Consider the following 72,089-nt stretch of genomic DNA (forward strand, 5'->3'; position numbering starts at 1 on the left):
ACGATACAAGGTACGAGATACAGGGTATAGTTAACACGATACAAGGTACGAGATACACGATTAACAGTACAGTATACACGATACAAGGTACGAGATACAGGGTATAGTTAACACGATATAAGGTACGAGATACACGATTAACAGTACAGTAAACACGATACAAGGTACGGGATACTCAATTCACAGTACAGTAAACACGATACAAGGTACGAGATACACGATTAACAGTACAGTAAACACGATACAAGGTACGAGATACACGATTAACAGTACAGTAAACACGATACAAGGTACGAGATACAGGGTACAGTTAACACGATACAAGGTACGAGATACACGATTCACGGTACAGTAAACACGATACAAGGTACGAGATACAGGTACAGTTTTCACGATACAAGGTACGAGATACACGATTCACGGAGGTCAAATGATACAAAATCGAAAAATTAAAATTCTTTTAAAACGTTTTATGTTCATCGTATGTGAAAGAAAACGTTATTTTAAAGATTGGTTAAAGAAGGGAAGCGAAGAGAAAACGAAGAGAAATCGTAGGTAAAACGTACAAAAGCGTTCGTCAGAACGAGAACATGTCTGCGATCATTTTCTTGTTGGAAATCCCGTGTTTTGATCTTGATCAAATCTAGTTTTGTTTGTTTTTGTTTAACGTCCTATTAACAGCCAGAGTCATTTAAGGACGTGCCAGGTTTTGGAGGTGGAGGAAAGCCGGAGTACCCGGAGAAAAACCACCGGCCTACGGTCAGTACCTGGCAACTGCCCCACGTAGGTTTCGAACTCGCAACCCAGAGGTGGAGGGCTAGTGATAAAGTGTCGGGACACCTTAACCACTCGACAACCGCGGCCCCGTTCTGAATAAAGCTCATTCCAGACGAGATTCTAGCTAACAGCTGCACGTTGTTAAACTTGTGTTATCTTTCCTAGCAGGAGTCATATCCTGCTCCGGTGTAACACTTAACATTGAAAGAAAATAAAGACTAGAGATGTTTTAATCTGCCTATAACGACAACAATTTTTATGAAAACAATGGAACATGACTATGAACCAAAAAGATGGATCGAACGAAAATATAGATATTCTCAGCACGCTCGGATTAAGAAAAGACATATTCTAAATCATACATGGTATGACAGGAAAAACAAAATTTTACTAAGTCCTCTTAAGATTATGTTCGTGTGATTTAACTTTTGTTGTTTCGTCGGTTCTTGAATAAGTGGATTTGTGGCACCCACGAAGTCATTTTTTAATCCAATGCTACAATATTAAAATAATAATTCTGTTACTGGAAACTGTTCTCAGCAGTGAAACAGGTGGTTCTGTGTGTCATTATAGAATAATTGAATAAGGATACGGAACTGTTAAAATGGGTAGAAATAATTCTTTTTATGAGGCAATTACGAAAATGGGTACCATGTACTTTTGATGGCTTGAACGCAGGGGCACACGCGTTTCTATGACCCAGAATGTACTATTTTGCTTCGGGGTTCGACCCTCAGACACTTTCCTATGACCCACAATGTAATATTTCCCCGAGGGTCAGACCCACACACACGGTCCTATGACCCAGAATGTAATATTTCCCCAGGGTCAGACCTCCACAAACTTTCCTATGACCCAGAACGTAATAGTCACCCCAGGGTCAGACCTCCACAAACTTTCCTATGACCCAGAATGAAATATTTCCCCCAGGGTCAGACCTCCACAAACTTTCCTATGACCCAGAATGTAATAGTTCCCTCAGGGTCAGACCTCCAGACACGTTCCTATGACCCAGAATGAAATATTTCCCCCAGGGTCAGACCTCCACAAACTTTCCTATGACCCAGAAGGAAATAATTTACCTCCAGATCAGAACTTAATGTCTTTTAAATATTGTACATATTTAATGTAGCACAAATACACGCATACAAATATATACATATACTTCCTTAAGGTAAAACGAGTTAAGTATCATGCCTTATTACAATGATTAACACTGAGATCCTGTCCTATGTCTGAAACTTGTATTATTTTCTGTCCGTATTACCACAGTCGTCTGATTCTGGTTAGTATTAATAGAAAATAAATATCGGCCCCCTACTCCTACTATATAAACGATCTATTATGAGTAGGGTCTAATATTTTTCGGCATAGCCGTATAATATTCTTTTTGCCCCGGATATGACGCGACAGGTGGCGTTACTGGTCAAGATGATGTATGTGATTGGTCAATGTAGCGGTAAATGCAAAATGCAGATATGCCGTTAAAAACGAAACAAAGTTAAGATTGAATGCAAGCTGAATAAGTGGATGCATTTATTCAAATGACACATTAAAAAAAATGATATTCCTGATTCAAATCCAGCCTTATTATCACCAAAAATGATTTAAACTGATATAATTTTATTATCCGTGCTGAAACGCATTAGTTCGTTAATTTATTTCACCAGCAGTTTAAATTTTTCTATAAATACTAACCAGAAGCCAGACGCCTGTGGTATTTCGTCCTGATTGCAAAATACAGGCCCTATAGACCTTTTGATTACGTATTAGTTATTTCAGGAGTCTCGGTTGTCGCTGACTACAAAATACACGTAGGCCTATATCAAGTGGTAACCGATCCCATGTAGATACTTTCGGAAAGTCCCGATGCACGTCATACACGAAAGTGAAAGTAGAATGGGCATTTCCGGGAATATTTCAGAATTTAAAAAAAAAAAAAGTGCTAACAGCGGTATATAAGCGGACGTAGAATTCCCTTTACCCTAAAAGATGTCTGACTCTGTTCTAGTGAGATGGATGGTTAGGGTAAGTAAGATAAGTATCGTAACTGTAACACTGGCTTATATTATGATAAGGTTTTCAGACTACATATGTACGTAGTGCATATAATCGATTTCTAGCTGTAATGGACGAGGTTACGAGCTAGCCTGTTGAGTAATCTCCACCTTGTATTTTGTATTGCTGTTGTTCACGTATATTACGACACGTGTATATAAAATGGACTAATGGGCAATATGGCCTACAGTTAATAAAGAAATTGAAATTTAGTACAATGGTTGGGTATGATAACCTCTCGATCTAGCTGTCGGTGCAGGTCTACCTGTTTTTTTGTTTTTTTGTTTTTTGTTTTTTTTTTTTGGGGGGGGGGGGGGGGGGGGGGGGGGGGGGTTGTTGTTGTTACACAAATCCTTTGGGTCGAACAGTATTGATAATTAATCAAATCAAATTAAATGCAATTTTTTTGCGTATTTGTAATTACGAAATAATAAATCATGTGATGGCAACAAACAAACAAATATAACTGCATGTAAAATTTAATAGTACAATGTACCGTCACATGATTGTACATAATCAAGCCCACCCTTCAAGTTCTGGGGACTGGTTGAATTTCCTGTTGGCTGTGTTATGTGATGTTACATGATATAGTCTCTGAAGGGTCGTGGTATGTCCTTACAATTGTTAACATAGCTATATATATACCAGGAGTTCACACCCTTCTCAGATTTATTTACATTAAATGATTCCTGTACGAAAGGGTTCAAGTTTTTATTTTGAATTTTCCTATTTATGTAAATACAAGTGTATTACTGCCTCCACTAGGGATCGAACCCGGGACCTCTGGCGCATTAGTCTTACGTTCAACCGATCGAGATAAAGAGAAGTTCTCTCTAGCCGAGCGGTATATTGCGGCTAGTATTAACCATGGTTACAAATACATAATTGAATATTTATTACAGTAAATTTAATACATTATTCATAACAGCTTCAATATATGATAAATTCCCTGTTCAAGCCATAGTTCGAGGTATGAAAGACATAAAAATGAGGGATGCATTTCTGTGTCTGAAAAAGGTTCCAGTTTCGCTCTAGTAGTACATAATACAAAATTTCTCAGCGAGTTTATTAACACAAAGGTCACGATATTAACGCTTTCTGTTTACAGAGATATCATTGGATGAAATTTCAAATCATTAGAGATAATATATATGACACGTGTAATCTCTGATGACTGGTAACAAATGCCTTTTGACATTGGTATGCTTTCCGGAAATCAAATGCATGAAGAAATTATTGAAATCTAACCATTTAGTCCCTTTAATGACAGAAATATTAACCCTGTTTTTGATTAAAAAAATCTTGGAGATTTTTTTTTTTTTCTTAAAATCTTTTTAAAATGCAATTTATATAGTTATGAATTACATTCTTAAATAAGAGTTTTTTTATGATATATAATTATATCTTTTCAAAATGCAAATTATTAATAGATGTTGAGTGTATATAATTGTGAATTTTATTTTTGAATTCCCTACACTGTATTTTAAAAAAAGCTTCTGAAGTATTTGTTCCAATTATATCTTATCAAAATACAACTGACTCATAGCTGTTGACTGTATCTTCATGTACTTGTGAATTATATTTTCAAATTCCCTACACTGATTTTAAAGCATGTAGCTTAGCAAGGGCGACACACCAATGGCAGAGTTACAATATATTAACGGAAATGGCAGTCGCCTTGTAGCCCGAGCATATATCTAAACTTGAGTACATTATATATATAACGCTTTGTGACGATACTGATAACACCATGGCCTTAGTCATATCATTCATGTGACGTGATCACATTAAATAAAAAGATAATCTATCATTTGTCACACTACGCTACTATTTGTTTACATGTGAGAAAGGAACGGTCGTTCGGCTTGTATTAATATAGCCCGAGTTTCCTCTGACCCTGACACCATGTCTAGCCCGAGTTTCCTCTGGCCCTGACACCATGTCTAGCCCGAGTTTCCTCTGACCCTGACACCATGTCTAGCCCGAGTTTTCTCTGGCCCTGACACCATGTCTAGCCCGAGTTTCCTCTGACCCTGTCACCATGTCTAGTGTAGACATGGTGACAGGGCCAGCGAAAACTCTGGCTTGTATTCATACAGTCTAGATCTTTGGCTCAGGAGGTAGAGCCGTGACTCATCACGCCGGATATCCGGTTCGATCCCCGTCGGGGCACTCGCCAGGATTTTTCCCCCATTGTTCTTCCACGCATGCATGAGGTATCCGCGAGACTATGTGCCAATAAACTGTCTAAAAAGATTGAAACCACAAAAATATATCCACGAATATTTCATGTTGAACAGTATATGTGATTATATACTGTATTAAAAAAACACTCAAAATACGGATACCTGTAAAATGCAAAACGAACGCAAAACGAAACGAAGTTAAATGTAAGGAAAAATGAAACACTGCTAAAATGAGAAAACAATATTAGACTGTACATTCATCAGTGTCCCATTATCATCGGTGTAAAAACAACACACAGAAAAGAAGAAATTTATCGCAATATTCACTATTTTGTAACACAGATTTGCAATACTATAAACGTTCTTTATTTGGCGCATTCTGCTTTCAGCGCATTTCCAAATTCCAACAGCTTAGCCATTGATGAATTGGCGCGCCAAAATTATTTCATATAGAAACCGTTTATAGAAATATTTTAGCGGGATGCTTCCAATGCAAAAATCTCTAACATAGGATTACCGCTAGAATATGTACGCTTACAGTATTGTTCGCCGAGTTTCAATTTAACCGAAAGTGGTAAGCGCGAGTACGAATAACAGATTTGGCGGGATACTCCGACATTCTTGTTTTGAGTCGTACTTTGTCCCGTAAACCAGAAGTGTGTATATATCTTCGTGTATATTGTATGAGTATCAATATAGACCGAAAGTTTCGGTTATGTAATATTGATCAACATGTCCTTTATAACCAGCTTTAGTTCAAAACGAAACCGAAATCGAAATATCTGATATCGGAAATCAATTTCTTATCTAATGTAAACAAGTATTCTTAAGGAGGCCTGTAGAATTGTGCTGAATTAAAATCGTTTTCGGACATCATGTATCAATGTTTTCTGATAACTGCCAGTTATTTAGGGAATAGCAGTTTTTTTTGTTTTTTTTTTGTTGCGTTTGCGTTGGTATGAACACAGTCGCATACGAACATACTTGTGTTCATACCACCATAAACGCAAAAAAAAAAAAATACAGTCCGATTTCTATATTTAAAAAAAAGAACATGTTAACTACGGTACGTCAGGTAGTTAATAGATATGATTGTAACTGTATGTTTTCTTCTGTTTTCCTACCCCCCCCCCCCCCCCCCCCCCCCCCCTTATATATCTGCGCGTGAGACAAGGTCAATCAAGTCAAAAGGGGTTGTCATTGTTTGTCTGCCGTTTTATCAGTACCTAGCGACGTGCACATTATATACCGTGTATATACACATTCCTATACATCACGTGACAGTGTGGATCACCACATCTATAGTAGGAACCGAAAGCAAAACTACAGAAATTAATCGATAAATAGTTTAAAGAAAACATACTTTTCTGTGACGACATCCATGAATATATTGTTTTGGTTAAAATCGAATTCAGACATTGTGATCAAATTGGAATTCTTTGTTTCTTCATAAACAGCAACCTTGCGGTACGTGAACAGCTTTCAGTTGGGAAAATGAAACGCAGATTACCCAAGTTTGGAAATGACGAACCTGTGTCAATTTGTACATTTAAGTCGAGAAGTTACTTTCACGTTCCATCCAAATTGTGGCGTTTTATCTTTTCTTTGTATTGACTTGTACTCAGCATTTAATGAAGTCTCATTTATTGGGTTAGTTTGTTAATTTGATAAATTAAAAAAAAAAATAAACAATGGCGGTTATCAATAATATCACAAAAATATGGCATATAAGGAGGCATTTCAAGCATCAAAATACTCTTATTAGACATTATCAAAAACACTGGATATGGCCAGAGGAATGATTAAAGGAAGGAATGATCAACCGCTGTGTTTGGGATAAAAGATACATATTTCTGAAAAAGTTCCCAAACTTACCAATTAACCAAATTTTCTTTAAAACGTCCTTCTAACTGTGATAAGATTCCTTTAAAATATGATATAGTAGTATTTTTGTTGATTGAAGTGCCCCCAACTTTATGCCATATTAATGTACTATTACTCACAGCCGCCATTTGCATTCTGTGTACATAAAGTCAAATCCGGTCAAACAAATGTCCTATCGTGTGCAATAGACAATGCGAACATAACAGCTTGGCTATTTTTCATGTTTGATAATTTGTAGCTTAGAACTATTCCCTGTTTCACCTTAACACAAAGTAACTCCACGGACGAAACTGTTAACACCTACAAGCAAATCATTGATGATTTTAATAAACTACATGTTTAAACAAACATTTATATATATCATATGAATAGCTTTGTGCAGATTCGTAGATATTTATTCGTGTTTGAAATTCAACATTACTCTTCTACATAGATGACCCTTAAATCGAGAACCACTGGTAACGCATTGCTTCTAATTTTTGTGTAATTACAAATTGCGATGAGTGGCTTTGAGATCAGTTTACAGTTAAGTTGTTTTTGTGTGCTGGTTTTCAACATCCACAAATTAGAGGTTGTCAACTGAGATTTATATTTATTTTTCAGAATGAGGCACACCTATGTCATCATCATTACTGAAGAAAATGATGTGAAGTAGACAAGTCTTATATTGGTGGTAAGTATTTCAAATGTCCAAGCCTGTTTCTTTAATAATTTAACAATATCGTTGCTATGCAGGCACAAACCGTGCGTTCGTACCTGTTGTACCGAATCTGCTGTTCTCGTGATGGAACACGTTGTACCAGCATAACCGAACCGTTTCTTGAGGATTTTTTCTTTTCTTTTCTTCTAAACGTACCACTTGAAAACAAAATGGCAGAACTGTGATTCTTCAAGTGTCAGGCAAATGTACTTTTTGTTGAAACGAGATGGAAACTCGATCTTCATTTGCGATGAAATATTATAAGTTATATTTGTCAATTTCTGATGGATCTATCCAGTGTTGATTTTACATCCGTAATGTTGTAAAAACAGGAAAATAATTGGGTTTTATGTTTGAAGTGACAAATGAACGACTGTGGCCATGTTGGGAACTCTCTTGAGATTAAATTGCGTTCCACTATATATCGTACCTATTTGGTACAAATGGCACGAACCTGATAAAAGATACATGGAAAGAAATAGTAATTGTCACTTAAAGCCAGAATTTCCGAGTGTATTGTATAATAGAACGCAATTTGATTCCCACCAAGTTCCCAAGATGGCGGCCGTCGCTCGCTTCAAACATAAAACCGATTATGTTCTTTTTTGGTTTTTTTTGGTTTTTTTTTCATCGAAACGGATGTAAAATCAATTCATGGATAGTTCCGTCAATCAATGACATATATAATTTACCAAATTCCATCGCGAATGGACAATTCCCGTCTCGTTTTTAACAAAAAAGAATTTTTGCGTAACAAATGAAAAATCACAGTTCCGCCATCTTGGATCCAAGTGGTATAATCCACGAGAACCGGTTCGGTTCTGCTGGTACAGTGCGTTCCATTATAAGTACAACAGATTCGTACCGGTACAACTGGTACGAACCCGATAAAGGAACGCACGGTTAGTTTGTTTAAAGGAAGAATGCCACCTCTTCAAAATCCATTGCTTCTAAACAAATATGTTCTGGATAAGCTATTTATTGTCTTTATTTAAGGAGGAGTAAAATCAAACTTATGTTGTTTTGTGGAAAGTGTAACAATTAGTTATGTTCAGAGCGGAACTATTTTAAGTGGTATGTGTTTTTGACACCTTCGTTGTCAAAGAATTTAATCCTGCTAACCACCACGCATACAGATCGATATTTGTTAAAACGCGACTGACTCAGTGTTCCTATTTATCTGAGTTTCTTTAAAATCCATTTAAGCAAATTAAAGTATAGAATTGTATCTTGAACCGTTACTTGTGTATTAAGATATGCATAAAATATCCACCTTAGAATACATTATGTCTGTAAGGAAGGAAGGTGAAACTCGTGCTAGGGCGTTCGAAAACAGTGCACATGTGTATATATATTCTCGATCACGCGATCTAGTCTGTGGTGACAAATACTACTTAGTAACAACTGGTGATACAATGTCGGTTTAAAGTGTAACCTGTGTGATTATCATAACGCTGTGGCCTTTGTGCATAATACATGATGATTACGTGATATTGCTATGTGTTAAGTTAAAAGTGTACCACCACCGCGATGGCCGAGTGGTTAAGGTGTCTCGACACTTTAACACTAGCCCTCCACCTCTGGGTTGCGTGTTCGAAACCTATGTGGGGCAGTTGCCAGGTACTGACCGTGGGCCGGTGGTTTTTCTCCGGGTACTCCGGCTTTCCTCCACTTCTAAAACCTGGCACGCCCTTAAATGACCCTGGCTGTTAATAGGACGTTATACAAAAACAAACAATTAAGTACCACCACTTACTGTATATATATAGAACATTTGGAATTATGCCAAGTACTCACGTAGTGTTTCAAGACAGTATCAACATGTATTTTTTTCTCTCTTTTTATGAGTTACCCTTCAGGAAATTAATACCATTCATATTCATAACAAATACAAGCAAGTCTGATGGAATCAAGAAAATGAGATTGATTTTGTAAAGGTTGAATAATGAGGAAAATTGAATGGCTAATTAGAAATTGATACCATATTAAGTCTGTGATCTTAAAGCTTGTCCTACAGGGGGTATGGAAAAATGATAATGTGAAGATAATAATGATATGTGAGACTGATCTTGATTGATTTATGACATTAGTGACCATGACAACTATCCTTTCTGGTCCTAAAATTAAACCCATAAAGTTATAGGTATGGTAACCAACATGCTTATTTCTGATGAGTTAGATATGTCAACAGACACTTGACAGGTTTTACGTCCGTTTTTTACGGCCTTGGGACCTTTCAGCTGATGAGAATACTAGTTTGACTTTAACCGTTTAAGTCAGTTTTTACGGCCTTGAGGCCTTTCAGTTGACGAGAATATTAGTTTGACTTTAACAGTTTTCACGTCCGTTTTTACGGCTTTCGGACCTTTCAGCTCACGAGAATATTACAATTGTAGTTTGACTTTTCTATCTAACAGGTTTTACGTCCGTTATAACGACATTGGGCCTTTTAGCTGACGAAAATATTAGTTTGACTACTCCTGGTCATTTATATAGGGGTCGGATCAAAGTATGCTTCTTCGAGCAGAACACAAATTAAAATCACGTCGACACTTCTTTAGCTACGATCGCCGGAACGTAGTGTTATCATACTGGAATATCTCTGAATACTGAAACTTTGTGTATCTTTTTAATCTCAATTGGATTTTTTTTCAACTTGCACGGTCAGCTTTAAGAATATTATAATGTAAAACAGATATAGCATTACGTACATACGTGATTTCTAGCTGTCACCAGTTGGTAATTTCTCTATCTGTAGTATCATTACTAATTATGAATTTCTCACTGCTTTAAAACAAAAATACTGCTATAGCTCGATCAGTTTGATAAAAAATAATTCCTTTTTCAGTTAAAAAGAAATATGTTTCGTAAATTAATTATCCAACTCACAAAAATATAATTGATATTGACAACGGTATCCTAAATCCTGAAACAGCCAAGGCAATCTAAGATAACGTTCTTTTTCTTTGTAGAATCTGCTACATTCAGAATATCAGCATAACATCAAGAACATGCAGTCAGCTCAGGGGAACTTTTTTATATCTGAAAACCCATTTCAATAATCAAGATGGCTCAGGCGAGGTGGATTGGAACGTTTCCTATCGGGCGATTGAAACCATTCCTGGAGAAAAGCCGTAGTAACAAAGACGTGCTTTCTTTCCTGGTATCCGATGGACGCTCCCGGACATTGAAGGCATTAAAAACGCCGGACTTACCTACTGAAAACACTGCCTGCTGGCTAGCCATTATCGCTAAGGCCCTTAGATGCGAGACGGACAAGGCGAGTGTGATAGACCTTCTCACAATGGTGCTAGGGACTGGGTTCTTCACCAGTGAGATCACAAACACCTTGTCAATGTTGACAAGAAACTCGAGTGAGGATGACATCATCCAATATATTCAGAATTTGGTCGACATCATTAATCAGGTTTTTCTTCGCTTGCCCCATTCGTTTGCCGATGTGTTTGGACATATTGTTATTATAAAGAAAACAACTGACGAAATGCTGCTTACAACAACTGGTAGTAACAGACAGCGACTGCAATCATTGTCAGATGCGGCAGCAAGTTTGAAAGATACCGCGTTGAAAAGGATGTCTGTATACAACAACGGTCAAAGAAAGTCCAAGTCCGAATATAACCCACCACCAGACGATTTCCGAACTATTCCGATATTGCCTGGAACGTCAGACATCTTCTTGAATTCTCGAAAAGTATATCTTCGGGAAAATAAAGCTGTTGGTGGATATGAAAATCTAGATCATTATTTAGACGTTACAATTTCGTCTCTATCGAGAAGATTGCGTCAGTCCGTTACGAGATGGCATCATTGAATATGTAAGCGCAGTGAACTCCGGGCAAAAGATTGGCAGACTTCAAGACGGAAAACTATACAAGAAGGTAGTCGCTTTGTCTAGGGAATCAACGTTAGAAGGTGAACAGTACGTCATAAAACTGGATAAAGAGCATGCAGGTAAATTCAACTGGATGTCAAGTGTCGAAGGACTAATCTACGGTTCGTTGGTGTGTCTCTCAAATGATGACTTTCGTAAAATACATTTTGCAGTAGTTTCAAATTCAGATCGCAAAGACCTTCAAAGAAAGCATGAATTTTCAGTCGTGTGTCCCTCAAATGACATACTTCCTCTTGAAACACCTATGACAATGGTGGAGTCATCAGCCTTCTTTGAAGCATATAGACACGTGCTGGCTGGCCTTCAGAACATAGCGGAGGGGGAACTACCCTTCGAAAAATATATAGTTAGGTGCAGAAAAGATGTCGACCCTCCAGTTTACTTGGCAAAGAAAGAAACCGAATATGATTTGCAACCAATTATTTCGAATCAGTCAATATTTAAAGAAACACAGGCAAGAAGATATTTTAGGACATTTGCTTTGGCATCAGATGGAGCAAACAAAGATTCGGAAATAAAATGCATGGTTGGAACCCTGTCATCAATATCCAAATGGCCAAAAGCTGAGAAACTTCACTTAGATCAATCTCAGTTTGAGGCCTTTCAGGCTGCTCTCACACAGGAGTTTGTCTTGATACAAGGCCCACCAGGAACAGGTAAAACACATGTTGGTCTTCAGATTGCCAAAACACTCCTTCATAACAAAGCTGCCTGGGCGACAGATGAGACGAACATCAATGGACGGATAATAGATCAGAAAAAATGTCCCATGCTTGTTGTATGCTTTACAAATCACGCTCTGGATCAGTTCATGGAAGGCATCGTTAAGTTCCTTGATCCAAAGGCACGAACGTCTTGGATAAACGATATTGTTCGGGTTGGAGGAAGATGTGAAAACGCCACAATAGAACAGTTCTCATTGAAAAACCGTAGACGCTCCTACCGTTTCGGAAGAGTGAATGGCGTAGAAATATTGAAATACGTGCAGGAGCTGCAGCAAACAATTGCAAACACCAAATATCGCCTAAGAAAATTAAAGTCTGTCATATTGGATGTGGCTCTCCTGCAACCAGTCATGTCTGAGCAACATCATAAAAGCATTCAATGTAAAACAAAACAGATCTAAGATACTCTTTCAATGGTTGGGAGCTGACGAGATGATATGGCTACAAGGGGCTCAAAGAAAATACTTCCAGCAGCAGAATTCGTTTCATACATCCCAGGTGGAAGTAGAAAAATTGAAGAGGCAAACCCAACAAGAGTTATTGGTTGTTAAGACAGACGCCGAATTGCTGGAAGATGACAGGCGTATTGAAGATGATACTGTTGCTAGTCTTACAGTGGACAAGACTATAGGATTACATATGAAATCTATAATTCCAAATATATGCCAGCAGGATAATTCAAATGACTCCAATACGCCACAGATGGACGACATCTTCAAAACTTTGCTTACACAAGAAGTTACGAAGACTTTTGCCAGACTTATCACCCAAGGTACAATGACTGACGAAGAGGCAGATCTTTGTTCCAAGTTTGACTTACAGAAGTTGGTTTCCTTATCCCTTAACGATCGATGGCGACTGTATAGGTACTGGGTACAGAAATACAAGGCCTTGCAGGAGGAAAAGCTTTCTCGTTTAGAAAGGGAACTCGCCGATGTTCTGAAAGATTATGAGAAAGAGAAAAAAGTGGTAGATGCACTGATATTGAAAACTGCAACTGTGATTGCAATGACAACTAGTGGAGCAGCACGATACCATGGCGTTTTGAAGGACATAGGACCAAGGATAGTTATCGTAGAGGAGGCTGCCGAGGTGCTGGAGACGCATATCGTTACTGCTCTCAGTCCAAAGTGTCAACATCTCATTTTGATTGGAGATCATAAACAGTTGGAACCAAAACCAACTGTTTACAGATTGGAGCAACAATACAATCTAGGCCTGTCAATGTTTGAAAGAATGTTGAATAATGGTATTGAAAACCATTGCCTGCAACGCCAGCATAGGATGAGGCCAGATATTTCCTCACTCGTGCGTGATATATACCCAGTGTTAGAAGACAGTGATAATGTATTCAAATATGATCACGTGCTGGGCATTGAAAAAGACGTCTTCTTCATCAACCACAAGAGTTCAGAGGACTACGGGGGAGACACAAGAAGCTACTCTAACAAGCACGAGGCTGAGTACGTCGTTGCACTCTGTAGGCACTTGATGAAACAGGGATACGCTACCAGCCAGATCACAATCCTCGCTGCCTATTCTGGTCAGATGTTGCGCATTAGAAACATGATGCCAAGAGAAGAATTCGATGGAATAAGGGCAGTTGCCATAGACAATTTCCAAGGAGAAGAAACGGATATAATACTCCTGTCACTAGTCAGAAGCAACAAAACAGGAAATATTGGATTCTTGAAAAGAGAAAATAGAGTTTGTGTTGCACTTTCAAGGGCTAAAATGGGTTTGTATGTCATCGGGAATTTCTCCATGTTTGAAGCTGAAAGTCCTTTGTGGGCTAAAATCATTCAGAAAACGAAGTCAGATCACCAATTTGGAAATGCACTCCCCGTCATATGTCAAATTCACCCAGATATGCGAACTCCGATGGCAGTTGCTGCAGATTTCATCAGATCCCCTGAAGGAGGATGTGACCAAAAGTGTGACTTTCGCCTTCCCTGCGGTCATGCATGCAGGCTATTTTGCCATCCAAGGGATAAAAAACATACTGAATACAAATGCAAAGAAAAATGCAAGAAGACCTGCTCAAATGGCCACGTCTGTCAGAAAACATGTCACCTTGATGAGGAATGTAAGTGCCCCATCCAGATGATGAAAGACCTTCCGTGTGGACATGAGGTGTCCATGAAATGTCATAAATCAACCAAAAATCACAGATGTAGAGTGATTGTGAACCGAACCTTATCTTGTGGACATGAGGCGTCAATGGAATGTTATAAATCAGCGAAAGATCACAGATGTAGAGTGATTGTGAACCGAACATTATCTTGTGGACATGAGGCGTCAATAGAATGCCACATATCCACTGACACTTACACGTGCAAAGTGATTGTGAAGAAAACACTACCATGTGGACATGAACTGCCATTGGAATGTAACATCAACTCGGAAAGTGTCAGATGTGAAGAATTCGTCAACAGAGTATTAGAACGATGTGGTCACGATGCCAGTATGAAGTGTTTCGTTGATCCTGCGACGTTCAAATGTCAAACAATTGTTACGCGCATACTGGAGCGATGCGGTCACGAAGCGACGATGGAATGCCAAGTAAACGCCTTGACTTTTATGTGCAAAAAGATCGTTACACGGGAGCTACAAGCATGTGAACACACAGCAGATCTCGAATGCTGGGTAGATTCAACACAATACAAATGTACAGTCATGTTGAGAAAACATAGAGAAAAGTGTGGGCATAGTTTTGATGTCGTATGTAGCCAATACTCATCGTCTTATGAAAGAGAAAATCTTTGCACAACGGCCGCTTCAAAATGTTTCCCTGAATGTCAGCATTGGATAGATATCACTTGTCATATAGACATAGCTGACGTCAAATGCGAAATTATCGTTACAAAGCAGTGGGAGTGTTCACACACGGCAGACCTTCCATGTTGGACCACTTCCACAGCCAAATGCGAACAGAAGTGCTTGCAAGTGTGTTCCAGGGGACATACCTGTATCAGAATCTGCCATTATCCTGCGGAGTGCATTTGCAAGCGACTTGTTGATAAAAAATTACCGAACTGTAGTCATATTCTGAAAATGGAATGTCACAAGGATCCAGGTACAGTATTATGTCCTAAAAATGTCATGAAGGAACTTCCCCACTGTGGACACGCGAAGGAGATGCCATGTCATGAAGATCCAAACAAAGCTATCTGCGATCATCTGGTAAAAAAGGCCTTAATTCCTTGTGGGCATATAAAGAAAATGAAATGTTCCGAAGATGTTTCAGATATAAAATGCATTGAAATGGTCTCAAAATGCATTGATCTGTGTGGACATTCACAACTTATGCCGTGTTCTACGGATCCCTGCAGTGTTAAATGCACTTCGCTGGTTGACAAAGTTCTTCCCAAATGTGGACATACCAGGGGAATGAAATGTTTGGTTGATCCAACTTATCTCAAATGCGACAAAAAAGTTCTGAAAGAACTTCCATGTGGTCATGAGATTAAGATGAAATGCTGCGAATCACCGAATAAATCAATTCCCTGTCGTGTTACGGTGCAAATGTCTAGACGAACATGTAATCATACAGTAGGCATTGAATGTTCAAAAAAGAACAGAATCGACCCGGATGAGTTAAAATGCTACAAACTGACACAACAACAACAAGTGTGTGGACACGAGAAGTCCGTAGAATGTTGGAAGTCCAATATACAAAGGCCATGCGATCAAAAATGCAGTGTAACCCTTTTATGTGGACACCCTTGTTGCGGGAAGTGTAAAAAATGTTCAGAAAGTCTGTTCCACGAGACTTGCAAAAAGTCTTGTAGCAAAGATCTTATTTGTGGTCACTCCTGTAGCAACAGGAAATGTGGTTCCTGTCTGCCATGCAACATGCAGTGTGAGAACTACTGTCCACATCGTCGCTGCAACCATGCATGTGGAACTAGATGTCAACCTTGTAAGGAGAAGTGCTCTCTAGCCTGTCCGCATCACCAATGTTCTCGGTTGTGCTCCGAGCAATGCGATCGACCGCGATGTAACCTTCGATGCCCCAAGATCCTCAACTGTCAACATAGATGCATGGGTTATTGTGGTGATCCGTGCCCTACGTCCTGTTTCACTTGTGGAATCAATGACGACCCGAAGGTCAACTGTAGAAATGTCCCTTCACATGACACGCGCTTCGTTCGATTAGTTGACTGTGGACACGAGTTCCAATCCAGCTATTTAGACAAGATTGTAGATCGGAAAGGTGGATGCTTTAGAAGTTTTCAGATGTCCAAAATGTAAGAAAACAGTTCGATGGCACCCAAGATATGTTACGGTCATGCAAACACAACGGGAAGCAATAGATTCTGTAAAAACCTCGCTCAACTTTCACGAGTGGCAATCAAAAGTATCTTTTTCAAAGGCGACTGGAAGTGATGTCAGTCAAATCAATGTGTATATTACCAGATTTCGCACATACTTGTATATCCAGCAGCGACTGCGTCTCGGGATGATTAATACCAATTTGCTCGTCCAATGGGCTGTTTCATTTACGGACGTGTTTGGGGTGTTCCTGAACAATTCCCGCCGTGAGGTCGAAGTGACTTTAGAACAGCTACATTGTATCAATCGAAACATGTGTAAGCTGTCGGCAGTTTGGCTTCTGCTTATCGGCAGTCAGTCTGGGGACAGATCTGCTTCTGGTGAGTTATTAGGAATCGGGACCAATGAACAATCCTCGGACGACCACCGGATGGAAAGCAACACGGAGGAAGAAAAGACCTTAAGTAAGATGGAGAACTTTATCAGGAAAACGCAAACGTTTTCAACTTCAGATCTACAAACAGTGCTGGAAAAGCTGGAGCCATTTATAACAAATTCATCAGAAGCAACCGTTGCATTTGATTTCCCAATTTTGGAAGCTTTTGGGATTCACAAAGACGACTGGATTATCTGTGACAACGGTATGTTAATGAATAAGAAGGAAAAAGGAAACTTAACCTTTTAAAATAAACTCGTATGAATCATGACACATGAATAATGGTAAATTGTAAGATATTCTACATTACTTTTTATTTATAAATAACATTCATATTTATTTTAAATATCTATGTTTATATTTTATTTAAAATAGCAAGATCATAGACATTCACCGATAAAAAAAACATTTAAACACGATTAATATTACTTAGTTTTCAAAAGTCATAGTTTAGTTGATTTCATGCAATGCGCATATTAATTTTGATTTTCTTTTTTAGGTCATCCTAGACCGTCAAACATATGGAGGAAGACGTGCTCTAAGTGTCCCAATACGACCCTTTCAATACAGGTAAACATCCTGGATTTTTTTCTATGGTAATGCAATATTGCGATACATACATGTAATCGTTGAGTTCGTTAAATATCCACAGAGGCAGGACTGGTAGTATAAAAGGCATAATTTAGCATACAGTGAAATCTTAAAAGTGTATGCATTTTACGTATACTGTAGAAATACTGAAATAATCGTACTAAACACTACGCGGAGTAAGTAATTCGCCTTTACTAAGTTGTGATATGGTAAAGCAATATTGCGATATATACATGTAATCGTTGAGTTCTGTTCTGAGGCAGGACAGGTAGCATCAAAGACATAGTGTATCGTTAAATGAAATCTTAATAGTGTATACATTTTATACTGTAGACACTCTGAAATAAACTTACAATCATACTAAACAATACAGATCACTAATATACATGTATATACAATGTATATAACCAAGGGAGATAACTCACTATTACGATGTACGTCAATACGTCCATTTTGATTGGAATCGTGAAATAATCACAATATGTACCATGTCATTGAAATTTTAAGATTTTAAGATTAACAATTCTATTGATCTTCATTCAAATAAAACCAATATTAACTTAAAATTAGTATAACGTTAAATGGATAATAATCAGAACTATAGCGAATGATATTAATATATTTATATAGATATATAAAAGAAGTATAACTTAAAAAACACTTGTTAGTAAAGCATAAGCGCTTTCATCTAAGTGTAGCTTATTGAATATAATTGAATTTAGACCACGCGTCTAAATATTATATTGGAAAAACCAAACTTTCTTTTTTTTCCGCTAATATATATGGAAATTCCATCATATAAATAAATATATTACGTTACTACCACATAATTAAGGCATAAAATAAGACAAGAATATGGACAAAGAATAACTGACTACAATCACTGGGCGTAAACCCTTACACTGACAATAGCAACACAAATACAAAAAAAACATGTACATAGAACACCATACCATGTAACATGTAACGCCAACAAATGGACAAACAAATACAAAAAACCTGGGTACAAAATGATATTTGATATATAAGATAAGCATTAAATAAAATTGACCCTATTACAAGCATATTATTAAGTTTTATCTAATATTTGCTGGCACAATGGCCTTATTATTATTTTAAGCATGCACTGGACGAGGGCGACGCTAGAAGAGCAGATGGATATGGAAGCGGTCAAACCCGAGGAAATGGTCGTGGAAGGGGTCAAAATCGTCTGAGAGGCACAGGGCGCGGAGGTCATGGTGAACACGCGAGGAGCTTTGAAAGTTTGACGCAAAATCCAATCACAACAGTTAAAAACAAAAACCCTGTCAAACAATCTAAACAAAAACAGCATGAAGACAGGCCAGGGAGGAATCCTAACATTACAAGAGGAGGACGTGGCGGGCGAGGAAATGGAGGGCGAGGGCGAGGGCGTGGAGGGCGAGGATGTGGGCATGGTGGTGAGAATGGTGGTGGCGAAGGGATCAAAGAAGATAGAGGTAAAAGGACATGCCAAGGCAATGATAATGAGAGTGAAAAGCATCGCAGAGGGAGTGTAGAAAGACAGGACGAGAGTATAAAAAGAGTGCGCAGTGAGGTGGTTAAAGGAGTAAAAATACAAAACAAAGTGCGTGGTAAAGAGAGTAATAGGGAAAGTGGAAGAGAAAATTCTAAAACAGGTCATGGTAGTGGTGAAGTAGTTGGGACACGCGATGAGAGTAGTAAACGAGCTTGTGGTAGAAAGAACAAAGAAAGTGAGGGAAGCATAAGCAGTACAAGGGGTGGAAGGCGTGGTGGAGGAAATACGGGAATAGATAGTAAAGGAACTGGCGAAGAGGGTAATGCATGCAGTGAAGATGAGCGTGCTGATTACAGTAATAGAGGGCGTGGCGGTGGTCTTGGCGGTGGGCGTGGGAGAGGACATAGCGTCGGGCGTGGCGGTGGGCGTGGCGGTGGGCGAGGCGGTGGGCGTGGCGGTGGGCGTGGCAGCTGGCGTGGCGATGGGCGTGACGACGGGATTGCTGGTGGAAGTGGTGGTGGAAGTGACGTTGGAAGTGGTGGAAGTAGCAGTTGGCGTAAAGGTGCAAGTGGCACTGGGTGTGGCAGTGGGCATGATGGTGGCCGTGGCAGATGGCGTGGCGATGGGCGTGACTACGGAAGTGGTGGTGGTAGTGCTGGTGGAAGTGGTGGTGGAAGAGGCGTTGGAAGTGATGGAAGTAGCAGTTGGCGTAAAGGTGCAAGTGGCACTGGGTGTGGCAGTGGGCATGATGGTGGGCGTGGCGGTAGAAGTGACGGTGGGCGTGACAGAGGGCGTGGCGTTGGGCGTGGTAAAGGAGGGACTGCAGGAAAAGGAGCAGAGAGTGGTGGAGGCAGTAAAAGAGGACGTGGGGGCGGCGGTGCCTCAGGAAGTAGCGCTGGACGTGGCGGCAGATGAGGACGTTGTGTAAGTAGCAGTTGATGGAGTTCGAAAATGAATTGGGCTGACAAACTTGACAGGGGACTAGGTTATGAAATTGGAGTTATAAACAAGAAAACATCACCGAGTATTGCTTGCAGAACTTTGCTAAAGGAAAAGAGAAGTGTGTGATTAATGAAGTGAGGAAGTGCACCTAGGTAATGCAATGTTAAAAAGAGAGATTGGGGAGTAAGGAAATGCTGGAACGTTCAGTGATGACGAAAATAACGGATGAAGTATAAAGCATATAGCATGGGAGAATAGTTAGAGGAGATAGCAGAGGAATGGGTTCTAGGGTTGTTCAGGAATACTGAGTAAAGGGTGGAGACGGAATAGTATAATTGGGATATAATAGTAAAGAGAAAAACAGAACATTGTACTAAAGACGCTCAATATGAACATATTGCGTTATTTGTTGTTTACTTTGTTATAATGTTCAAGTTGTAGATTTTCTTTGGTTTAGTATGTAGACTTACCTTATACAAACACTCTAATGTAAATGTACTCATCTATAAAATATGTTTTGAAAATGGTATTTGTATTAACATGATATGCAAATATACCACGCTAATACTGAACTAAAATGTATATGAATTTGCAATCTATCCCATTTTGTATCTGTGGAAATGTCACAATTTCTTATCAATACTGATTTGTTTATTCAGTGATAAGTTGATTAAAAGTTAGTGATAATATTTACCCCATCAGGGCCCATGAGAAAATAAATACCATCGTACGCATGAGGTATTTATATCTTTATGATTTCTCTTTCACTTTCACTTTCACTGAAAGTGATGCACCTTTTTGTAGATGAAATATTGACCTTAATTTATCTCATATCGGTGTGTTTGTATTACAATATATGAATGATAAAGCGAGTGTTAATTGAATAACCTCCTGATTTTTCAGTATAGAAAGAGTTGACCTAATTGATATACATATGTATTTCAATATAGACAGACTTAACTTAGTTTAGAGTTCGTGGAATAGAAAACGTTTACGTATACTTATAATCGTTTGGTGTAGGAATATAGTTACGGCAAACTAATTCATTTTGAACTATGTTTTTATTGAATTATATAGTTAATGTTTCTCATCAGAGAGACAAAGTTTAACAGGTGTTCGATTTTTGAAAAAGCAGACCTACTTTAATCTTTGTTCTCCCATTTCCCTGATAAAAACTTTGGTGCCAACTTTGTCCTCCCTTACCCCCTGATAATACTTTGGGGCCATCTTTGTCCTCCTTTACCCCTGATAATACTTTGGTGCCATCTTTGTCATCCCTTACCCCCTGATAATACTTTGGTGCCATCTTTGTCCTCCTTTACCCCTGATAATACTTTGGTGCCATCTTTGTCATCCTTTACCCCTGATAATACTTTGATGCCATCTTTGTCCTCCTTTACCCCTGATAATACTTTGGTGCCATCTTTGTCATCCCTTACCCCTGATAATACTTTGGGGCCATCTTTGTCCTCCCTTACCCCTGATAATACTTTGGTGCCATCTTTGTCCTCCATTACCCGATAATACTTTGGGGCCATCATTGTCCTCCTGTACCCCTGATAATACTTTGGTGCCATCTTTGTCCTCCCTTACCCCTGATAATACGATGGTGCCATCTTTGTCATCCCTTACCCCTGATAATACTTTGGTGCCATCTTTGTCCTCCTTTACCCCTGATAATACTTTGGTGCCATCTTTGACCTCGCTTACCCCTGATAATACTTTGGTGCCATATTTGTCCTCTTCACCCCTGATAATACTTTGGTGCCATCTTTGACCTCGCTTACCCCTGATAATACTTTGGTGCCATATTTGTCCTCTTCACCCCTGATAATACTTTGGTGCCATCTTTGACCTCGCTTACCCCTGATAATACTTTGGTGCCATATTTGTCCTCTTCACCCCGGATAATACTTTGGTGCCATCTTTGTCCTCTTCACTCCTGATAATACTTTGGGGCCATCTTTGTCCTCCCTTACCCTTGATAATACTTTGGTGCCATCTGTGTCCTCCCTTACCCTTGATAATACTTTGGTGCCATCTTTGTCCTCCATTACCCTTGATAATACTTTGGTGCCATCTTTGTCCTCCCTTACCCTTGATAATACTTTGGTGCCATCTTTGTCCTCACTTATCCTTGATAATACTTTGGTGCCATCTTTGTCCTCCCTTACCCCTGATAATACTTTGGTGGCATCTTTGTCCTCCCTTATCCTTGATAATACTTTGGTGCCATCTTTGTCCCCCTGTACCCCTGATAATACTTTGGTGCCATCTTTGTCCTCTTCACTCCTGATAATACTTTGGTGCCATCTTTGTTCTCCCTTACCCCTGATAATACTTTGGTGCCATCTTTGTCATCCCTTACCCCTGATAATACTTTGGTGCCATCTTTGTCCTCCCTTACCCCTGATAATACTTTGGGGCCATCTTTTTCCCCCTGTACCCCTGATAATACTTTGGTGCCATCTCTGTCCTCCCTTACCCCTGATAATACTTTGGGGCCATCTTTGTCCTCTTCACCCCTGATAATACTTTGGTGCCATCTCTGTCCTCCCTTACCCCTGATAATACGTTGGGGCCATCTTTGTCATCCCTTACCCCTGATAATACTTTGGTGCCATCTTTGTCCTCCCTTACCCCTGATAATACTTTGGTGCCATCTCTGTCCTCCCTTACCCCTGATAATACTTTGGGGCCATCTTTGTCCTCCCTTACCCCTGATAATACTTTGGTGCCATCTTTGTCCTCCATTACCCCTGATGATACTTTGGTGCCAGCTTTGTCCTCCATTACCCGATAATACTTTGGTGCCATCTTTGTCCTCCCTTACCCCTGATAATACTTTGGTGCCATCTTTGTCCTCCATTACCCGATAATACTTTGGTGCCATCTTTGTCCTCCATTACCCGATAATACTTCGGTGCCCTCTTTGTCCTCCCTTTCCCCTAATAATGCTTTGGTGCCATCTTTGATCTCCCTTACACCTGACAAATCTAGAACCAAGAACAGTAGCCTTGCATGTCCCGATATTTGAAATGTTAACCTGTGCATGTGATTGTATTTCCATGTAAGTTTCAGCATTGTGTATCATTTATTTTAAGATTTTCGTGCTAAAAGCATTCTGCTCAATTATGATCACGCCAACAATGTTTTTTTAAATATCATTCTCTACTGCAAATACTTAGTGTAACAATTTGTCATTGCATATTCTATTTAAATTGGGCTAACTTTGTTTGGTCAAAATAGAAACAAAATGTACCTACATATGTATAAAATATTACTTGTGACTGAAATAGTAACATGACATTTTTTGATGAAGGGTTTCAATTTCATTTATTCCATAAATTGTAAGATATAAAATATTGTAAATAGTGTTTTAACATGGTCTGTAATAAATATACATTATGCAACTATACGCATGTACATGTATATACAAGATACATATATATGTAAAGTTTATTTAATTTAATGCATTGTATAGGTATATTTTTGAATGTGGAGAATCCAGTTTGTTCCTTTTCAAACATAATTTTTTTTGTTTTTTTTTGTTTTTTGTAAACAATTACAATAGTTAAATGCGATATATATCAAATTATAAGTTTTATTATCTGTATGTACAGGGTAAAAAACCTGTAAGAATTAATAATTTGTACATTTGTATGTAGTATTGATGATTTGGGTCTGTGGTGAGATTGTCAAAATACTGACCAGGACAAACAAAAGAAACATGATAAATGAAACATTGGTGTAAATGGTGCGATCATAAACGTACTTTGTAATGTCCGTATATACCTGTGTTTATTGATCATGATATACCTTTTGATGATGATGCTGATGATAATGTCGATGATGACGTATTGATGATCTCATCTATGATGTCATTATCACCAGCCATGGTTTTTTCACACCAGTAACCAGCGAAATGCTTGGATTACTTTTTTACAAAATATATATTTTGTAAACAGTACATTTTCATAATACCAGACCAAAATCGTCCGGCTTAAAGCACTGAGATTCATTTATACACATTTTTGAAATGTCAAGTGCCGGCCTTGGTTAGGTGAGAGTATTTCTTAGTAAAAACGGAGAAATACTCCTGTATTTACTTTATACAAAGATATGAACGAGTTTCATTGCATGTATTTTTTCATTTACGAAATAATAAAAAATAGAAAATACACTCTTTTCATTCATTTATTAGACTCCCTATCAAACATTTTAGCAAATCTTAAATATCACCAAAACAAACATTCTTTAACCAGATACACTAAATATCACTGTCAACCCATTAACATGATTTTTGTAGATAAAAAGTAACATCTAGTACATATTTGTATGAATGTACATTGTATGACAACCACTAAATGTTTTATGTGAAATCCCATATAGCATTTAAAAGAAACATCAAATGCCATTTAATACCGAATATATACAGCACAAATCCAGTTAGAAGCATATTAAATATAGAAAAAATGTCCCATTAACTCGTTTTAAGGTACCAGAGATCTCTGTTAAAACATGCATGACCTTTTTCTTCACTAGACAGAAGTTCAAAATGTTTCGGACATCAGTGGCCAAGTTGAATTTCTTTCTCAGCCGAATAAACTCCATTAGCAAAATCTCAACATCTTATGATTGAAATAGGAAGAAAATGACATTTGTGTCAATTTTAATTCAAGTTAACCTGCTGTAATTTAGACTTCAAAAGTAAATGGAAAACACCTACTAAAATGTACTGGACAAAGATAACTCAAAAACAACAGCAAGAGGACAGGTGCTCCCGACATTATTGTACCAAAGTCTGGAGGTTTATCAGGAGAACAGCCTTCGGTCATATTTAAGGAGTAAGATGTCTTGCCTTTCATTAATCCATTAACTCTCTGGTCCAAGGAAGATTTAAAAAAAAAAAAAAAATAATTGAAATAAAAATAATGTATATGAAAAATTGATTAACACATACTTAATATGATTCAGAAGTATTTAACACATATATAATACACATCCTTTTATCCATTTTGGCATCCTTCCATTCATCTGTTGCAGAAATTCAACATCCTATTTTATCGTTAATGACTTTTATACAAACCCCTGGCAAATTCTAGAAAAGTTTCATTCAAAAGTGGGCTAAAACCCTTCATATATCTTCCATACAATTCCCCTGACACATGCTTGAACACTCAGAATTAGGTTAAGATCTGTTTAGCCATGTATAAGGAGTAGTCTTAATGTTGATTACCATCACATCTTTAACATGTAGGACCCTCACATGTAGGACCTTGTCTACATCCAATGTCCCAACAACACTCCCTGAGGCCAACTCGATTTGCACTCTTCTCCTTCTAGAATATAATTTACGGTCACTCAATTTGTAGCTCTTCTGCTTCTGGAAGATCTTCTACCTCTTCCGTCTCGAAGCTGGAAGATTTATCTTCCAAGATGGCGGTCACCATGTTTAAGTGTGCAACATGCGGAGTGATAAGTTTCACTATAGAAGGATTTATGGATACATACACATGTTTGTGAAAACTTAAAAACTTTATTTTGGGTTATGTTCTTCCGGTTTACTCGATTTACATATAATGGAATGCGATCTTCTGAGAAGGCTCCTCTTCCGAGAAGGGTGCAAATTGAGTTGGCCTCTGGACAGGGATTCTCAAAATCAATTCTAATAGCGATTCCTTAGATGACCGGCACTTTGGCCATGTAGGTGAAAAAAACTTGTGAAATTCTGCAATGCCTCTGGCTAAAAGCATACAATTCATTCTTAAACTTAAGATCAAAATTTTACTACAGAAAGTAAAGATTAACATTGCATAGATTAGGCCTAAAACCCTGAACAGTTCAAGGTGTAGTTTAAGCATTTCTATGGTTTATAATAAGCCAGCCAACCCCCCCCCCCCCCCCCCCCCCCCCCCCCCCCCCATGTACACATCCAGAGTCTGATATTCTGTTCATCATAGGATTTACCTATAACTATGTAAAGATTATAAGAGTCTGATATTCTGTTCATCATAGGATTTACCTATAACTATGTAAAGATTATAAGAGTCTGATATTCTGTTCATCATAGGATTTACCTATAACTATGTAAAGATAATAGTCTGATATTCTGTTTATCATAGGATTTACCTATAACTATGTAAAGATAAGAGTCTGATATTCTGTTCATCGTTTGGATTTACCTATAACTATGTAAAGATAAGAGTCTGATATTCTGTTTATCATAGGATTTACCTATAACTATGTAAAGATAAGAGTCTGATATTCTGTTTATCATAGGATTTACCTATAACTATGTAAAGATAAGAGTCTGATATTCTGTTCATCGTTTGGATTTACTTATAACTATGTAAAGATAAGAGTCTGATATTCTGTTTATCATAGGATTTACCTATAACTATGTAAAGATAAGAGGTCTGATATTCTGTTCATCGTTTGGATTTACCTATAACTATGTAAAGATAAGAGTCTGATATTCTGTTTATCATAGGATTTACCTATAACTATGCTATGTAAAGATAAGAGTCTGATATTCTGTTCATCGTTTGGATTTACTTATAACTATGTAAAGATAAGAGTCTGATATTCTGTTTATCATAGGATTTACCTATAACTATGTAAAGATAAGAGTCTGATATTCTGTTTATCATAGGATTTACCTATAACTATGTAAAGATAAGAGTCTGATATTCTGTTCATCGTTTGGATTTACTTATAACTATGTAAAGATAAGAGTCTGATATTCTGTTTATCATAGGATTTACCTATAACTATGTAAAGATAAGAGTCTGATATTCTGTTTATCATAGGATTTACCTATAACTATGTAAAGATAAGAGTGATATTCTGTTCATCATTTGGATTTACTTATAACTATGTAAAGATAAGAGTCTGATATTCTGTTTATCATAGGATTTACCTATAACTATGTAAAGATAAGAGGTCTGATATTCTGTTCATCGTTTGGATTTACCTATAACTATGTAAAGATAAGAGTCTGATATTCTGTTTATCATAGGATTTACCTATAACTATGTAAAGATAAGAGTATGATATTCTGTTTATCATAGGATTTACCTATAACTATATAAAGAAGAGTCTGATATTCTGTTTATCATAGAATTTACCTAAAACTATGTAATATTAATCAGATTGATTTTTGTGAGGTCTGAAATTGATTTAACAATATTTAATACACAGAACAAAAGTAAGTGTTACTATGGATACATCATCAGGAAATAACTGTTTAACAAGTACATAAGCATACTAGATATTGCTGAAGCAATACATATTCCCCAGGCCATTGGGCCCCAGTAAAAATAGTAACAGTAACCTTGAACAAAAAACTATGAAACTTTAACTTGTCTGAGATATAATGGTCCTCCATCACTGTGAAAAGTTTGATAAAAATCCTTCAAAGAATGAAGTCTCTAGAGCACTGATAAACTTTGGAATAAACGGATGGAAAGGAAACCTATAGTCCTCTCGGTTTAACTGGAAGGGGACTTATATTGACTGAGACCTGAACATCTATTCATACAAAGAAATGGGACTACTGCATGGAATTTCAACGACAGTTACGTATACATTTTTAACGTACATCTCATAATACTGAACGGGTACAGGAAAGACACACAAGACATCTGATAGAACACACAAGCTGAGTTAACGGCTGATGAAAAAGTTACTTAACACTTGTCATGTGTAATAAAATTCTAAAAGGAATGTATTTTATTAAGGGCTGACCTTTCAAGAAAAGCTCTGTTTTACTCTATCAAGAGAATCTCAGAGTGCTGAAGAACGTGGATGGGATTTTATTAAAAAGAAATATGAAAAATTCAATGAGATCTTCAGCAAAAATTTACTAGTCAGTAAAAATCCCTATTTCATCTAAAAATTATCCATGCCCTTGAATTTAAAAAAAATTACTACTAGCTCTAAACTAGTAAAAACAGTCATGATTATGATTAATTAAAATGGCAGTGACAGGCTACCTGTGGGTGATTTGTACAGTTTGATATCACTATAAAGTTAAACAGTCATTGTACCCACTAAATATGATTACATGTACATGTACATACTTCCGATGATTTTATATCCCCAACATCTGAAACCATGTCAGACCATAAAATAAACATAACTTACATGATATAAATATCATTAACACTTAATTTTTCTCATTGTTTCCATATTTTCTAATAATAAAATGATATTTTTTCAATAACACTTCAAAATGTGATTTGACTTTCATAATATTTTACCAAAAACAACTTTTTTTGGGGTTTATTTTTTTAATGTCCTATGAACACCCAGGTTCATTTAAGGACATGCCAGGTTTTGGAGGTGGAGGAAAGCCGGAGTACCTGGAGAAAAACCACCGGCCTACGGTCAGTACTTGGCAACTGCCCCACGTAGGTTTCGAACTCGCAACCCAGAGGTGGAGGGCTAGTGATAAAGCGTCGGGACACCTTAACCACTGGCCCACCGCGACCCCTATGACTTATGACTTGCATAATATTTTACCAAAAACAACAGATATTTTTTTTAATATCATGATCTATATCATAATGGTAACGCCTACTTTAAAATACATAATTTGAAATCACTGAAAACAACAGTAGATCATCCGATAACAAACAAAATTTTTGAAGTTTACAAAAGTAAATTTTGAGTATATACTGACATTTTATGCCAAAGAACAGTCAACAAAAACATCACAAACACAAACAATTATAATGTATCTCATCTGATCTTCATTTTAAATGAATCTTAACTTGAATAGAGATATCAAGTTTGTTTTTGTTTTTGTTTTGTTTTGTTTTTATTTTTTTCCCAAATTTTTGGTTGACAATCTTAAAGGGAATTCTCCTGAACTCCATGAACTGGTGTTTTATACATATATTATAAATTTTCAGGGACTCCCTCAAGATAAATTAAAATTGTAGCCCGAGATTTATAAATCACATAACAACACTGATAAATTAAAACAAGAAGCTGGAAGCATTGTCCCCCTAAATCCACATCTTACATAGATAACAAATAATGAGATTATCTAGAAAAAAACACACTTTGTACATGATAATTAAAAAAAAATGTTAATTGATATAATAAAATTGTTAAATAAAATCATATTATTGAACTTAATGGATACTAATTCATGGGAAACTGGATGTGAACCTTGATACATGTGCTGTAAGAGAAAATATTTTCGGAGCTCATAAAAATATATACACTGTATATGTATATATTTTTTATGCACTTTTTTTTCCTTTTTCTAATGAAATCATATGTATGTGTGTTGGCATTGACATTTTTTTGTACATTTTCCCACAAATATTACAAACAAATGACTAATTACTTTTTACCACAAAAAAATGCACAAAAATTGATATACTACAAAATGTATATGATTACAAGGTATTATGCCCAAGTTATAGATCAAAACAGATGACAAAAACCATATGAATCCTAAATAGATTAAAATAATCTGCCTGAAATATTGTTTTAAACATTTTCTACACACTAAAACCATGCTCTATTTTAGGCAAATTACACAACATGGTAATCAGAAATTTGATCATAAAACCTTTTTGGTGGGTAAACTTAATGCTGGAATATGTTTGAATTGTAGAGTAAAATACACTGATTTCTAAAAATAAACATTATTCCTTAAAAATTATACACCAACATGATTGTACTTCTGTAAAGCATTGGGTAACAGGTCTATGTCCTCATGAACAGCCAAAGTCATTTTGAGGCAGGGTTTCCTTGTAGTAGCTGGTGGCTACCTCACTGAATAACATTTGAGATGCCTGTCAAATGCCATCCAGAGCTTATTAGGGTTAAGTGTCTTTCCTAATGACACGACCATGACAGCACAGACAGGCTTGTTTCTCAGTTTACAGAAAACACAAACTGCCCATGGTAGGGAACTGCGCACCACACACCTCTGAATCTCAACTTAGGTTATGAGGCTGACTTTCTAACTAAGCATAGTGTGTAGAACTAAATATATGAATCTAATGTGCAAGTTTATGTTAATGTTATTATCATGGATTTTTTTTTTTTTATACATTTACGCTGTTTTTGTGATAGAATCAAATCATGAACGTGAGCTTGATATATTGAAAATTAATTTTCACACAAAATAATGATATGTTTCATAATTTCTGCAAAAATTATTCTATTTTGGTTCAGACATTAGTTTGAATCTTAAAATGTTTAAACCATCCAGAATAATCATCATTTACAGACAGTAGTCCTACCTTATTGTGGTACAATTATATTATCTATGCCGACACTCAATCGATTATGCATCATAATGCCAAAACATGATTAAGTTATAATCCGTGTCGTAGCCAGTCAAGCGTACTGGTAGCCTGAGGTATCTTCCTCATTGTTGAAGAAAGACATCGATGGTACCCTCTTCAAGTCTTTTTTAGTTGGACACAGTCGAATTTGAAGGCGGTGCATGTACAAGAAAATAGCCATCACAACGACAAATATACAAACGATTATTATGTAACTGTTGTACAGGGACCAGGAACTGTTAACTGTGGAGAGTTGAGCATGCTGAGTTTCAAATCTTTCTACATCCCTGGAAAATACAAAAAAATGTTAACATGGTCAGTTGATATCTTCATGATACACATGTACTACATATCTCAGTAAAGAGTGGTTATGGTCAATTAAAAACAAGAAAAGGCTATTCTATATTTTTCATGCATCACCAAAACTTACATACTTAATACAATTACTATCCTCCAAAACTTACATACTTTACACTATTGCCATCTTCAAAAAGTGACATACTTTATGTTATTTCCATTTTCAAAAATTTTGAGCTTTGATCAGGAAATTATTTTTATTTTCTTCCATTTTCATTGGCTACAACATGGCTATGTACAATTATGTAGAGGTCAGTAATTTGAAATATTGACCTAATGTTTCCAATTTTAGAAACACAGTCAATATTGCATTTAGGACATCACAATATTAAATATTCATTGTAAATTTCTTGTTATCAAGATAACTATAATGCTATTCCATCCTTTTTCAAACAAGTTTCATATCTAATATAAGAAAGAAGGACCTTTGATTCAATCAATATGCTGTCTATATTATTGACATTGGGATTCTCGGTCAATATTTGATTTTACCAGGTCAGTATAACACTATACTGACCTCACCAATGGTCCATAATTGATATTTTTTTAGAAAATACGTCGAGATATCATTTCTACTATTTAGTCTTCCATAATTTAATTTCAAACTCTTTCAATTCTATATCAAAAATGATAAAATACCTATGAGGTGATTACAGCATTTTTCACAATTTTAGAAAGTCATAATTTGGCCAAATTCACTTGACAAAATCAGGTGAATTAGCAACATGACATAACTCAATAACACAGCCCTGTAGCAAAGGAGCTCAATTATTCACTACTGCAGAGTCAATTACAGTAGATTAACTGACAATTAGAGACAAGGGGAATAACTCAAAATTACAGAGACAATATACAGATGTGATTCGACTCACCTGAGAGGTAAGTAACGAGTTCGATGAATGAGAGCTCCAAGTGTCCACTGAATATCCCTATTGTTGATAAGGTTCACGGAATGGAGTTGACGATATGTCTCGGGAAACTTCAGCCCTTTGTGAAGAACAGTGGTCATCCATGCTGCCTTTGAAACACTCCAACCTACACAAAAATCACGGATCATTAATTCATTTAAAACAGCTAAATAATATTTTTTACAAAAGATACTTGAGAATTCATCTAAACAAAATTGTTTCAATTTCAAACTTTCTCCGAACAGTCATTCAAAATGATGATCAGTATTTTCCTAGGGCGATAGCTTATTGATGAATCACTTGCTCAAGTCTGAAATTGGTTCACAAGACTATAAACACATCAAGTGGATTTTTTACCACTACATAACAAATATTATATTAAGAAGTGTATTTCAATAATAAAATCATGCCTAGTTCTACAACTACGCTTTTATGAAAACAAAATTATTTTTTGGATTTTTTTTTATGTCTATGTGAAGTTGATATAGTAGCTAAAATGCCTTACTTCATACGCTCATCATCGGCTTTGGGGTACAACTTCTGTTCTTTACGAGACTGGAGGGTCGACCACTTTGTACTGCAAAATTCCTGAAAACATAACCAAACACTATGACGTCCTGTATAGCTAAAAAAACATTTAATTAGTGTATCACATAAAATGTTCCTGTGTTATTTCTTTCTTGGTTTGGAGCTTTAGAATTATTTTGTGGTTACAAACTTTTGTGGTATGTAGCCATGCAAAAATAAATTAACAATAATACATATTGTACAACAATATTCATTGTACATTGTATTTATATTTGTGGTTTCCATATCAACAACAAAAACAAAAACAACAAAAGTTCATAAACAATGAACATTACATGTAACATTAAACAGAAAACAATACACAGATGGGGTTCGCGCAGCCTTTAATCAAAATTTATATTTAATTGTTAAGAAAGCTGCATGAAGATGGTAACATCACTATTATTTCATTCATAATTACATAATTACCATTTACAACAAATATGGGAGAAATTTTCAATCTGTGTACTTTTTGATTATCATTAATATCTTGAATATAGCCATAAGGGCTATACAAATATCTACTCAATGGTGTGGGCAGACTCCAAGTTTGTAAATTAATTTAAGAACTACCAGCAATTTCATTCAAACAGTATAATGTACTAAATAAGCCATATTTTCACTCCTATCGGACATAAATTTTATGGGAATAGCCAGCAGGAATGTTCTCTTTCCAATGTCGTCTTTCGTAATGCAGAGTTATTTGCTCTTTGTCATATGTTCGTGAGAGTAACATTAAAAATTTCTCACACAAACTAATGATGTAATGATGTAACAATCAATACTTGCTCGCAAGAGTAGATAACTCTGTATTACGAAACGACAGACCACACTAAACTTGTCATACTTGCCAACTTTTTAAAATTGTCATGGGGGGAAAAAGTGTGTGAACAACATTTTTGACCGGAAAACACATTTCACGCGTGACACATTTAGCAAACAAAAACTAAGGGGAGATAATTTGCTATTGGAAAATAAATTCCTTGCATGAACACTTACTTCCCTCACTTAAATAAAGAAAGGGGGGGGGGGGGGGGGGGGGGGGGAACTTATTTCAAGCTTGGCCAATGATTTTTTTTATTATTAAAGTTTGGAAAGATAATTATATAAGCAACAAGTTACAAAAAAATAGATGCAAAATAACATCATTTTTAATTATTTCTGGAAATTATTTAACTCACTGTTCACTCTAAATAAAAGTATTTACTTAGATATGTTATGAAAACTATGTTGTAAGATAGATGTCAGTCAATGAATGCAAATTATCACAATGATCTCACTTTCTAGCAACAATATAACAATATAATATCTGAATGAAATTTCAAATGTTTCCTTTGGTTTAAAACAAAGACAATGATACAAAAAAATAAAAAGGGCTGTACTAGCAGTTGTACTCACTATATAGGCCTACAACTCAGTGCTTTGTAGGTGGGGACTGATACTTAAATTCTTAGTTTTTAACAAGACAGTATTTAGTTTAAGAAAGTGAGTATTTGTGGACATGTTTTTGTCTTTCAAAACGTGAATTGGGAAAGTTTCTGCCAAAATAAGTCTCTGCTAATTGACACTAAGTATGCTGATGATACGGTGATTGAAACGACATGTTACCTACCGGCAACAAGGCAAATGGTCGTTATTGTGAATTTATTTCCTTGAGCTAATTATTTAAAGATCAGCCAATGTTTAAATGTAGTTAACATTTCAATAAGTAATCTGTCACATTCGATACTCCGTTGATAACATTGTAAGTGTTATTTTCACTTTTTCTCTCCGAGATATTACGGTGTCTGTTTACTGTCAAGTAGAGGTCGTTTATGCGCTTGACATCAAAGGCAGTATACGAAGCCATTTGCAAGCGTTTAATCAACCATGATCGACCTGCTACGAAACAATCACCACGCGTCCTCAGCTTAATTGGTTTTAATTAATTGTTTATTTATCGGGGTATGGTCACCCTTGCAGTCAGTGAAGTGTCAGAATTTCGTTACGGTCTGTGAGCAGGTCAGTTAACTGACCAATGCCCCACACATATGTCTTTCACCAGCCAGCAAGCGTTACCTGTCATAGGGCTAAGTGAAACTAAAAAGATGAATAGGGGCTCCATACGGGGTTATCAAGACATATTCTCCAAAATCGGGAGAATACCCTATGTTTTATCTATACGATCGGGAGACAGGGCAGGGAGTCTGAAATCGGGAAATTCCCGACTAAATCGGGAAAGTTGGCAAGTATGACTTGTACTAGAATTGTATTGATGGAACACATATATCTATCCACAACTTACCTGTGCCTCCTTTTTGAAGTCTTCCTTATCATATAGACCTCCTTTACTGAAAACATCCTCCATAGTATACCAGAATTCTGAGAAGCCGTAAAACTCAGATTTTTGGAAGTCAATATCGGGCTGGTGGACCCCGTTCATAGAGCATTCTGCCTTTTCACATGGAGTGGAGAGGTTAAGAAGAGGATATAGGGCCTTTTGGCACTCAAGGTAATCTCCAGTCCCATGGAAAAAGTGGGTATGGCTTTCCTCATCTTCTCTCTCGAAGAACAACCCGGTGGGAAGACAGGGGTCTGGTAGAACCCGTTTACCGTGATGGTGGTGAAGATGACTGTAAATACAACATATGACCTTGACCTTCTCTTATATCATTCAACTAGACTGTAAATACAACAGATGGCGTTGACCTCCTCTTATATTATTCAAAATGACTGTAAATACAACAAATGACCTTGACCTTCTCTTATATCATTCAACATGGCTGTAAATACAACAGATAACCATGACCTTCCTTAATATTATTCAACATGACTGTAAATGTAACAGATGACCTTGACCTTCCTTAATATTATTCAACATGACTGAAAATACAACAGATGACATTGACCTTATCTTACAACAGATGACCTTTACCTTATCTTACAACAGATGACCTTGACCTTCTCTTATATTATTCAACATGACTGTAAATACAACAGATGATCTTGACCTCTAATATTATTCAACATCAGGATCAACTTTCTTATAAGATGTAGTTGGCCGTTTACTTTCAGAAAACCAAAATTGAATGTAAAATAATTGCACCTTAATTACCTGACTTCCATATTAATGGAATTATGCTTCAGTCTAATACAAAGAAAAGATTTAAATCTACATCTTAATTTGACAGGGATGTTGACCGATGTAATTGATACTCTGTGACAGCATTGCACAGAAACATCAGATCTAGATCTATTGGTTCAACTTAAATATTGTATGTATCACAGCAACAAAAATTAATGTCCTATATATATACACAACATCATATTTCAGTTTTGAATTTAAAGGGACAAGTTTCAATTCTAAATTGTTTCCTAAATGATTTTTTGTTATTATTTATAGATAAAGTTGTAAAATAAAGTACTGTCAAGAAATAATGTGAAAATATTGTAGCATTTTTGAAATATGAGATTTCATTGAATGCACACCTGTATGTGAATGTGATTCATCCTAGATAATTTAAAACTTTTTAGCTGTGATGTCACAAGTATGCAATATCCTCCATATTGTATATAAACAAATGAGACAGACGAAGTACAAGATTACAGTATAATATCAAAAACCATTCAGGGTACACTTTAACATATCAGTTTTTCAGTACCTGTTTTGGGTTGAGTTTTCGGCAGTTTCACCTCGTTTCTGTGTAATATTAGAGTGATCAGCATTTTTCGTCGTCAACATTTCGTAACGATCTCTGGCCTCGTTTGCCCCAAAGCCAAGGAAGGTTGATACATATACCCTGTATGTGTGATCAAAGTCATTTTGCTGACAGCCCAGGTTGAACTCAACAACTCTGTGCGCAGGGATTGAGGTAGACTGAAATGAAATCATAAATAATCAAAAAGAATCAACATCAGAATGAGCCTCAGCAACATATGTGTGTAAAATGAATACTTTTTTCCCAGTAAGTCAATAATATCTGTGAGATTTCAGGATATATCATTACTTGTTCGAGGAGATTTGAAAAGCGATGAAATGTAGTTTTTATTTTCACAGATAATGATAGTATTAAATGGTCTGATAAACACAAACCTTTGATGTAGCTTCAAAAGCAATCTGCATGGAGCCGCCCCCCATATCTATCATTCCGACTGTCCGTCTACGGATGTGTGTCTTCTTGGCTGGTTGTCCTGACACTTCTACAGCCACCAAGGGATGCTCTGAAAGTGACAGGATAAAATCATACTACCAGCTGTGACAACATAATCCTCAAACATTGCTTTCAAAATAGTACGCTTCTACTTTTTATTTCTGTTTAGGTCAGTGTAGCAATGCATATTACAACAAAGGACAATGGTATGATTTGACAAGAAAAACATTTTTATCGTGTAATCGTCCTGTTATCCAGGTGAATTTGCAAAAGTTTAATGTGCCCTGGAGCATTTTTCATTAGCTGTGGCAGTTAGAAATCAATTGTGACATCATCATAATTTGGACAATGATGTGACATCTTGAATTGTGAATGATGCAATAAAAAGGCTGTCTCTGTTTGAATAATTCCTCCACACTTTGAATTGAAAACCTATCAAAATGTAGGTTTGAGTTGTGTGATAAAAAGTGATAATTAAAAAAAAAAAATTATTATTGAAGATTTTATAAAACAAGGCACCAAAATTTCATTTTTGTGAGCCATGACTTAAAATTAAAAGGTTTTTTTCATAAAACCTCATATGAAATGAAAACTCATTTACGATCCGGGATCCTACATGTATATACATATTGTACCGGTATAAGTTTCTAGCAGTGAAAAATCTGAAATCATCAACTTGATAAAAACATCATCACTGCTTATACAGGACGGTACTTGGAACTTTTCTGTATCAATGACTATAAAGTTGACTACCTTCCTCTCCATGGTCAAATTTCCTCAGTGCATAGTTTACAGCGATCCAGGCGTAAACTCCTTCCAGTTTTCCGCTGATTACTTCTAAATTACTGTCCGATATGACGAAGGGAAACTCCTCAGCTATATCAGTCTTGAGATCATTAAATATTGCTTTTTGTGCTCTGTAAAAATATGATTATTTAAAAATTAGCAATCTGAATCCTTTACCAAGTCAAAAGTATATTTAATGTCATACTATGTACTTAATCTAAATGGCCTAAGGGCTGCATTAAATACTACACTGGAATGACAAAATAGACTTCTCATTTATCCTCAGACCTACCATACAGTTTTTATCATTTCATTGTTATCAGAATGTTAAAACTTATAGGAATCTTAATTACTACATGCGACAGAGGCACAACAACCTCAAGGTAGAAATCGTTGAAATCCGGACAAACCTAACAAAGATACAAAAGTATACAAAAGGTTCCACTAGAAAATCCAGGTCTAATATACTAAAAGGTATGAACCAAACATGGAGGTTCTTCATTAGATCCAAATGTTAATACAGATTCTAATGACGACTCCCCGGAGTCAAAGCATGTCAACAACTCTCGGCATTAAAATGTGGATTTAAGGAAGAACCGCTTTGTTGGACTCACTCTTTTTAGCATAAAAAAATAAATTCATTCATTTGCAAACTGATACCAATTACTTAATCAATTTTCATATCCATACAAACTGACAGATCACAAAATGAAGTACATATACAGAATTATATTTTGGAGTCAAAATGGTGAGCAGGGTGTGATGATTATAATAAAGTGTGATGTTTAGTATGTGGGTGCACATGGGAATGTATGTGGTAAGTGTGTAAGTCCCTCTGTCTATGTTCTCATTTTATTGTATCTGTATTAAAAGCTTTGAAAAATAAAACAATTATAATAATTTGGAGTGGACTTACGCGGCAGGGATCATACGCATGCCAGCAGTGGCCAGTATAAACAGCAGAGTCTCCTTCTGTTGTTCTTTTGGGATATAGGAGGCAGCAAACTTTAGTAATGGCCGGATATATTCATTTGCTGACCCCTGGTTTGTCTTCGAGTTTATCAAGGCCTGTATTTACAAAAGAATACAAATGAAAATCTTTCAAACATAATGTAAATCATATAAAATGAATGAAATTAAAATTGGGTCAAAGTCCTGATGATAATGAAGAACCAGGTGAAAATGATGGCCTGTACATAAAACATATGAAAAGAAATCATGAAAAACAACAAAGTAATTTTTCATGATTATATATATTATATATATTATGTTTGTGATTTAATTTGACTTCTGAAATTGTTAGATGTCACAGGTAAAGTCTGTTATTTACCAATGATCAAGCAATGTATCATTTTGAAAATTCAGTAATGTTTCAGGTTATAAAAATAAGGAGTTGTATAATATACCTGGCGTGATTTTCTTAACTACAGGCTTCCCATCTTGTCCCATTAACTGTTGAATATTGAGCAAGTCCCTGGCATTTCCAGAATGAGGCGGCCAAAAATAAACATAAATACGACTTCCGCTGCTGCCACAGTCTATAACAATGCCGTACCTCACCCCCGGTCCTAGGGCGGGATGTATGTCACCTGAGCGTGTGCTGACAAGCTGATGAGGAGACCCATGTGTGTCTATGTTGCTCTGATACCCTGCAGAACCTCCCTTGTTCTTCTCTATGAAAACAAACAGCAGCACTCCCAGAAGGATGCAGCAAAATACAGCGGCAGCGATTTGCCGCGCTGAGAAGCTGTGTTGGATCTTCGTCCATTGTAATACTACAGCATTTGGTAGATTTAGTGTGATTCTGAAAAAAAAATATAAAATTGGTTAAAATATACTACAGCATTAGGTAGACTGAATGTGATTCTGAAAATTAAAATAATATTCAGTTCAAAATTTACTAGTCAGCATTATGTAGATTCAGTGAGATTCTGAAAAAAAATATTACATACCATGTAATTGGTTAATTATGAAAATTAAGGAAAATGACAGTGATACCAGACTGTCTATCTATATATCCAGGATCATGTAACCTTTTAGGGGGCAAGTCTTATCAGTTTATTGGAAGAGGGTGAACTCTGATGAGGTATACACTCAGTCATGAAAAATGAGGCAAACTTAATTAGATACCTGCTGATGAGCCCCAACGCCCACAAATAAGTATATATACCCTTTCTTACTTTTTGCGGAATCATCAATTGTTTTAAAAAAGTTAAGTTAAAAGTGGTTCACAATTACACCATCCAAAACTTTTAATTACTAAACTTTTACACCACGGAAGAGGGCTTAATTGAGGATAATGGAGTGTAGTTGCAACTAATATTTTAAAACAGCTGAATATCAGACCACAAGTCTCAGGGACTAAAAAACCCTGTCTTGAATTGAGAATCAGTGACGTTAAACCACAATCTAGCCATACAGTAATTCAGACATATTCCCTAGAATTGTAAAAAAAATAAAATCAATCAAAATACACCATATTCAACTTTTAGAGCAAACAACTGTTAGAAGTCAGCGGTCAAGAGTTATTTGTATCATGTATGCAAATTTGAATCTTAAGTCCACATGGTAGTTCTGTCAGATTAACTGATGATGTACTATAATTCTCTTCAATGAGTGGAATACTACATTTACGCAACTGACAAACAAAATTATTAGCTTTAACCAAAAAAAACTTACATATGTACATGTACTGCTGTTTCATCATGAAACTTTCACATCGGAGAACTAGAGGAGATGTCATCAATGTTTTTAAAATAGTGAACAATATATATGATAGTCGAGTAACGAAAAACTTTTTCCAAATGGACAATAACAACAGAACTAGAGGTCACTCCCAGAAAATTTTCAAAAAACGATGTCGACGGGATGCAAGGAAACACTTCTTTAGCTATCGAATTGTTGATCTCTGGAACAGTCTTCCCCAACATGTCATAAATGCAGAAACTGTTTATCAGTTTGAAATCCTGTTGGACAATTATTGGAAAAATAACTGGTTTATATATAAAGAACAATAATCTCCAAATGCTACATGTACATTGCACCGGACTGATATTATTTAATTATTATTTCTTTGTAATTTACTGGATATGGATATAGAGGCTTTCAGCCTGCGTCCATAATGTTTCCTAATAAATCCTAATAAACACACCTTAAAAGCTAGCCCCAATTTCCTCATGGTGTCAGGGCTAGAGGAAACTTGAGATACTTCAACGCCTGCATGCTGTTATGTGATATACCTTTAGCTAGTATAGGTATTTAAGTATCTGTGCGTTCGCTTTTGCTATATATTTTGTTAGTGCCCCAATCAAAATACTACAAATTCAAACATTAACAGCTGATATTATACCTATCATATATAATTCTTACAGTCTTACTATGGTATATCACTGCGTCTTCATTAACCCAATAAATGCAACAGTTTAATTCACATAACTGATAATATAAGTGTATTGCAGCTTTAGCTCCTATTTCTCAAACAATGCTTCAAGGTGCAAAATTCATGCCAATAGTTTAGCTGATCAATTTACAATATGGAAAAAGCAGCCCCGTTACCATCGATACTGTCGAGACAACACATCGTCACCATCTTGGGTACGTATACATATATAATAGGTACATGTATCTACTAGTTGCAGTTAACCTACCCAGTCACCATACTTACATGTTTCTGAGTTCATCTACTATATGTAAACTGTAAATACAAATTAATAAGTATATATGTTCAAAAAACAAAAACGAAACAAACCAAAAAATAGCTGAACATTTTCAGGGCTTTGGCACCCTAGCATTGAGTGTATGTTTTTGACTGATTTTGATATGTAACTTGCCAATATTTCTACGACCATATTACAAAAGGTTGTATCTCTTGAATCATCTTTATGTATTTTGAGATTTCGGCTTTTTTTATCTGTTGAGATGGCTTCTTATAGAATTATTTTGTATCAGTTAAATGGTCTGTAATTAATTATACATAATATACTCTTATCTAAATCTATGTTCATGAACAAGTTAAAAAAGTCCATACATCTATTGAAAATTTTGATTCTGTACTGTATAGTTATATATCTCTTAAAGTAGCTTTTGATTGATTTTTTTTTTTTTTTTTTTATTATTTATAAATTTATTTTTATGAGTTTAAACAACCTTACTTTTGTTTCATCAGGGAATATTCATAAATGGCATCAACTAAGGGAAGGAACATGGTCAAATATCTACTCTGTTTTTGAAATACTTGAGCTATTCACATGATTCATAAAAGATATATACTCTTCACATTATATACTGCATGTAGATTTCTCATTAAAAGGTTTTTTTTTCAATGATATACATTGGTAACATGTACTGGCATAATAATTATTGAAATAACACATAACTGTTCATAATTCTTCATAAATAAATTTCAAATGTACACGTTCATTGTCAATTTATTTATTTTTTTTTTTTTTTTTGTAGATAAAAATACGAATATATGGGAATTTCAAGAACTGTATTTTGATTTTAATTTTCAAACCAACCAAATAGTCTACTTTATAGAATATATCACCATGAAAGAGTCATAGGCAGGACTGTTGCGAGTGAATAAAACTGAAACAGGTACTTATAATATACTGAGCAAAACGAGTTTGACGTTCTATCAATATTATAAGGATCGATATATCCAACAAACTCCAGTGTACTGACACTGCTGACGTACATTCGTACAGTACTTAGAAATTGATTTGGCTGTTTTTAATGAAAAGTATAAAACTAATAATAAACAATTTATACAAATATGTTTCAGGAATTCTGTTACCAGTAAGAAATTCTTACATAAGTTTGCATGATTCATAAAAACATTGATAATGTGAATGATTGTGGCCATCATGGGATGGTCGTACGCGTGTTGACAAGGATGACATGACGGTCCCTTTACCTGGCCATGGAAACTCCAAGACAACGATATTCACGGAGAACCTGAATGGAAAGGTTCTACTGGACAGCGGGCAATGAATCATAGTTACATCTCAAAAGACTTGTGAGGCTACAAACGTGTTTTGATACAGTGCTAATCCAACCGTACAGAACCTGACGCCGCCTCAACACGACCGCATCAACAGGAAGTAGACGTGTCGAACAACGGAAGTTGGTGTTAGGGTTATCCCCCTTTACATACATTTTAAGGCTGCTTGGTCCTAAGAATGATACGGCTTTAGAAAAAAAAATCACAATCGAAAAAAGAAGTCATAATATGCAAAAAAAAAAAATCAACAATATCAATTAAAATAAAGAATAATGTGTCCGGTGCTTCAGTGGATCTTTACAAACTCTACCAGTGGAGCAAAAATCAGTGTTAAAGCTTCATCCAGATAAGTGCAAGATTTTAAAAACTATTCATAATAAAGGGAAAACATAAGATGAAACAAAATACAGTATAAGCACATATGATGGGAGGGAAGAAGTACTGGAGAACATATAAGTGAAAAAGATATTTGAGTAACCATTGACAGACACCTTAATTACATTTGAGAAACATACATGTACATAATATACAAGTGAACAAGGCCGCGAAATCAGATCGATGAGCTAATGAGACGAACATGTATTCATCTAGATAACATGACATTCTGTTTGTTATTCAAAGCATAGGTTCACCCGTATCTGTCAGGTCACCGCATAAGAAAAGGGACAAGGAAACGATAGAGAATATACAGTGACGAGCAACAAGGATGTTACCACAAATGAAAAAACATGGATTATGAAAAACGGTTAAGATTTTTACGACCACTATTGTCCAACAAATACACACCATTTTCTTCTCGTTGTGTAACCTCTATATATGTATGTACAATTACTTCTTTGCTGAAATAAAAGAAAATACAATAACATACATAAAATAGTTTACATTCCAACAGATATATATATAGCTATGATTTACATATTCATTACACGTATTAAATAGAAATATGCAGTAAATAGAATTACCCCTATGTTAAGATAAATAATTTATAGTACATGTATATTCAAATCGAATAATTTACATTTCCTACTAATAATTAATCAACGATTCTAATATGCTTTGTATAGATAACTTATAATGTATTCCTATACAATCATTCAGTTCTTAAGATAATTTACAGAAAATGCATTCCTTGTATGTTTCGCATTTTTGTGTCGCTGTAACACCAGTAATGAAAGAAAAGTTAGCATTTAATGTCTGTACAGAAACGTGAGTAATTATATAATATAAGGTGTCGGAGTCGATGACGTTTTTTTACATAGACTAACATGTAAAGTTTAGCACGTGCAACACAAAACTTTCCCGGTCTCTCAATATTTTATCGTCTACGGTTTGAATGACTTTGTTGCGTCTTTTCAAGACCATGTCCTTTGGTATGACAAAATCGGGACAAAGGAAGACAAACGAGGCCAAGATGGGGATAAAGGAGGAAAAATGAGGACACATAATGACAAAATGAGGACAAATAATGACAAGCGAGGACAAACTAGGTCAAACGCGGACAAAAGAGGACAAAACGAGGACAATTTAGAACAAAACAGGTCAAATGAGGACAAATGAAGACAAAAGAGCGAGGACAAAAAAGGACAAATGAAGTCAAACGAGGAGAGGAAAAACGACGATAAATGCGAATGTTGAGAAGACAAAAGGTGGACAAAATGAGGACATAACAAGGACAAATATTGGCAAAGCACAATACAGAAACATGTTTTTACATCAAACAATATTCTTATTGTTTAACTATTTTCATGTATTTCAAATTACAACAGGAAAGAAATACAATGGTTTCAAAATACGATATTTTTGAGAGAAAAAAAAAACCAAACAGTTGCATATACATCCTTGTAGGGGAAAAAAATTAAAATACAAACTTCGGATGTCAATATTGTAAAATAAAAAAAAAAAAAAAAAACTTTTAAGCTCCTGATTAATTTACAATTATAAAATTCTGGGTACGACTAATCTTTATTGCTTTTTAAAAATCCAATGAAAGAGAGTTTAAAAGCGGAAATATAGATCATCTTCTACTTCTACCACATAATGGCCTATATAGCTAGACGTTATCTTAACATTGATGTATTTACGGTTGTTTATGTGCGTGGGTAAACAGAATACAAGGACGGAGAAATAAATTAACATGATTTAAACCCAGTAGGAAACATTCGTATTCTGGGCGTGCATAAAAATGAGCGGAATATCGTTAAAAACGAGCGTACGTTCATTAAGAAGATTTTTAACCCCAGGGTAAACATTTAAAATAGTTATGTTTTATTTTCCATTTTACATAAAAAAAAAAAAAATGTTTCTTTTTATACTTACAGTATTACATATTAACAACAACAAAATCCACTATACATATTTCAAATATTCAAATCAATTTCTGCGATTGTAATTTCCGTTTTTATAATACTACGCCCATTCGTACCATATTGTAAGGTTGGCGTAAACTGTATTAAAATAAAATGTGTGAAAGACGACTGAAGGCAGAAAAGATAACTGCAACACATAATTACTTTGTTTATTTCTTAAAACATATACACAAATTCATAATCATGTTTTTTATATACATTCACCTAATTAATGAACTATCTGTAGAGGTACGTTGCAGGTCCCAATTCTGGTTTTTGCGCGACGTCATTTTTACATCATTATTTAAAATAAAATTGGACCAAGGATACTTCCTTGAGGAACTCCTCTTAATACATGGTGATTCAGTGGTGATTGGCCAATAATTGTTACTTCGCTTTCGGTCACTCAAAAATGGAATCCTGCTAACAATCTGAACGGTTATCGAATAAATAACTATATATACATTGTATGTAGTTATATAGGGGGCACATTATCAGTGTATATTTATAACCCTCATGTCCGAAAATGTGTTTCAACAGTCGGCTACGGTCACTTTTGTTTCTTCCTAAATTTGTCATTTTGTTTAAAGTATTCTGACGTAAATGTCGGGTACAAGGCACAAGAGTCGAGTCTGAGAATGTGTTCGTTATAGCGTTTTTCATTGCCTGTTCGTCATCTGTATCAATCAATAACTTACTAATATCAGTGCCCGCGAAGTTTGATTTTCAAATGTGAAAAGAGGGCATTGTATGTCACAAAGTCGCTGCTGTCATAGATGAACACAGCTCAAAAAAAGAGCGATGGCTCACCAGTGTTTGTTTTTTTCCCGAAGACAAATGCTTGAAACAAGAAGCGGTCATATGCATGTCACACAAGTTTAATGAGAAAGGAATTAATATAAGCTCTAAGCTTGTTTTCCTTTCCCATAAAAATAGTTGTATATGTATTTCATGACTGTTTTGATTAATGAATAAATATTGTTTAAACTAAGGTAAATGTCTTGTCAAACCCCTATATAGTTTGCCTGAACAGCACACATTCTTAATATCTGTCAGTTGTTCGTCCGTATAGAGTATGACTGATGGGGTCTTACCATGGTCATTCAGTACCTGTCGTACCAAAGGATGTCCTTCGCTAACCATGTCATGCAGGTATACGAAGTGGTCAGTCATTTATTGTTTAGCATTGAACTACTTTCAGTTGGAAGTTATGGGCTGATGAATGCCAACTGGACAAAGGCAAATTCAATGAAGCGCACTAGCGCTTCATGTTGAATTTGCCTTTATCCTGGAAACTACAGAAACCACATCCAGGAATACACGGATGAAGAAGCATGCCTCCATGATCCACCGATGTCCGCTTAATCCAGAATACAAAAAAAAAACAGTCCTTTTTAGAGCCAACCACTTTTCAAAAAAAGACTCCTGACGCTCGAAATACGCAAACATCAAAAAATAAGATGACAAAAAATTAGTACATTTTTGTACCCTTTACTTTTTTGCAAACACAAATTACATTTGATTTAAACATATTTTATTTGTATCAATATATACAAGAGGATTTGGCACAAGTTTTCAACTTATATGAAGCCCTTTCCTAATTATCATGATTTTTTTTTACAATTTTTATACAAGATGACATGACATTTGAAATATTAACAATTATATTTGGGGAGAAAGAGAGAGAGAGGGGGGGGGGGGGGGGGGGGGGGGAGACTGAGAGAGAGAGAGAGAAACAGAGAGAAAGAGAGACAGAGAGAGAGGTATTACGATTCGAATTTATTCAAATATTCAATTGATAAATTTAGTTTAATTACACCGTCATAACTAAGCAGGAGGATATTTTGGAAGAAGTCTGTGCTTTCTATAAAAATCTTTATGGGGAATCTAATGTTACAGAAGTAAACTTAGCTGATTACCTCAATGATAATGAAATGCCTAGATTATCATTTGATGAGTCAGATAGTTTAGAAGGGGAAATTACTCTCACAGAGGCAGGGAAAACTTTGGAAAAAAATGAAAAATTATAAAAGCCCAGGATCGGATGGATTTACTACAGAATTTTTTAAATGTTTTTGGGAAAAATTGGGTGATTTTATAGTAAGATCAATTAATTTTGGCTATCACTCAGGTCAACTCTCTATAACTCAGAGACAGGGAATAATTACCTGTATTCCAAAAGCAGACAAATCTAGGCATTTCACTAAAAATTGGAGACCTATATCACTATTGAATATTGTTTACAAAATAGCATCTGGTACTATTGCAAATAGGATAAAATCTGTTCTCGATAAATTAATAAATGATGATCAAACTGGTTTTATTTCAGGTCGTTACATAGGGGTAAATACAAGATTAATATATGATATTATGCATTTTACTGAGGAAAATGATATTCCAGGCATGCTTCTGATGATTGATTTCGAAAAGGCATTTGATTCAGTGTCTTGGGTATTTATTGAAAAAGTATTGTCCCTTTTTGGTTTTGGTAATAGTATTGTTAATTGGTTTAAAACTTTACATAATAACGTCCAGTCAGCAATTAATCAGGGTGGTAATCTATCTTCTTTCTTCAATATTGGAAGGGGCTGCCGACAGGGGGATCCCATTGCGCCTTATCTGTTTATACTTTGTGCAGAGATTTTGGCTGTGAAATTACGAAATAATAAAAATATCACAGGTATTAATGTTCAGAATTGCCCTATCTTATTATCATAGTATGCTGATGACACCTGCCTTATATTGGATGGATCTGAGAAATCACTTAATGAATCAGTTAAAGAACTTAATGCAAGTTAATGGATTTGCAAAAATTCCGGATTGAAAATGAATATTGGTAAAACTCAAGTGATATGGATTGGTAGCAAAAAGTATAGTGAAGATTCTTTTCTGCCTGAACTAAATTTACAGTGGGGTAAGGAAAAATTCACTCTGTTAGGAATTTAATTCAGTGTAAATCTTCATCATATTCCAAAACTAAACTTTGACAAAAAACTAACTCGATTAAAATCCTTGATAAAAGTTTGGAACAGAATATCATTAACACCTATTGGAAAAATTAATGTAATAAAATCTTTACTTATATCTCAATTCAACCATCTTTTTATATCATTACCTAACCCAGATACTAAATTTGTAAACAAACTCAATTCAATATTATTTGAATATTTATGGAATGGGAAAACAGACAAAGTAAAAAGAGATGTTATAATTCAAAACTTTGTTGATGGTGGATTGAAGATGATAAACATTAATGATTTTATTAACTCTCTCAAACTAACCTGGATTAGAAGACTTTATCAGAAGAGTGAGAAATGGCAGGTAATACTTAAGACATTTACTGATACAGATCCTCTTTCAAATTGTGGTCCAGAATATATTAAAGTATGTGAAGAGAAATGTAATAACAAGTTTTGGAGTGATGTTTTTAAGTCTTGGTATTTATTGTGTGTAAAATACTGTGAAAAAACCTTTCCGGGAAATGTGTTGTTAGCTCCTATTTGGTACAACAGTAAAATCAAGGTAGACAGAAAAGTGATATTTTATAAAAAAAAAAAAAAAAAACTACTACAAGGAAGGCATTTTGATTATAAATGATTTGATAAAAGATGTTGAAGCAGGTTTATTCTTCTCATACAATGAATTTATCCAGCTATACCAAGTGAATACAAATTTTTTACAATATCGAGGTCTAATATCTGCTATTAAAGATTTCTTTTCTACATACAATACACATGGTCAAGAAATTTCCTACCTATATATACCAATAAATCTACAACTTATTCTAAGGGAAAGTAAAGGGTCAAACACTTTTTATTCTTTTATGATTAAATCAAATATTATACCATCTGGCACTAGGAAATGGAACATAATTTTTGACAACATAGACAATCTGACATGGAGTAAAATCTACAAAATGCCTTTCGCTGTTACAAGAAATACAAAATTACAGTGGTTTCAGTTCAGAGTAATCCATCATATTCTCACAACTATAACTCTTTCCTGTTTAAAATTAGAATGGTTATCTCCCCTCTTTGTGCTCTGTGCAACACTGAAACAGAGACAATTACTCATTTACTGTGGGAATGTGAAGAAGTACAAAGATTATTGGAAAGTTTTGACACATTATTAGAAGCTCTTTTGATCCCATTTTCAGTGAATAAGAAATCTTTTCTTTTTGGCATTCTGCATGAAAATTACCTTCTCAGTAATAGAGTAGATAATGAAATTATAATTACTATTAAACAATATATTTATAGAACTAGATGCTTACACAATTCATTAAACATTATTGCTCTTGTCAATATTATAAAAGATAATTACATGATTCAAAAATACATTGCAATTGGCAAAGGTGAAACAGCTAAATATAAATTTGAAAATGAGTGGAGGAAATGGGATAAATTAGTTAAACTATAATGTGTCATACTTTATTTTATCCGTTGTTATATATTTCATTTTATATCCTTTTGTCATTTTCTTAGTTCGACAGTTTTTTTCTCATTGGCCGGAAAAATGCTTTTAAATTATTATATATTCCAGTATTGTTTGTTGTCTGCATAGAGTTCCTCCATCTCGCCCAAACCTTTTCCTTCTTTTAGTTTCTCTTTCTCTCTTATACTTTCTCTCCTTTATCTATCGTGATTACAGTCCTCTTTCTTAGTATACTATCTAGTCACTTCCTCTTCTTTCTTTTTTTACAAAATCAATGCAATGTACTTAATCCTTACTGATGTCACTTCGTTTTTCCCTATTGAAAGATAACAAAATACTGAAATATCGATCCATTAATGTCTGTATGTTGTAACTTGTAAAATTTGCTGGTAAAAAGTGTTTATGTGTAGGTTAGGTATTTGATTGTGAAAATATATATGCTGATATATCGTATGTCAATGTGTGTGAGGGTGTGTGGTGTGTGAGGGTGTTTTGTGGGGGGGGGGGGGGGGGAGGTGTGTGTGTTCGAATATACATGCTATACATGCTTTTTGAAATATATATGTAGGGGTACATGCATGGGAGGGTGGGTCTGTGTGTGTCTGGTGTATGTGTGTATGATGCTGTTTCATGTGTGTACTTCAATATAGCTTTTGTGAGCTGGGTGTTTTGTGTGTGTGTGTGTGAATTAGATGATTTGTAAGTATTTTGTTCTATATTTCGTGTATATGTGCACGTGTGAGTATGCATAATATGAAAATATAATGTATATTGCATTGAAAAACTGAATAAAAAGATAATTACAAAAAAAATTAGTTTAATTATTTACTAAGCAAACAAACAAATCCGATTTCGATAGCAGAAGATTAAACTGTTCGCTGCACAAAAACACACTGCTATTTCTAATGTTCGTTATATCCTGTTCCATGGTAAGCTTTCTCCGTTCGATCCATTGCCTTCTGGAAAAAAATATTCGTTTCTCTTGAGCTATCGGAATCGGAAGAGACTTTATAAATACATTTTTTTAACTGTCAATAATATATGTATGTATAATATTTCACAATACTGATTAAGAAAAGAGAAAACTGGGAATTAAAATCTTCTTGAGTCAAGAATGTATTTCTGAGTGATTTGGCTTATCATAAAATTATCTTCAATGGATAAATCATTGTTTCCATATAATAATACAAATTACATCCTACTGTTTTAACTTATCTATTGTTGTTTTCCGATTGACGTAGCAAACAAGACAATAATAGTGGACCTAGTTATCTAGACATTTTTATAATAAATTTTCTGTTTCCTCTTTAGCAAAATCACAATTTACATAGAAGTCTAGTATTCATTTATTTATAATTTATTCATTGCCGGAAAAAATGGAACGCGCGTTTTTTTTTACTGTTGTGCCATTGTAAACTTCCGGTCAATGAACAAAAGAAAATATTGTGTGAAGTTGCAAGCAGCGTAAACAAGCATTTTTTCGGTGAGTATGCTTTGTCAGTTTAACGTTCACTTTGCTTCATTTCTGCGGTAAAACCATAGTTTTTACAAATCAGCTTTGAAATGTAAAATAATTCAAAACATTTAAATAAATAGACAATACGTAGGTATTATATACCGTGAGCGTGAATATATATTATTAGAGCATGACTGAAGTGAAGTCATGAAGTTATGACGCTACAAAATCAATAGTACTGTACGTACGTAGTACACCGGGTATTATCTATATGAATATTATAAATTCTTATTGATAGAGCTAGAACTTCAAACTGTTATGATAAATTAAGGAACATGTGAAAAAAATCAATGAATCTGTCCATGGAATCTAATGTTAAAGAATACATGTAGTCCGTTAAGAAAAAGATTCATCTTATATATATTCGACGAACTATCACTATATCTGTCTATCTGTCAAAATTTATTATATAATTTGATCAATCATTAATAAATCATTATTCTTTAGGCCTACAATACAGTAAAAATAGTATATAGGTTTTTTTTAAATAAATATTTTTGATAGAATGTCAAACAGCAATGCATGTACAAATCGTTTTACAAATCCACCACAATGTAAAATGTCCCTTTATATAATTAGGAATGTGAGTAGCTTGGGTGTAAGTATTTTCCTGTCACAATAATGGCAAGGAGAAAGAGTTTGATGAGAAAGGGACGTTTGTAAGTGGAATTACTCTGTATCTGTCTTTCACTAGTAAGTTAAAAAAAAATTGTGTCCCATAAAATGATTATTATATAAGCTTATATTTGAAAAAGATAAATCATGTGGACTTTTTTATATAATGCTTCAACACTCCATGACATTGTATGCACTTGCCTTTTTTAATGATTTTTTTTTTTTCAAATCAAATTATTATCAAATTACATTGTATTAGAACAACAAAGGTACAATTGTACATACTTTATTTTAAATACTTTTGATATTAGGTAATTGGATTTTAAAAACAATGAGCAAGTTATTTTCTGACAACTTTGTGTTTGATTTAGCAAAACATTTAAGGTCTCCCTCAGATATTGGCAAATACATACTTTAATGATTTATATATGCATTAAATATTTAGCCTACTAGCTAAAGGAATTATACATTAAAAAGATCAATCTTGATATATAGTGTAATTATATTGTATAAAACAGCAATTTGTTTTCACTTGCAAATATACTGTATTATATTATCAAGTTTCTGGAATGCAAATGTTTCCAGTTCTAAATCTGGTCTCCTTGTTTTATTTCTAATTGTCACCATGCAATATAATGTGAAGATTGCTTTTATAAAAATTAAAGCATACCTTTTTATATCTACACTTTGTTATTAGTTATGGTTTCTGAAAATGACTAACAAAACATAAATGATATTCATAGATTCCTCACAGATTGTGTACAGTCATAAGAGATTAGTATTTATAATGCTAAGTTATGTAGAAATCAAATAATGCATGAACATTTATGTCAAATAGACATGCCCTTGCAATCACAAGAGTCGATCTATTAAAACAACTTTTGTCTGATAGGTCTACTAATGAACACATTACTTCCTCTTTGAAATGTATATTTCGTTGAATAAGAAGCAAGAGTTGCATGGTATATCTTTACAACATAATAATGAACATTTTGATATGTGCTGACATCTTTATAATGCTACAACATATTGACTATATAGTATATCTAGTTATATGAAATATGCATGCAATTGATATATTGCTTTCCTGCATTACCAATTTAAAATATATATATGTTTATATGCATTTGGACATGACATCTGGCCTGCATGAACACAGGAATACATTTTTACAGGTGTCTGTATGACATCACCTTCTGTAATCATCGATGACTCATACAAATATATTCAGGGACATAGATATAGAACTTCATGTTTATTACATTCAATAACTGGTTAGAAATCGTATTGGTTCCTTATATCAAGAAAAAATAATGAATGCTGCGTTCCCTGTTTTTGTCCTGACTGTGACAAAATCGTGAAGTAAGACCATGGTATTACTTTTTACAGTGGTGACAGCGTCATTGTCATCATTTCCCTTTTTTTTTGCAGTTATATCCATTGTTCAAAAAGTATAGTTCGCTCCCAACTAAAACCAAATGTCATACATATCTAAGTGGCCATTAAGAGTATGAAATAACCATATGCATATTAGATTTTGGGCAAGTGAGCTTATGTCGTACTGGTGTGGGGCCCATCGCCCATCTGTTGGTTCGGCGTCAACTTTTTCTTTTAATAACTTAATTATAAGCTTCTTCTCAATAACCAAGAGACCCAGGGACTTGATATTGGTCATATAGCATGCTGGAGTGAAGGGCTACAAAATTGGTCAAATGAATGACTTTGATCTTCATTTAAGGCCACATGGGTCAAATAGATTAGAATTTTTAAACAATTTCTCAATAACCAATTACAAGAAGCCTGGGGACGTAATATTAAGCCTGTAGCATGTTGGGGTGAAGGACTACCAAGTTTGTTCAAATGAATGACCTTGACCTATATTCAAGGTCATATGGGTCAAATAGGCTAAGGTCTTCAAACCTAGCCTACTCAGATATTTGAATAAAGTCGTAATCAGCAAAGTATCTGCAGAAATGGCCTAGATCTATTTCAAAGTTGCTGTAGACCCAGGTGAGCGATACAGGCTCATATTGGGCCTCTTGTTTTTTTTTGTTTTTTTTTTTGGGGGGGGGGGGGGGGGGGGGTTGGAAAACATACTGAAATATTAGTGAATTTTGGAGTTTTCTTAAAACTGACTACTAGGACAGGAGAGACATGTAATTCTAGCTTGTTAATATTTTATATATACGTTTACACATCGTGATAGCTCTTAGCTCTGGCTGCTAGAAAACAAGGGGAAAATAGCATTGGGTGTTCTACTCTGTTATAATTAATTATACATTGAACTGAATCAACCTTACAGATGCAAAATACATGTATGCAACATGTGATTGATTGTATTTCATTAAATTTAGTGTAGATTGTTATTTGAATAAAATATGAAGATTTGAAATATTAATTTTAATAACAATTCTTTGGATTCTGTGTATATATACAACTATGTTAGCTTTTAAATGTAAAAATAAAAATGGTTAAAATAACAAAAGGTGATTAATATTGTTAATTTAACATGTAACTTAAATTAATGATTGATGGGTAGGTCAAAGATTAATTTATGTATACATTAATCATAAACAAGTTATCAGTAAACATTGACAAAGAGTCATATGAATGTCATGGAAAAACTGTTTTCACTTTAGGAAAATAAAGGTATATCCGTGCGCGTGCCCATTCATCCATTGAGTTTTGGAAAGTTTTTTTAGCCGCTTTGACTTGTTTGGTAGGATTTACTGATGTTATGCATGAAAGTTCTTTGGGGAACAAATACCATTGCTGTCCAGTCAAATTGTGCCTCAAAAAAAAAAATTACATCTTAATGCAGGTTAAGGCATTAATATTGGTAAAAAAAAATCAAAGCTCTGTACAGTTTGACATGCATTGACACAAAGTAAAAACCCATAGCTCTCTATTTCTATGCTATTATCTTTCAATGAAAGGTCTTATTGGTTCGTACAAAAAATTTTGAATATCGTTTTTCAAAATCTTGACATGTTCTGAATTTAACTTCCCTAGATCCATTCACATCCCATCAAAGTCAGAGAACGGGCATACTTGTATTTATGTTTGGCAAAGTACATGTGGTTGTTTATGAATCCATTTTTTTCCTCTTCAATTTGGTTGATAGATAATAGATAATTATTCAAAACAATAAAGATAAACACTTTGTAATATAATGTATTAATGCAAATTATTTGTATAGATTGGTCCATTAACTTCATTCATATATAAATATTTTGTATATGAAATATTTTTACGAGGTACATTGATACATGACTGTATATTAATTGTATATATATATATATCAACCCATGATTTACCTAAGTATGTATTTATTGATTGATGGATGTTTACGTCTTAAAAGTTTTAATTTCCATATCTCCAGTTGAATAAACAATGTTCTCTGCTGACCAGTTGTCAGTAGGTACTCAGGTGTACACAGGTGTGAATCCCTCACCTGAGCATACCTGACACTAGGTTTATTGTCATCACAATCAACAAAGACATTTTCTCATTTAATGGCCGGTATAATTAACAATTAAATCTACTCAGATGAGCACTTGAAAGGGATATAAAACACATATATGCATACATTAATTGTCCACAGGCACAATATAATATACACTGTCAATATCGTACATGTATCTGTATATATGTGACGAGGGCTAATAGCTAGTACATAAACGCAGTAGCTTGTTGAATGTCTACAGATCGTAGAGAACTTTGATTCCGTGGCTTCTGAATTCAAAAGTCAAGGTAGGAATATAATTTGATATAATGCACATCAAGATATTTGGCATTTCGTTAGAAAATATGTTTGATTTTAATACATGTATCAGGTTAACTAAATACATATAAATTTATACAATTTTATATCAGATTTTCATTTTTATAGAAATATTTTAAACTCAGGTATGAATATCAGATAATTTTGTTGTATTATATTTTAATATTGGATGAAATTTATTTGAAAATTATTATATTACAGATAGATTTAAGATATTTATATATTTAATTATGGATTGTTATAATTGTAGAAATATTAAAGATAGATTCTAATACAAGATAATGATTTTAAAGAAGTAAATAACAGGTACATTTTAATATAATATTATTAATTGATAAAACTTGACTGTATTGTAAACTTTTGTTACCGATATATAATTATTGTATATTTTTACTTAGGAATAACATTTGTACATTTTTGTATATTTATTTGTAATCGTAAATATTTTGCTACCTTTTAAACTTATTTGATTTCAATGACAATTCACTTTTTGAAAATTAATTAATCAGGAAAGAGATCTCTCAAATTGAATTAAGTGTGTCTTTTCATTTAAACCATTATTGTGCAAGAATACAGAATTATTTTTATGAGTTTGAATGTTTTATCTATATCATTATCCTGTAAAGTCTAAGCTTATGTACAGCTATTTCAAATTAAAATTTGACCAGCTACCACTAAAAGCGAAATTGAATGATTATGAAATGAATGTCATTAATTAGTATGTTTATTACAAATACTTGTCGATAATTAACTGGATTTATAGTGACACCTCAAGTTCGTTATAATAAACACAGAAATTAATCTATAGAGCTCAAGATCTGGTCTCATTGTTAAATTAATTCATTTGTACTTGATGATAAAAACATAAACTTGTCAACAACAGAAACCATACCAATGGAACATGACAAATAATATATATGCAATCATTTTCTGATCCAAACTTTGTATTCAATGCTTCGTTACTTGGAACCGTACTACAGGAGTAAAATGTGAGATAGGATTTTAATTGGAATGAAAAATATGAATTTAATGTTTTTATGACAAATACTTAAACAATGATAAGTAAATTAGATAAATTGATAACTTGAAGTGAAAATATAATTTGTTTAAATCCAGCATTGACTGTTGATGAAATCTTCAGAGCTATTATATATACAGTATATATGTAAATGTTTTTGGTGTGAAATATGCTTGTTTTTCTAACAGGATGTTAGCCAGAGAACTGTATCATACTTTAAGTTGGACGATGACCGATTCAAGGTTTTTAGCAACTCATGATTATAATTCAAGTTTTTAGCAACTCATGAAATCTTTAATTTCTAGATCTCTGATGTTTTAATTAATAAATATCCTTCATCTGTAATCAAGGAAAAATTCTTTCTCTGTTAACAGCTGACCGTCATATCTGTGTAGTTTGTGTAATCTCTCATCTTGATTACTTAAATTTCAAAATCTGTATACTTAAGAAGTTAAATCTCACACCAAAAAATTCTGAAATATCAAACAAATTATCGTCAAGTAATTTAATGTTGATTTAAATCTTGATAATTAAATTTGTGTTACATTTCATGTTTGTGTCTCTGATATACACAACATGCATTTGTGGAGCAGACTTTGAAAATTTGGTTCATTTTTTCTTCCAGTGCCAACTATATTCTACCTTTAGGCATCATATCACTTCTATATACAATCGTGTGGGATTTATTAATTTACATATACTTTTATGTGGCGATATAGATTTATCTCAAGATATTAATCTATATATCTTAAATCATGTTTACTTATATATAAAGAGCACTAAAAGATTTCAACTATTATGATTATGTTGCTCATCATTATTTTCCATGTCTTTCCTTTATGAATTTGTGTGTAAGTGAGTGTGAAAGGTGTGCTGTTTAGACTATGTATAATTATTATACCTATCTGCAACCGGTCTATGGAAAAGACTTACATAGGGTAATCCTGTTGTCTGATCCTATTATTTCATATATATAAATATTTAAAATAAAACTTAACAAATGATAATAATATACATAAATAATATTTAAATTTCTAATATAATTCGGTTTATTGATTGTATGTATATTGAACATGTATTTGTATATATTTTGAATAATAAAATAATTTTTGAATTGAATATATATACACAACATAAACAAGATGTTTCTGTGAACTGATATATGGTGTATAAAGAATTAAAACCGACATATAACAGCTGTTCATGGTTTGATGAATGAAGATGTAAACAATTTTTGTCAAGATTAATACAAAATATCTTGCTTTTAGACTCCCATTATGCTATAACTATAAATAAATAAAATGAATTGAATAAATAAAGAAAAGATTTTGATATAAATAAATAAATAAATAAATAAATATGATATTTTACTCCTGCACCATTTTAAAAAGATAACTTCTAAAATATATATATTTTCTTCAGGACATCCAGTAGACCTTTGGGAGTATGTTTTTGACTCCCTAAAATCATATTTGACTCTTAAGTTTGAAACCACCAGTCTATTAAACATATTTTTTTACCCTCATCACTTTTCTGAGAATCAAAATGGAGATCACTGTTCCTGTTAATAGATTTTTTAGGTCCTCATGCATGTACTCTATAATGACTTCATTAACTTCATACAAATTACTTACAGCTATTTATAATATCTCTTGTACAAAATTGCATTTCGACCACCATGGTGAAATCGAGGTCACTGCTTCTATAAATAGATTTTTCCATTCCATGCCTGTCCTGATTAGAGATTTAATATACAGTTACAGGCATCATCACTTTTACAACTTCAGGTTTCATCTATGGCCAACTGAGGTCAAAATTGAGATATTTTGATGACTGGCAAATATCATGACTCCCAAATCTCACCATCCCACCCCTATGTATAGCTATACCCACGTTCACGCTCCAACCAACAATCCCCTTTACTGGGAGCTCATCTTGAGGTATGACATATGTTAAGGGTCAGAGAAAAATAATCATTATATTTCTTTTATGTGGTTGTAAGATGAAAAATACTCAACAATAATCATTAAATTTCTCACAGCTGATGGTGATTTAAAATGAGAAATATTCACCAATAATCATTTAATCTCTCCCATATAGTGGTAAAATGAGAAAAAATACACCAATAATCATTAAAGTTCTTCCATATGGTGGTAAGCTGAAAAATATTCACCAGTGATCATTATTTCTCCCATATGGTGCACATGGTTAACATTGAAATATTCACTAATAATCATTAAATATCTCCTATATGGTGGTAAAATGAAAAATATTCATGATCGCCAGTAATCATTAAATTTCTTACATATGGTGGTAAAATAAAAGAAAAAAATATTCACCAGTAATAATTAGATATTTCCCTGCTGGTTGAAAACTGAAAAATATTCACCCAAATGATTAAATTTCTCTCAGATGGTGATGTGATAAATTTCTCCCAGATAGTGGTAATATAAAAAAATATTCCCCATTACTGAGGCTTGTAATTTTAAAATATTATATATGTCTTCAGAAAAATTAAGTCTGGGCCAGGTTTGGCAGTTTATATATCTTTAGAAATTTTTGTAATATTTATCAGGTTAGAGAATTGTCTCCAATTAATATTAAGTGTAAAATGGTATAATAAACATATTCTTTATCCGTATGTACAATTCTTCCATTTGGCCGTAACACATACGTAAAATGTTACTTAAAAGTTAATGACAAATTTCTATCAGTATTGCAGTTCATACCTCCTTAACAATGTGTTATTGAATGATACCTATTGTTTTTATAGGTAAAAGCTATTGTGTTATTGGAGCATTGTTTAACAATATGGCATGCTAATGAGTGACATCACCTATAGGTACATATATACACACCACCTGCACTGTCGAAGTATACATGTATGACTATTTTTAAAATGCAATATTATGCATATTTCTTAATGTGCGTTATTCATTAGGTTTCTTGTAAGAATACATATCAGTTCAAAAGAGATAAAACGCTCAAACTGTGACAGTTTGCAAATTAAAAGCAAATTATCTTTTTACCTTTTTTGCATGTCAAGAGAATAAAGTGTATGCAATGCGGAAACAAGACATTGATTTAGAGGGTTCATTATGTACATGAATGAGGTAACTCACATAATAATAATAATATGTATTAGATATTTCATGATTATTAACATCACATGTGTATTGCAGGGAGGTACTTGTCATCTCGGTTTCTCAGGAAGTAATGTAGGAATTTAAGTGAACATGAATATGTATATACTAATTTAATTTGAAAAGATGTACATAATAATTTTGAGGAAGATGACAGAGAAACAAGATGACCAACAGGTGGCCAAGGTGGCCATCTTGAATTTTGATAATTAAAAGTAATTTCTCAGAAAACCCTGAAGAGAGTCATGCTCCTCAATTGATGACAGGTTATGCTTGGTCCTTGAATTGTCTGCACCACATGTTTAGTTTTGAAACTACCCAGATAAATCATTCATCCTTTTCGTTTTCTAAAACTTCATTTAAGATGGCCATCATGGCCTCTGAATAGATAAGACATTTTCTCAACTCAACACAATGTATATATAATACTTATATAAAACATGGATTGTGAGTAGATCTACATGGGAAAAATATATATCAATTCTAAATGTTTTTTTTATAATTTTTTTTATTTTCCAAAAACACATATATCATTAACAGTCAATAATTTTAATATATCACCTGCACACTACTGCCAAAATCTTTTAACAATTATCCTAACTACTCACACTCATCTTCATCCTCATCATCCTCATCATATCATCCTCTTCCTCATCCTTATCATCAACATCACCATCCAATCATTATCATCATCAAATCATCATCATCATCATCATCAAATCATCATCAGCATCACATCATCAAATCATCTTCAATAGTCATCATCCTCATGATGACTATTGATCCTCAATTCTAAATGTTAGTATGTATACTATTCAGTTAACACTTTAGACCATATATATACCACATATTGCAAGGTTTTCATTAATTTGTTGTTTTTTGTTTTATTTTGTGAGAAAATGATGAGTTCTTAGTTTTAGCTTTCATTAATTATGTTCATAGAGTAAATTGTAGTTGATGTTATGACATATATGAATTTAATTTATAATGCTATGATGTAAAATGTGATACAGATGTATACTATTAAGTTTATTTTGTTATCTATCATTCTTACATCATATTGAGGTTGAAGCACAGACATAGATGTACTCTTGGAACTTCCCATTAGCCTGTTATCCCACGTTGTGGCTGAGTGCAAAACCCATATGGGGCATCATGCACAGTTGCCTTTTAGATATAGTTGTAATTTTTTTTATGTAGGTCACTGATCATTTGGAATCAACTTTGTATATGCCGCCTCCCCTACAGATGTTAAGAACAGCCATGTCATGTTGAATTTTGATCAAGTGGATAGTTATAAGTTGCTTTTTTGTTCTCTTTTTCCCTCTGAAGGTGACTTAGATGACAGGTAAAATGGGCCTTGAATATTTAATTAAGACATTGAAAAAGCCTTGAAAAGGCCTTGAATTTGGTTTGACATAATCTGTATGAACCCTGATATGATATATGATCAATTAGATATCAAATGTAATTGAATATTGGTCATTTTACCAAATGGATCAAGCTCCTAGATTATGTATTGGTTGTTATTGACAGATTAGGTTAAGCAATTCACTGATTTAAAATTAAAGAAATATTAACAACTATATCTCTTATGCACCATCCATGCATTGATGGATTAAGAATAATCATATAGGCAAAATTGATAATGTTGTCTGTTGCAGTACCTCATCCATAAAGAAATCTTCCCTCTCGAAGTATCTTCCTCTTTGAGGGACCAATCCTATAAAGGGATGATGCCTCTCCCCTCTAGGGGCCACTTTTACATAGGGATGCTCTCCCACATGAGGGATCACCTCTATAAAAGATCCTCTCCTGCATCAGAGGCAACTTCTATAAAGAAACTCTTCCTCGTGAGGAACCACCTCTATAAAGGGATCCTCTCCCTGTTGAGGGGCCACCACTATGAGAGGATCCTCTCCATGATCAGCCATCTCTTTTAAGAGATCATCTTCCTCACGAGCAGCTACCTCTATAAATGGATTTTGTCTCTCATGAGGGGCCACCTTTGTAAAGATCCTCTCCCCAATGGTGGACCCGTTCTGTAAAGGGGTTCTCTCCCTAATGAACTGCCACTTCTTTAAAGAGATCGTCTCCCTCATTAGGGGCCACCTCTATAAAGAGATCCAATCTCTCATGAGGGGCCTTGTTATAAAGGGATCATTTTCCTTGTGAGGGGCCACCTCTACATAGGAATCCTTTTTCCTTATGAGGGACCACCTCTATAAAAGAATTCTCGTTCCTCATTAGATACCACCGCTAAAAAAAAATCCTCTCATTTTTGAGCTGCAACCTCTTTAAAGAGATCATCTTCCTCATTAGGGACCACTTCTCTGAATAGATTTTCTCTCTCATGAGAGTCACTTCTGTGAATGTTCCTTTCCCTCATGAGGGGCCACCTCTATAAAGGGATCGGGTCCCTCGTGAGGGGCAACCTCTTTAATGGAGTCCTCTCTCTCGTAAGGGACCACCTCTATGAAGGGATCGGGTCCCTCGTGATGGACCACATCTATAAAGGGATCCTCTCCCTTGTGATTGACCACCTCTATAAAGGCGTCCTCTCTCTCGTGAGGGACCGTGAGGGATCCTCTCCCTCCTATTTTGCAGTCCTCTTAAGAGACCATTGTTCCACAAGGCATGTTTACCTAATATTTCAGTCTTATTTTTTAAATCTCTTAATCTTCAGGAGCAGTAGGATGTTTAGCCAGTCATTTCATAACTCTTATTTTATATATTTCCAGATTATTTCCCAGTGCTCAAATTTTGAGGAACTTTTGGATGTCGCCGTCAAGATGGCAGAGACTGAAGATTTCAGAAGTCATCCTGAAGAAGGTGAATGCCTTACTCCAGACGAGAAGCCATTGTCAGTTAGCAAGAGATGTGAGTTTAATATGACGAACCCTGGATCGTATGATTACAGCTCCAGTTTGAAGACTTTGCTGTCACATGAAAGTTCAAATCCCTTGTCGGGCCAGAGGGATAATTACAAGCGTGACATATCAGATGATAGTGATACTGAACAACAAAACGACAGTGGTACCCCGAACGACAGGATTGACTATTTTAATGGTTGTGAATCTGATAATATCAATATCTCCCACGCAGTACATTATCATGATGATCACAGCGAAAGCGAAGAAGAACGGCTAATTGAGGACAATGAGGAAGAAGTGGATGTAGATGCACCATTAAATGTTCAGAAACTGGAGTCAAAACAACATTATGATATGGCGGTTCCTGTTTGTGAAGAAGATGGTGTTGATCACAAAAAAGTAATCCAAAATGGCCATTCTCATTATCAGGAAACCAGTCTCCATCAAGAATCACCAACTGAAGGCAAGCCAGCTTTACATAACGGAAATTCAAGTTCTGTTCAACCTGACGTTGTGCAATCAACAAATCCGAAAAATCTACCTTATGTCTGTGAACATTGTGGGAAAGGATTTCACGAAAAGGGGCATTTGAAATATCACACAAGGACGCATTCTGATAAAAAACAGTTCACATGTGACATTTGTAATCGCGGGTTTCATTTTAGTTTCAATCTAACGAAGCATCGTAGGACTCACACCGGGGAAAAGCCGTATTTGTGTAATTATTGTGGGAAAAAGTTCAGTCATAAGAATAGTTTGAACCGACATGTGACCCTCCATACAGGATTTTCACACCAGAAATGTAAAATTTGTGACCAGGATTTTTACGACAAGCAAAGTCTGAGAGTGCATCTGATCACACACACGACTGACGGGTGAAAACAAATGTCAGACATGTAACAGGGAATTCAACGACAAGAGGGGCTTCCTTATTCATATGCAGTCTCATGTTTCTGCATTTGAAGCCTCATCTCTCAGCAAAACCCCATCATTTGAATGTGAAATTTGTCACAAAAGTTACACTTTGAGGAGTAGCCTCAACAGACACATGAAAAAGCATGGCACTTTCTTCAACCAAGAATTCAAAAGTGACGACGAATCAGTGGATTCCACCATAGGATTAGATTCTGATCTCAATGATTCATGGAACATTGTACAGTCACAACATTTCCAAGATCGGTTAAGAAACAACAATCACATGATTCCAAGAATTGATGTATCACACAAGCAAGATTTTCGTCAGCAGTTTCATAAAGGAGAACACGGTGAAACCGTCATTTCGGATTCAAAACCTAATTTAGATAGTTCTGTTGATCAAGGTATGGACCTGTCAATGAAGTCGGCTACCTTCAATCATCTACCAGCCACTGCCTCACCCGAGGGAACGAGACATGTCTCGGATGAAGAGAGAAGTGGATGTTTCATGGACGAAACTGCATTGGACTTAAGTATGAAAACTTGTTCAGTGCCACTTACTTTCCCATTAAAACAGGAGTCATGCGAGGACGAGTACAATGGAACTCCTTGGAATGACAATGTTGATACCCAAGTTGACTCGGACTGTGCTCTAGATTTGTCCACGAACAAGTCTAGTAAGAGCTTGCAGATGTCGGACAACGTATCCGGAAAACACCTGTGTCAAAAACCTGAACCAGAAGAGAATGAAAGTCATGACAGTCCGATAGACATGAGGTGGAATAGTGAACCTCAAGAGAGAATACATAAGTGCAAGAAGTGTCCAATGACGTTTGATGATCGCCTGCTTCTCCTGTATCATTCAAAACAGTATCACCGAGAAACCTTGTCTCCAATACCTTTTGATGCAACGCCGCAACATTTTGGAGAAAATATTTCCCAGACATCACATAGTCCTGATGAAATGGAGGACGTTTTGGAATCCAGCAAATGTCCTTATTGTGATGATGTCTTTGCGTCAACTTTGGCTCTCAACAAACATCTGCTTATGCACTTCAAAGACCAGACAGATTTCTGTGAGTTCTGCTGCAGGATGTTCGCAGACAAGGACAAGTTCAAAGCCCACATTGAAATGCACACTGATCAAACTTATGAATGCAGCATTTGTCAGAAACTATTTGAATCCAAGTTTGAACAGCAAGACCATATCAAGGAACACAAAGAAGGCAAGCCATTTATTTGTGGGCATTGCGAGAAATCGTTTCCTATAAAATACTACCTTGAATCGCACATGCGAGTGCATTTCGGAGACAAACCTTTCAAATGTCAGATATGTGGACGAGGTTTTACTCATAGTTTTAACCTGACAAAACATGTGCGAATTCATACTGGAGAGCGTCCATATGAATGTCCTCAATGCCAACGGAAGTTCGCTCAGAAGAACAGCCTGAATCGACACATGTATCTTCATGTCGGTCAGTCACCTTTCAAGTGTAAACTTTGTGACAAGTTCTTTGCCCACAAATTCGCCTTGCAGATTCACATGTCCAAGTCACACGGAATCTTTGATGCTGATTACAGCCAAGAGGAGTTTGAAAATAATGTTACTTCTCTACAGAACGAGAAGTTACTAGCACCGGAGTCCGATATTTTACCACGCACTGACTCATCAAAACTGTCGGATAATGTTTATGCCACGGAACGAATTTCCACACGTAATTTAGCTTCAGACTACCAAACTTCTTTACCAAACATGCCAACTGAAGAAGGTGTAGGTGAAAGTAATACGGACGGAGAAAAACAATATACTCAAAGGCAGCAAGAGCTAGGCAAGGACATTTCAAACGAAAGTGATGACCATAGTGATAATCCTGGGAATTCATTGAGCAATGTTAATGATGAAGCATATGGTAACTCGCGCAGGTCTGCTGAAGAATTACAACATGCTGAAGCTGCGAGGAATATGGAGTCATTGAGTGCGGCGGGCATGTTTATGCCTTGGCAGATGCCCAAAGGTCTTGGGATGCCACCATTTGCATTACCCAATATGCCTATGATGAACCCTAGCATGATGATGTCAGCTTATCTCATGAATTCCTATGTTGAGGCGCAGCACCTGGATCTTATGAGAAAGATACAAGAAAATAAAGGCGTGGAAACAGTATTCAATGAAGATATGTCACATCCAACAAAAAATAAAGCTCCCGAAAATGACGTCCAGTACCGAGAAGCTATTGACGCAGCTCACAACAGTAGTTTAGGTGAGAGTGAGCAAACGCAAGAACCAGATACGCATGTTTGTCAGGAATGTGGAAAATCTTTCAAGAAAAAATACTACCTCAAATCTCACATGCGTGTGCATACTGGCGAGAAGCCATTTAAGTGTGAAATTTGTGACAAAACTTTCAGCTACAGCTTCAACATGAAGAAACACATCAGGACTCACACAGGGGAGCAGCCATACCAATGTAATATCTGTAAAAGACGTTTCAGTCACATCAACAGTCTGAACAGGCATGCGTCCACCCACACTGAGAGCAGTTTCAGCTGTCGATACCCGTTGTGTGAAGCCTCTTTTCCTGATAAGAACTCTTTATATCAACACGTCCTTCATAAACACGGACTTCACAGGGAACTGACGAATCCGGCTGAAATTCGATTTGATGGATCAAAGTTGCAACATCTACCGATTGATACTCATTTTAACAACAATATTGATTCTTCTTTGACCTTTGGAAAATACCTAATCCAAGCGTGGTCCGTGACGGTGTTCACGCGAATGAAACGTCATGTGTGAATGTGGAAGGAAATTCACAAAAAGATCAGGGCCATTCTATCAACGAAACTCCAAATGACGACGAAAATGACATGGACACGCACGATTTCTCTTATGAAGAATACGACGGCGATGAAAGCACAAGTGAAGTTTGTGATCTTTCTGTTGGGAGTTCGATAGGACAAGAAAACGTGTTCAATGTGAATGGTGGATCATTCTATCAAACCAGTGGAAAGGGTGTGTATCCTGCTAACCCTCTGGTCGACGACACATACAAGTTAAACACTGATATTCAGAATCAGACCAAACCTAGGCGTTCTCGAAAGTCATCAGACCCTGCGGTTCCTCTGACCTGCTCTGTGTGCGAGAAGGTTTTCTTGAAAAAGCAGGATCTCAAGTCGCATATGAAAGTGCATTCAGACGCCCGGCCTTTCAAGTGTGACGTTTGTCCCAAGGCGTTTAATCACAAGTCCACGCTGACTAATCATCGCCGTATCCACACCGGCGAAAAGCCGTACGGATGTGAGATTTGTAAGAAAAGTTTCACGTTTCTCAGTAGTCTACAGCGTCACAAACTTCTTCACATGACGGAGTCAACATTTAAATGTTTCGTGTGCGGTGAATATATGGATGATAAACAATCACTGAACAAACACTTAAAAACTCACGTCCAAGGGGGAGAACTGCCTGCCGGGAGAATCCGATCGCTGCAGCTACATAGAAAGACCTATTGAACCATTTTTCGTGATATCACCTTGAAATACTATTATCTTGATGCCTAATTTTGGGGTCATACGGGGAGTTTGACTATATGGGGACTTGTACAAGTCAATGCTGACTTGTGGACATATGTGGGATAAGTAGGATTTGTTGGATGTAGAGCGATTTGAGTAAGTTCATGACTTACTATATTTAGAAAGATTACACGATCTTTATATTCAATCGAGAGAAGCCAAATGTGCCATGTCTTCACAAAATGCTGTTATGTGCACTGTTGATTGAGGTCCCAACTCTTTGTTCATACTCTTTTGACAGAAAGATGGTGTTTCTTTGTACTAGATGCACATGACATAACTGCGAGGTTTTTAGTTTTAATATTGTGGCAAGTTCGAAGAAAAGCACGATTGCAGACAACGTCCCTACCTCGTTTCAGCGACATACACGTGTATATACCGTTTTCTGTAAACAGCATCTTCTATGTTTTAAAAAGAGGCAAGAGTACTTTAAAAAATGTTTTAAAAAACTTGTAGTTGTGTTCAATAATCATGTATGTATATATAATTAAGCGTTTCAGAACTACAGAAGCAATAGCATTGACATAAATGTGTAGAGGCTAGATATACGATTTTGTCTGAATAGCAGGGAATTCAAATGTCGGACCACTTGTATGTCATCTTTGTTTAGTTATTTCATTCTCACAGCAATATTTTTGATATGTTTTTACAGGTATAACAAATTCTACAAAGTGTTCATTTATGGAAATAGGAATATTTTATGCTTATTTAAAGGGATATTTCGCGCAAGTTATAATTCATTAAATGCAATTTATAAAATTTGCACAAAAGCGTCTACCATGTTCTATTGGAAATCATACGCTTTTATTTACCATATAATCAAACATGTGATATTGAAATTGTAGAAATTCTTTATAGACCTTAAAAACGTTCATGTGGCTCTGGTAACGTCATAACAAGTTTGCGTTCATTCGGAACCTGTCGTCATTTTCTTCGCTTTGCAGACATCGGCGAGGTGTTTCTATTGTTTTGCTGTGTATTTGCCGAACGGTATGATAATTTTATATTACATTATGAAAAAGACAGGAAGTAATCCTTATGAAGCAATGAAATCCAAGTAGAAATTACGAATGAACAAATTACACACCTGTGTATTTACCCAATACTTAATAATATCGATCATCCAATTAGCCTTTAGTTCCGGATTCATCAATGCGCTGCTATGTCTATTTGATCTGTTTATATAATTACACGGATATTCCCTCAAATTTCGTTTTCTTTAACTAGTCACTGGAAAGATATTTTGAACGTTACAGCAGTTTTAAAAATGATTAGAAAGTGTTCTTAAAATGTACAGAACAACAGAATTTTTGCAAATTGTGTGAACTATCCCTTTAAAATTTGTACTTATAATTGGATTGTTTTAATATATTAATAACTGTTGTGCCATATATACTGTAAGCCAGTTAATTTCCGTGGCCATTGTTTTTTGCGGTTTTGTTCTTGGTAGTCTAGTTCGCGGCGACCTATTTTCGCGACATTCTTTTAGAATTTACTTGGATACTTGTATTTTACTTGTATACTTGTATACCTATATCATGAACATATTTGCAGTGATTACTTTTCGCGATAGTCCTGACATGCGAAAACCGCGAAAATGAATCGCTCCAAAGAATTTTCGTTGGTTTACATTATTATAAAATTGTGTCCAATGTGTATCTACAAACTGCAGGTTTACAGTAAGCATTTAGTGTTCACTTCATTATTTTGTTGCATAAGCAATTTATATTTACATTGAGATGTGTTCAAATTCAGCTGTTGTTTATATGTCTTTTTTATTGTTAAGTAATGTGTCAATCAAACCTTTTTCAATCAAACTTTTTTCTTGTTCATATGAATGAAAGCAATCGTCACCATTGTGTTCAAAACATCTTCATTGTACTTTTGTCCCTCTATGTTTTTTGAACTAGATATTTTTGTATTTATTTTTTTATAGATTTCCTGGGAATCTATAATTGTATGTGGATAGATTACATGATGCTATGAAATTAAATTATGTAATTTGAACGTGTTTACAATGATTAGAACTACAAATGTATTTATACAATATACAAATTTATGTATTTACTTTGCACTTGGATTTCTTCCATTCATAAATTTGGAGGAGTTGTGACTTTTTTGTTAAAACGTTTCAATTTTAAAATGTATTACAACACTGAATTCGTACATATATGAAAAATGATAATGCATTAAGGTTCATACATATTTACATGCAATTTGTGCATTTTTAATTAATTTATCAGAAACTACACAAAAAGGTTCCAAAATAGCGCTGTATATAAAAATGAAAGAAAGTTGTGAGGACGGTTGTGTATATATAATTTTATTGACATAGTGGCAATATTTACTGATAAACTGGTTCTTTTTGTGTGTTTTTTTTTCAGTTGCGTAGAGGGCCGTAAAATTCAGTCGCAAAATTGATCGATACGAAAAAAAATGACCGGTTTGCAAACCAAACGAAACATAACTTGTAAGCAGCAATTAATAAACACATTTTTGGGAGAACCACAAAAATTTGCACCCACAAAAATAGCCAGTCATACAGAAAATGAATTTGTCATTATTTGGTTGTCACTAAACAGTTTTCTCAGTCCCTGGTGGAACTTAAGAGTAAATGTTTTTATGTATAGTTATATTTTTAATGGTCAAATGAAGCTGATTCAATTCTTATATGATCAGATGTACGTTTGCCGATTCCTGTATAACATGTGTTGTAGATATTTGTATACAAAATGTGTTCAGAGAGTTATACATGAAAACTGTCTCATTTGATTGGTACACGTTTTGCACACGATGTTGATTCAGTGACGGGTACGTGTTTACCTCTTAATTTTGTACAAAATAAATGTTTTAGCATAAAATGTTGTGAGTTCAATTATTATTCTAGAAGAGATATTCTCACTGTGTGTCTAACAATTATCAAATAATGGCACAGCTTCAGACTTTACACACCCGTATTGTTTCTATAAGCTTGTCCAGTTGATGCAAACTTTCCAAAATTTATTTGATTAAGGTAAAATTGTTTCCCTCTTCATATTTTTATATCTTTAGGTCTTGATCTTTGATCTTTCTAACTTCCTTCCTCTAAATTTCCATATTATTGACCCAAATTATTACTGAGGATTCTTGGAAGCTGTTTCTAGTTTCACTAAATAGCCATAAAAGGCGGAAACACATGCATGTTGTCCCTAACATCAATGACGAGTCCTTCAAGCCGAAACAGTGGTACGATGTCCCTAACATCACTGACGAGTCGTAGGAGGACGAAACAGCTGTATGATGTCCCTAACATCACTGACGAGTCGTATGAGGACGAAACACCTGTATGATGTCCCTAACATCACTGACGAGTCATAGAAGGACGAAACACCTGTATGATATCCCTAACATCACTGACGAGTCTTAAAAGGACTCAACAGCTTTATGGTGTCCCTAGTATGACTGACGAGTCGTAAAAAGGACGAAAGAGCTATATGATGCAGTTTTGTTTTCGGCACATTATGTATCTTTTTCTAAATCCATGCTGTAAACATGTATATTTTTGCGGTAACCCTTTTCAGTTCCGTGGATTCGAAAACAATATTTAGCTACTTGAAAGAAATCGATCTATTTTATAGACTTTGATGTCTTTTACGTTACTGTCTTTGACGTTCTATTTATATAACAAAGTTCACATAATCTATTCGTACATATACATATTTTACCATTTTTAACCAACTTTTTTATCATAATGATCTAAATATACAATACGGATGCTTTTAATAATGACAAATTTTATCTGATTTTAATTTACAAAATAAAACATGTTAGTATATTGTTTGGCCCTAAATGACCCTAGTTGTCGATGGGCCGTAAAACATAAACAAACAAACAAACAAGCGGTAATCCTGTTTTACCGACTTTCGTTTAAGTCATTGCGCTGAATTATATATATATATATGTCAAGTAGTAATAACGACAGTACAGACAAGTAAATTGTCGAATTTTCGAGGCAATCTGCCCCTTTATCAAGACAGGTAAATTACATAGAATCACATATAGACATAGGACATGGAACAGTTACACACGTATGGTAGGTATAAACAACAATAAATATCGTAATGTTGTAAAAACGATCCCCCTCGACCGATACTTAATTCGCCGAGGGCCTATTGTGATTAATTAGGAAACATCTTATAATTAGGTGGTGTATATTTTCTTTCATGGTCTTTGACATTTGTAATGAAACCAATAAAACTTACTTTTAAAACCTAATAATTAATTTTTCTTTGTTTTCATGGTAAATACTCAAATCTGATTGGGCGAAAAAATCTTTTCATTCTTCTATGAAAGAAATTCCGAGAATGGCGCGAAAAATGTGACGTCACAATACGACAATTGACGTTGCGTATTGATTTGAGAAAAATAATCCCATTTAAAACCAGTAAAAGTATACATAAAACATGTTTTAAACTAGAAAATCATTTTCAAAAATTAATTATAAGCGTTGATGTCAATTATTTTTTAGTTTCATCGGGGTAAGAAAACAAATTTTGTTTGCAAACGTCTGTAAGAATCCGCTGCTATAACATTGTTGATATAATTTGTGTGTAGAACCTTAAATGTTTCAATCTTTGTTCTTTTATTCTTTTTATTTACAGTAAATTCGTCTATTTAACAAGCCAGTTCACAGCGCAGAATCCTAAGCTCAGGGTAGACAACCGGTACAATCCCGGTAAGCTCAGGATAGACAACCGGTACAATCCCGGTAAGCTCAGGGTAGACAACCGGTACAATCCCGGTAAGCTCAGGGTAGACAGCCAGTACAATCCCGGTAAGCTCAGGGTAGACAACCGGTACAATTCCGGTAAGCTCAGGGTAGACAACCGGTACAATTCCGGTAAGCTCAGGGTAGACAACCGGTACGATCCCGGTAAGCTCAGGGTAGACAACCGGTACAATCCCGGTGGTGCTCTTATTATTCTTTGTTATTCGCTTACATGTCAAGCAGACAAAATATGAGTATAGATAGGATTTCAAAGTTTCAAGGAATTTGTTAAATATACGACATAGATTGGCCTTAATATATAAAGTAGATATATCAAAAGTATATCGTACAAATCCATAAAAAAATTATCAACAACACTCGCCGAGCAGAAATTACACAACCGATATCGGTTTTTATTTTTAAAGTTAAACTCAGATAAAATTTGTCATTTTTAAAAGCATTCGTATCGTATAATTAGATCATTATGATAAAAAAGTTGTTTAAAATTGGTAAAATATATATGTGTACGAATAGATTATGTGAACTTTGTGATATAAATAGAACGTCAAAGAGAGTAACGTAAAAGACATCAAAGTCTATAAAATAGATCGATTTCTTTCAAGTAGCTAAATATTGATTTCGAATCCACGGAACTGAAAAGGGTTTTCATATCCGGGACTCGAAAGTATTTATCACGAATGTGCTTGAAATCGGAACATTCTACATATTTGATCTGTACACGCACACGGTTGTATGTAATGTTCTTAATTGCAATTATTTATGTTATACATACATCGGTATTGTCTTGTTACTATACATTTACTGTACTGTATTAATATTACAAATCAATACTCAATCGTATCCGACTACGTATACAGCGTTTAGAAGGTCATGATGAATAATGTTTCATCAGCATTGAAAACCAGAAATACGTTTTTATTTCCGTCTGACAGCACATCATCAAACGTACAGCAAATATATTAACTTTTATCTTTCATCATCACATGATGTTACCTTATAATTATTGTAATAAAAATGAAACAAAAGATAATTAGAAAGAAAGAACGAAAAGACAGGAAGA

General features: G+C 35.0%; 4 protein-coding genes across 4 annotated transcripts; 3 read left to right on the forward strand and 1 right to left on the reverse strand.

Annotated features, from left to right (window-relative positions):
- The first annotated feature begins 7,503 nt into the window (after nt 1–7,503).
- On the forward strand, nt 7,504–23,507 carry LOC117339743 (NFX1-type zinc finger-containing protein 1-like). The gene is given in 7 exon segments (XM_033901458.1): nt 7,504–7,578; nt 10,578–11,380; nt 11,382–12,611; nt 12,646–16,460; nt 16,462–17,159; nt 17,454–17,524; nt 18,666–23,507. Coding segments are annotated over 6 exon segments (7,815 nt in total). The 5' UTR covers nt 7,504–7,578; nt 10,578–10,672; the 3' UTR covers nt 19,959–23,507.
- Nucleotides 23,508–28,368: 4,861 nt separating this feature from the next.
- On the reverse strand, nt 28,369–42,204 carry LOC117339756 (ectonucleoside triphosphate diphosphohydrolase 7-like). Its single transcript, XM_033901471.1, is given in 12 exon segments — nt 28,369–30,585; nt 31,528–31,676; nt 31,678–31,690; nt 32,069–32,151; nt 34,415–34,742; nt 35,772–35,986; nt 36,203–36,330; nt 37,014–37,177; nt 37,963–38,087; nt 38,089–38,114; nt 38,453–38,850; nt 41,962–42,204. Coding segments are annotated over 12 exon segments (1,872 nt in total). The 5' UTR covers nt 41,970–42,204; the 3' UTR covers nt 28,369–30,350.
- Nucleotides 42,205–50,243: 8,039 nt separating this feature from the next.
- LOC117339553 (zinc finger protein 236-like) lies at nt 50,244–65,519 on the forward strand. The gene is given in 3 exon segments (XM_033901232.1): nt 50,244–50,310; nt 61,645–62,652; nt 62,654–65,519. Coding segments are annotated over 2 exon segments (3,792 nt in total). The 5' UTR covers nt 50,244–50,310; nt 61,645–61,695; the 3' UTR covers nt 65,489–65,519.
- Nucleotides 65,520–65,530: 11 nt separating this feature from the next.
- LOC117339552 (zinc finger protein 761-like) lies at nt 65,531–69,122 on the forward strand. The gene has a single exon (XM_033901231.1). The coding sequence runs from the start codon at nt 65,560–65,562 to the stop codon at nt 66,199–66,201; it is 642 nt and encodes a 213-aa protein (XP_033757122.1). The 5' UTR covers nt 65,531–65,559; the 3' UTR covers nt 66,202–69,122.
- The last annotated feature ends 2,967 nt before the right edge of the window (nt 69,123–72,089 follow it).

This window comes from Pecten maximus, chromosome 12 (assembly GCF_902652985.1).
Source record: "Pecten maximus chromosome 12, xPecMax1.1, whole genome shotgun sequence".
NCBI lineage: Eukaryota > Metazoa > Mollusca > Bivalvia > Pectinida > Pectinidae > Pecten > Pecten maximus.

Excerpts from the sequence above, each read along its gene's own strand:
- LOC117339552 (XM_033901231.1), top strand. The coding sequence starts at position 65,560 with ATGGACACGCACGATTTCTCTTATGAAGAATACGACGGCGATGAAAGC.